General features: G+C 43.6%; 1 protein-coding gene across 3 annotated transcripts; it reads right to left on the bottom strand.

Moving 5' to 3' along the window:
- Nucleotides 1-39,617: 39,617 nt before the first annotated feature.
- spry4 (sprouty RTK signaling antagonist 4) lies at nucleotides 39,618-65,905 on the bottom strand. 3 transcript variants are annotated; one of them, XM_033029894.1, is made up of 3 exons: nucleotides 47,397-47,788; nucleotides 47,166-47,221; nucleotides 39,618-44,850 (listed from the first exon to the last, which is right to left on the bottom strand). In XM_033029894.1, exons 2-3 carry the CDS (start codon nucleotides 47,203-47,205, stop codon nucleotides 43,913-43,915), a joined length of 978 nt encoding a protein of 325 aa, XP_032885785.1. In that variant the 5' UTR covers nucleotides 47,206-47,221; nucleotides 47,397-47,788; the 3' UTR covers nucleotides 39,618-43,912. The 3 variants fall into 3 exon arrangements, with proteins under 3 accessions (XP_032885785.1, XP_032885787.1, XP_032885786.1); XM_033029896.1 differs by lacking the exons at nucleotides 47,166-47,221; nucleotides 47,397-47,788 and adding an exon at nucleotides 65,729-65,905; XM_033029895.1 differs by lacking the exon at nucleotides 47,166-47,221 and having other exon boundaries at nucleotides 47,397-47,787.
- Between the last annotated feature and the right edge of the window lie 6,184 nt (nucleotides 65,906-72,089).

Raw genomic sequence — 72,089 nt, 5'->3', positions numbered from 1 at the left:
CAGTATCATGAGAACAAACGTAAATCAATTATTGATCGTACTCTGCAATTTTCTATCTCAGTCTTTTTGTTCTGTTGCTTGACTGTGTAAATGGAGACTCACTTCTACCAGAACGAAGATTTTTGAAAATGTCCATCTACTAACAGTCTGCCATCTCTTTCATCAGCTGCTTGTATTTTCCTCTAAATAATTCTTAATTTCATCTCCCATGCTTTTATTCATGTTGATATTCATCCATTTACCTGAGCTGCTTCTTAGCTACAACTCTAACCCTTCCGGGTTTGTTATTTCTTGCAAATTTGGATCAAACTCTGAACCCTGGTCATGAATGAAAATTGGAAACAGTAGGAGACCCAACACTAATTCCTGTAAAACCTCAATTAACAGCACACCATCCCTACCCCCCACTGACACTACGAGTCTTCTAACTAGTACCTGCTGTTCCCTCCCCTTCAGTCCATAATTTTAGCATGAATCTTTATCATAAAGCTTAACTTGGAGTTGTTCGTGTAGGATTTGGCCAAATACCTTCTGGATGTCAAAGCAACATTGCTCTGCATACTTTTCCATGTTTTAAGCATTTGTCTAGAATTCCAGTCTGGTAATTTATCTGAATTTAAAGTTATGCCACTGTATTAATTTGTCTGTATACATAGTGCTAGTTTGTCAGCAATGTTCAAATGCTTCTCTGTTTTATCCAATTTTCGTTCCATTCTTGGAGCGCAGGAGGGGCGACCTTATAGAGTGTGTAAAATCATGAGGTGAATGCAGTGAGTCTTTTACCCAGAGTAGGGTAATCAAGAACCAGAGGACATGGGTTTAAAATGAGTGAGGAAAGATTTAATAAGAACATGAGGGGCAACTTTTTCACACAGGTAAATGGAACGAGCTGCCAAAGGAGGTTGTTGATGCTGATATTATAACATCAGTTAAAAGACATTTGGACATGTACATGGTAAGGAAAGGTTTAAATGGATATGGATCAAATACAGGCAGGTACAATCTGCGTCGATGGGGCATCTTGGTCGGCATGGACGTGTTGGGTCAAAGGTCCCGTTTCCATGCTGGATGGAAATGGGACTCTCTATGTTGCTCCTTGTAGGGCACACTTCCAGAAGTACACAATCTAACATGAGTGTGATTGACACTGGCCAGAAGGGCAGCCGAGTTAATTAAACCTCTTAATTGTAAAATAATCATAGTCATACAAAATGGGAACAAGCCCTTCATTCCATCAAGTCCATGCCAATTATTAAGCACCAATCTTACACCAATTTTATTTTATTTTCTCTACACTTCCAATAACTCTCCCAAATTCAACTACCTACACACTACGACCAATTTATAATGGCCAGCTACCAGTGCACTCATCTTTGGGATGTGGGAGGAAATCAGTGCGCCCTCTCCATCACAGGGACATCATAAGAAACTGATGCAGCCAGCACAAGTGGTCAGGATTGAGCCAGGGTCATTGGAACTGTAACGTTACAACTCTACCAGCCTGGCCAAAGTTCAGATATTGAAGCCAAATTCAAATCTCTGTTCCAAAGTCAGCCTATGGAAGACAAAATAGCTTTAAGGAACAATTTCTAAAAGGAAAGAGATTGAGAAAGGGTTAGAGAGTGAATTCTAGAGAATTAGGGTTAGGAATCTGTAGGTCTATTCCTCATTGGTAGGGCAAAGGAAATCAATTTTCTTGGCAAACACCAATGAAAAGACCACCATCTTTCCGTTCACCTCCCAATCTCATAACATCCTAATTTGACCATATTCACCATTTTCCTTTTGCTGGCTTAGAATTCTTCTCAACAGCATTGTAGTCAAACTCTCCCAACACAGTCTACATGCTCAAGATGAGTGACAGGACTCATCAAAATCAGTGAAGGATGGGCAATAAAGGATAATACCCTTCAAGTCTTGAGAGTGACCAGAACAAAGCTTATCACTGCCTGTCACTGAGGCTTGGGATTTGGAAGGTCAGAATATTATGTTCCAGTGAGCAGGGAGTTAAAATTTGGAATGATAAGCTAAGAAGAGAAGTAAATGTTGTATGAATGTGTGTGATGCTCCCATCCTGTTGAATGAAACTGGAGCTGTGAATTTCATCGTTCTCCCTTTACTTAAGAGAGGAAAGGCATGAGACCCGATCTGGATTCTGCTATGACAGGTCTAATGCCTAGGGTGAGATTTTATTACGAGGTTGTGTAAACACAGCAGACTCAATGCCCCAGTGGATGATTGTTATGATTTCTTAAAAGTATTGTTTCATCCACAATGGTGAAAAGGGTCTGAAGTTCAAAGACAATCACTCATCACTCAATCAGGAGCGGGCCCTTTTTCGCAAGCATCTTGCTCCACGTTTGCACAGTCAGTCTGCAGCTCACTTGCTGTGCTCCTTTTGACTGCTTTAGCAGACGTAGAGAGAGAAAAATGGTGTAACCCTTTAAGTGCCACACTGGCAGTTCAGCCCTGACGAAAGCTAAAGTAGTCACGACCCTGTGCACTGATATTTCTGCAGCAACATTTAATAATCTCTCTAGATTTAAAATTGCCCTGTATCATTATTGCTCCGAACAATCGGCACGTGGTTTCCCCATTGCTGTTCCTGGTCAAGCAGTTTTTTTTTTAAATGTCCCCTATCCACATCCTCCAGAGATGCAGCCTGACAAGCTGAGTTACTCCAGCGCTCTCTGTCTGTTTTTTTGTAACCCAGCATCTGCAATCCTTGAGTCCAAAAGAGCATGTTCCTTTCACTTTCACCTCAATTTCCAATGGATTCTACAAAGGCCTAAAGGACACAAACTGATGGGCCAAACAAAGGCAGATGGGACTAGTGTGGATGGGATATGTTGGCCGGTCTGGGCAAATAGGGATAAAGGGTCTGTTTCCATGCTGTGACTCAATGAAATGTAAAGCGAGAGGGAAGAAACATAGAAACATAGAAAATAGGTGCAGGAGGAGGCCATTCAGCCCTTCGAGCCAGCACCGCCATTCATTGTGATCATGGCTGATCGTCCCCAATCAATAACCCGTGCCTGCCATCTCCACATATCCCTTGATTCCACTAGCCCCTAGAGCACTATCTAACTCTCTCTTAAATCCATCCAGTGATTTGGCCTCCACTGCCCTCTGTGGCAGGGAATTCACAACTCTCTGGGTGAAAACGTTTTTTCTCACCTCAGTCTTAAATGGCTTCCCCTTTATTCTAAGTCTGTGGCCCCTGGTTCTGGACTCGCCCAACATTTGGAACATTTTTCCTGTATCTAGCTTGTCCAGTCCTTTTATAATTTTATATGATTCTATAAGATCCCCCTCATCCTTCTAAACCCCAGTGAATTCAAGCCTAGTCTTTTCAATCTTTCCTCATATGACAGTCCCGCCATCCCAGGGATCAATCTTGTGAACCTACGCTGCACTGCCTCAATCACAAGGATGTCCTTCCTCAAATTAGGAGACCAAAACTGTACACAATACTCCAGATGTAGTCTTACCAGAGCCCTATATAACTGCAGAAGAACCTCTCTACTCGTATGCTGAAATCTCCTTGTTATGAAGGCCAACATTCCATTGGCTTTCTTCACTGCCTGCTGTACCTGCACACCAACTTTCAGTGACTGGTGTACAAGGACACCCAGGTCTCGCTGTACCACCCCCTTACCTAACCTAACCCCATTGAGATAATAATCTGCCCCCTTGTTTTTGCCACCAAAGTGGATAACCTCACATTTATCTATATTACACTGCATCTGCCACGCATCTGCCCACTCACTCAACCTGTCCAGGTCACCCTGCAACCTCCTAACATCCTCTTCACAGTTCACACTGCCACCCAGCTTTGTGTCATCCACAAACTTGCTAGTGTTGCTCCTAATTCCCTCTTCCAAAACATTAATAATATGTATGGTAAACAGTTGCGGCCCCAACACCGAGCCTTGCGGCACTCCACTCGCCACTGCCTGCCATTCTGAAAAGGACTCGTTCACTCCTACTCTTTGCTTCCCGTCTGCTGGATACAGGTGGAAGGGCACGAGGTTGGTTAGATGAGGGGGGGGGGAGTGGGGGGGGAGATAGTGGGAGAATTGGGTGCGCAATGGGGGCATTTGACTGATGAACAGGAAGTTAGTGGAAAGTGACTGAACAGCCAACACCTCCATCCAAGGCATTCATCACAAGAACGGAAGCAGGCCATTTGAACCTTCAAAATTGCTCAGACAATTAGGTAAGACAAAATTAAAACACTGTAGCTGCTGGAAATTGGAAATAAAAAATACATTCTGAACACAGCAGCACTTGTGAAAAGAGAAATAGTGCTAGCGTTTCAGGTTGAAGACCTTATCTCTGTTTCCTCGTGTGCTGTCTGACCTGCTGATGTTACAACATTGTCTGTTTTTAGTTCAGTGAGATCACGGCTGATCCAGTACCTTGTGTACTTCCCCCACTTACTCCCACAACCCTGCTCAAAGATCTATTGATTTCAGTTTGAGATTATTGATTTAGAGACGACAGCTTTCTGGAGTAGAAAATGCCAGCTTTTCACCAGTCCCTGGAGGAACTATCTCCACAAGCCAGCGCTAATATCTAGAAACTAACATCATGGAACTATGGAAATTTATGGCACAGTGGAGTTGATTCACGCAAATGGGTCCATGCCAACTAAAAACGTCAAGAGTGTTTAATTGTCATATATATTCCGACAGTGGAACAATGGAACTTAGTGTTAAATCCACTTCCCAAATTTGTGCCTTATACCTTCAAGGTACGCCTCTTCAAGGATTTAGAAGGGTTTCAGCCCGAAACGTTGCCCATTTCCTTCGCTCCGTAGATGCTGCTGCACCCGCTGAGTTTCCCCAGCACTTTTGTCTACCTTTATCCCGATAATGTTCACCTGCTGTGAGGATTTCTTCCTCTGCCATCCTTTCACCCTCCTAGAGGTTATGAAGGTCATAGAAGATTTTATTCTCTCCAACCATGGATGAAAAATGAAACGCTCAGCATTTTCCAAGTCAAACGCTTTTAGAATGTACAGTGCATTCAGAAAGTATTCAGACCCTTCACTTTTTCCACATTTTGTTACATCAGACTTATTCTAAAATTGATTTTTTTTTTAAAATCAATCTACACACAATACTCCATAATAAAAAAGCAAAAACATGTTTAGATATTTTTGCAAAGTAATTAAAAAGAAATAACTGAAATATAATAATCCACTTTATTGTCATTGTAAATACATACAACAAAATGTCAAGTGCACTGCCCGAGCTGAGCTCCAACGTATCAGATAAATAATAACGACAATGGAAACAACAAAAACGGCAAGAAAAACGTCAAGTCAGAATGTGCAATATTTCACAGTATAGTGTTGTGGCCGTACAAACTATTGGCTATGGGGGGGGGGGGGGGGGGGGGGGGTGTTCAGTGCAGAGTTCAGAGTGATGATGGCCTTGGGTATAACCTGTTCATTAATCTTGTGGTGTGTGATTTGATGGACCTCTAACGCTTTCCTAAGGGCAGAAGGTCAGTAAATATCACATTTACATAAGTATTCAGACCCTTTAAGGGCCTGTCCCACTTACATGTACTTGGCACGCAAATTACGCGACATTTGTGGTCGCGTTGAGGCGCACGGGCATCGTATGGCCGCGCGGGGCCGGTCCCAGTGAGAAGCGCGTATGGGAATGGAGTTGTGTGCGACATCGCGCGGGGCTCCAAAATTTTTGTCGTGAACGTAATCTTCGCGCGCCAACGGCCTGTCGCGTAACTGACGGCCAAAGTGGGACAGGCCCAAGACCCTGGCGCGATGCAACTTCTCACCTTTAACAGCAGCAGAAGCACACAAACGATCGTCGAACTCGGCCTGGGGGTCACGGCAGTTGCGGTCCGGATCCGCCCCCACTTCTACTCCCAGAGCGGGGCCAAGAAGATTGAAGATAAACACAAAATGCAAGAGTAACTCAGCGGGACCGGCAGCATCTCTGGAGAGAAGCAATGGGTGACGTTTCGGGTCAAGACCCTTCTTTTCAGACCGAAGAAGAGTCTCCACATGAAACATCACCCATTGCTTCTCATCCAGAGATGCTGCCGGTCCCGCATTGTGTCCATCTTCAAATGACGTCACGTGCTCCAGACGGCTGTGCGTACGCATGAAATCATGTGCGACCTTAATGGGACCGTCGCGGTTCAACGCGACCACGAGGTCGCGTAATTTGCGTGCCAAGGACACGTAAGTGGGACAGGCCCTTTACTCAGTACTTTGTTGAGGCACCTTTGGCAGCAATTACAGCCTCAAGGCTTCTCGGGTATGACGCTACAAGCTTGGCACACCTGTATTTGGGTAATTTCTCCCAGTCTTTTCTGCAGATCCTCTCAAGCTCTGTCAGGCTGGATGGGGAGCGTCAATGCAGAGCTATTTTTAGGTCCCTCCAGAGATGCTCGATCGGGTTCATGTCAGGGCTCTGGTTGGGCCACTCAAGGACATTCATAGACTTGTCACGAAGCCACTCCTGCGTTGGCTTGGCTGTGTGCTTAGGGTCGTTGTCCTGTTGGAAGGTGAACCTCTGCCCCAGTCTGAGGTCCAGGTTTTCATCAAGGATCTCTCTGTACTTTGCTCCATTCATCTTACCCTCGATCCTGACTAGTCTCCTAGTTCCTGCCGCTGAAAAACATCCCCACAGCATGATGCTGCCACCACTATGCTTCACCGTATGTATGGTATTGGCCAGGTGATGAGCGACACCTGGTTTCCTCCAAACGTGACTCTTGGCATTCAGGCCAAAGAGTTCAATCTTGGTTTCATCAGATCAGAGAATCTTATTTCTTATGCCTTTTGGCAAACTCCGAACTGGCAGTCATGGACCTTTTACTGAGGTGTGGCTTCCGTCTGGCCACTCTACCATAAAGGTCTGATTGGTGGAGTGCTGCAGATATAGTTGTTCTTCTGGAAGATTCTCCCATCTCCACAGAGGAACTCTGGAGCTCTGTCAGAGTGACCATCGGGTTCTTGGTCACCTCCCTGACCAAGGCCCTTCTCCCCAAATTGCTCAGTTTGGCTGGGCGGCCAGCTCTATGAAGAATCCTGGTGGTTCTAAAGCCCCTATTTAAGAATGACGGAGGCCACTGTGCTCTTCGGGACTTGCAATGCTGCAGAAATTGTTTTAAACCCTTCCCCAGATCTGTGTTTCGACACAATCCTGTCTTGGAGGTCTAAGGCCAATTCCTTCATCTTCATGGCTTGGTTTTTGCTCTGACATGCACTGTCAATTGTGAGACCTTATATAGACAGGCGTGTGCCTTTCCAAATCATGTCCAATCAACTTAATTTACCACTGGTGGACTCCAATCCAGTTGTAGAAACATCTCAAGGATAATCAATGGAAACTGGATGAACCTAAGCTCAATTTTGAGTGTCATAGCACAGGGTCTGAATGTGATATTTAAATTATTTATTTTTAATTACTTTGCAAAAATTTCTAAACACCTGTTTTCGCTTCTTCATTATGGGGTATTGTGTGTAGAATGGGAGTCTGAAAACTGTGACCTCCAGCCCCTAACAACAACCATCAAACCCTTGAAATATACAAAACACTAGCCAATGAGCTGTGGACGGCCTTTGGTTGCATTAAGGACTTTGGACTTCTTTGCAGTACTATTGGGGTTATTAACGTTGATTTTTTTTGTTGCCAATTAGCCTACAAACCTGTACGTCTTTGGAGTGTGGGAGGAAACCAGAGAATCCAGAGAGAATCTATGTGGTCACTGAGAAAATGTACAACTCCATACATACAGCACCCGTAGGATCGAACCCGAGTCTCTGGTGCTGTAAGGCAACAAATCTCCTGTGACCGTGTGTGTTTTCTCTGGGTGCTCTCGTTTCCTCCCACACTCCAAAGACGTATACAGTAGGTTGTAGGTTATTTGGCTTCGGTAAAATTGTAAATTGTCCCTTAGTGTTAGCATTCTGTTAATGTATGGGGTGATCGTTGGTCAGCGTGGACTCGGTGGGCTGAAGGGTCTAAAATGTGAAATCATATTTTGACATTAAAAAGTAAGACCTTGTTGCTATTCATCAAATAGGATAGGATTAAATGAACTTTCCAATCACATATTTTGATTTGCAGTCTTTTTAATCAAAGTCAGAAAAATTGGGATGTAAAAGATTGGATTTTTTTTTAAAAGCTTAGAGCAAACTTTTTTTTAAAGCCCAGTTAGGTTTGGTGAGTCTTCATCAATAAGCGTAAACATACAACATTGACTTACAATGCTGTAAACATTGTTAAAAATCCACAAATCTCATTAAAACGATAAGGTGGCTTACCTAATCACTATAAACTCTTGGCTATTTTGACAAAACTCCTGCTTCAAAAACATTGATAAAACTTTTAATTCCCCACAGAGCAAAAATAGAATTTAATTTCATCAGTTGCTATAAAACAGCGTCTCGTGCATCTCTTCCCACAGCTTAAGGAAACCCAGTTAGAATAGTACATAAAATTAGTTTGTTCCTGTCAGCTCATAAATGATGGGAAGTATTAAGGACCTGTCTTTACTCTGGCTGTTAGACAGTGACAGTAAGTTTTCCGATGGGGCAAACTACAAAGAAATGATCCACGTGTACAAAAAATTAAGGGAAAGGAATTTACTGAGCTGAAATGTTCCCCACATGTTTTGTTGTATTTTCACACCAATCAAGCTGATGTGGAACAAATAATTAACAACTATAATCAAATGATATTGTGCGGCAAATTAAAATGTAGCAACAATTTTTTTCACCCGCAATCTTGTTTTCTTGGAGAATCACAGGACATCTAATACAGTTTCATTGGAGTCAACATATATAGATTTTGTTTTAATCAGAATAGCCCCATGCTTCTGGAGCAATTGAAAGTCACTTGGCAACTGGACTGTGCATTTGACAGGCAAGCCTACCATTCTTTTTTCGCTGGCTCCAGTCTGGCTCCATCCTGCTGGTTAATAGAGGACAGAGACTACTAACTGCTTCCTAAATACCATCAGCGCACACTGTAAATTTCCACTCCCCTAGGCCTTCCTGGATCCTGTCCTTAACCCCCAGTTGCAAACAGCAAGCTCACTCTGCCCTGACCTGCATCGCATTGTCCGACCAATGCCTCAAAGGTCATGCAACGCTCTTTATTTATTCCCTGTGCCTTCTTGCATTAGGTCCTGCAGTCAATTCTGCCGGTTTCATCGGGAACAATTTCCCTAGCCATAAAAAAATAATCACTGGATCCCTCAATCCTTCACTGTTACCACCACAGGAATGGGATAGGTTCACACCTATTACCGCTTCACACATAAAAACATCACTCTTAGGTGTTTCTATTCTGCCCATAAAATGCACAATGACCATTGCAATTAATCAGGATTTCCTAAATACTCTTTTAACCCCAAACTTCACTCGAATGACCAGCATAATGAACCATCACTTCCACTAATATATATCTCACATATGCTAACTTCCCATTAGTGGAATAATCTATGAATGTATTGGCTTCCTATTAAAAGCCTTTTATGCCCCTGTCCCACTTAGGAAACCTGAACTGAAACCTCTGGAGACTTTGCGTCCCACCCAAGGTTTCCAAGCGGTTCCCAGAGGTTCCCGGAGGTTCCCAGAGGTTTTTGTCAGTCTCCCTACGTGCTTCCACTACCTGCAACCTCCGGCAACCACCTGCAACCTCCGGGAACTGCACGGAAACCTTGGGTGGGGCGCAAAGTCTCCAGAGGTTTCCGTTCAGGTTTCCTAAGTGGGACAGGGGCATTACAATCATAGAACAATCTTCCTGACACCAAAACACTTTACAGTAAAATAGGTTTGTTTAAATACTACTACCTTCCAAAGACATGCAGGTTTGTAGGCTTCTGTTGATGTACAGAAGCTTGAAGGAGAGAACTAGTGTGTGGGTGATCGTTAGTTGGCACAGACCTGATGGGCCAAAGGATCTGTTTCCACACTATATCCCTAAACTAAACTAAGTGAAACCTTTATAAATTGCACAGAGCATCCCCCATAAATAGTGCATTTTATTTGGGACACACTAATCTGTTTAATGATGTTAGTTGAGAGATAAATGTTGGCTGGTACTTTGAGAAAAAATCCTCTTCTAATGAAATAGTCTTAATGCATCCTTGAGTGCATCTCAGGTTTGTAGTCTAATTAACTTTTGTCATCTCTGATAGTGCATCATTACCCCAGTACTGCACTGAAATATCAGTTGATGATTTATCCTGTTTCCAACAACATGACATGGAGGAGGTCCATTTGGCCCCCTCTGAAACTGAACACTACACGGATGTCAAGTAAAAAATAAATCTATACCTCTAATTAGGAACTGAAATAACATATCACTGAGAATAAAGCACCAACATATACAGCCTGCTGATCAGTTCAGAGCACACATACCAATAGATGGCTTCAATGGTCATCTTAGTGAAAAGCCTTCTGACATTCACTCTTTATGCTGATATCAAGCATCAAGAGTCAAGAATGTTTTATTGTCAGAGGTCCCAGATAGAACAATGACATTCTTACTTGCAGTGGCAGAACAGAATATGTAAACATGGTACACTGTAAACAATATAATAACAAGAGAAAAATAGTTCAGTGTCTGGATACTGTATACATACATACATACATACATATACACACACATATATATCTATGTGTGTGTGTGTGTGTGTGTGTGTGTGTGTGTGTGTGTGTGTGTGTGTGTACATACACATAAAAAACAAACAGTAGGAGTGCAATAAGATGCTGCTGATTACACAATTGCCTTCTGTCTGAGCTACAGAGGGCTATCCCATGCCTTTTGACAGAGAGACAACAAAATAGGAAAGCCAAAACCACAAGGAAGTGAATCAAAATCATTCAGGTGAAAATCTCAATTTGTGGTTTACCAGCAGAGTGACCACATGTAGTGTCAAAGGGCCATTATTAATGTTTTTATTGCACAATCATGATCGTAGTCAGTTCGAATTTAGAATGGGTTTTTTTGTACAAGGATTGCACTGAATTTCTTGTACAGAAAAGCCTCATTTTATAGTTTAGTTTAGTTTAATTTATCGATATAGCATAGAAACAGCCCCTTCAACCCACCAAGTTCGCGCTAACCAGCGATCCTCATACACTAGCACTATCCTACACACAAGGGACAATTTACAATCTTACCAAAGCCAATTAACCTAAAAAACCTGTACATCTTTGCAAGTGCGAGAATTCCGTAGCACCCGGGGAAAACCTACATTCCAGCTGTGTTACTCCCCACCCCTGCAATTTGTCTGAAGAAAGGTCCCAACCTGAAACATCACCTATCCATGTTCTCCAAAGATGCTGCCTGGCTGTTGAGTTACTCCAGCATTTTGTGTGTCTTTCCGACCACAGAAGATCAGTTTGTAGAAGGGTCCCAACCCAAAACATCGCCTGTCCATTCTCTCCACATATGTGCTCCTCCAGCTGTGACTGTGTTAGCCAGAGAGAGATCCACTTTACCGTGTTTGGACTCATAATTATGATTCACCTTATTTCAAGTTAAAAGACAAAGGACTGCTATTTAAACTGACATTCTCATTGAGTTGATGGAGAATCTCCAGAGCCACAACTCCGAAGGGTTGTTGAGGCTAAATCAGTGGAGACATTTAGAAAGGAGATGAATGTATGAATAGACATGTTGATACAAGCAAGTTAATATCCTACATTTACAACACTCTTTTAATTGCACACATCCCATCTTCTGAGATGCATAGGCGAGCATGGGAAGACGAACTGGGTTTATTAATTTCAAAAGATAGCTGGGAGGAAAACTTGATCACATTAGGTATGTCAGAGGCCTGCTCTAAACTACCGATATTTCAAAGACGTTTCCTCAATTACGGCCAAATAACGGCGAAAAAACGAACACTCAAATTTTGGAAAAAGACAACAGTTCCCACAGTGAAGATGTGGATTACTGATATGTCCGAGACACTACATTTGGAAAACATTAGGCTTGTCTTGGCTGAAAAAGCAGATCAATTTCTCAAGACATGGTTTCCTTTCACTGAATTTCTGCAACAACAGAATAGTTAAACACAAATTTAAACCCAATGCCAGGGATGGGTGGGGGGGGTGAAGGTATATCTCCATCTTCTCTTTTCTTGTTTCTTTTCTTTCCTTTTGCACTTCTTTGGTAGCTTAGGGGTCTTTTAATTGCTTTCTCTTATTTTACTTCTCTTTCTTCATTCTCTTGTTTCTTCTCTCTTTTTTTCCTTTATTTTTTATTTTTTTATTTATGTTTCAATGTTAAAAATGAAGCTGTACAATAATTGTATAACTGTTATGTCGATTGCCTTATCCCTGTACAATTGCTTCTAATAAAATTAATTCCAAAAAAAAAAAGAAAGGAGATGGAAGAATTGAGGGCTATGGGGAACTGGCAGGGAGGAGGAGTTGAGGCCTGTGTGAGATTAGTCGTCTTGTGTTGAATGGTGGGGCAGGTTTGAGGATTAAGGTGCCACACATGTTCCTGTTCTTTTTTTCTTGATATCTCTTTGTTCTTGTGTGTTCTCAATATGAGGCAATGAGTGGCTAGAAGTCTGGCTGTTCAACCAGTTACTCAACCTCTTTGTCACTATATACATTCTCAATATACAACTACCATTCTCTTTTACCCAACCATCCCAATTGTTCATAAGTTCATATAGGTTGTAGGAGCAGAATTAGGCCATTCAGTCCATCAAGTCTACAACCATTCAAACAAGGCTGATCTATCTTTCCCTCTTAGGTTCATTCTCCTGCCTTCTCCCCATAATTCCTGACAACCATACTAATTAAGAATCGGTCAATCTCCGCTTTAAAAATACCAATTGAATTGGCTTCCACAGCAGTCTGTGACAATGAATTCCACAGACGCACTACCCTCCGACTAAAGAAATTCCTCCTCATCATCTTTCTAAAGGTATGTCCTAATATTCTGAGCCGATAGCCTCTAGTACTGGACTTTCCCACTAGTGGAATCACCCTCTCCATGTCCACTCTATCCAGGCCTTTCACTATTCAGTAAATTTTAATGAGTTACCCCCTCATCCTTCTAAACTCCAGCGAGTGCAGGTTCAGTGCCGTCAAACGCTCATCATACGTTAACACAATTATTCCTGGGATCATTCTCGTAAACCTCCTCTGGACCCTCTCCAATGCCAACGCATCCTTACACAGGTATGCGGCACAAAACTGCTCAAAATACTCCAAATCCAGTCTGAACAGTGCCTTATAGAGCCTCAACATTACATCCCTGTTGTTGTATTCTAGCTCTCTCAAAATAAATGCTAGCATTGTATTTGCCTTCCTTACTACCGATTCGACGTGGCATCGGATGGTGCCACCAATGGCTGCCTTGCCAACAGTCTGTCTGTCCTTTCATTTTTTTGTGTTGAAATAGTATTTGTTAAATGTATGTTTTTAGCGTTCTTTAGCTTGCGGTGAGGGTGATTGGAGGAAACTTTTTCTAATCTCTTACCTCGACGGAGAGGTGATTTTTTTCCGTATTGTATCTCCATCCGCACTGCGGCCTAACATTGAGGAGTTGGCGGCCTTTGCTGGAGTCCACCGTTTGAGAGCTCCACCGCGGGGAGCCTACGGGACTTTAACATCACGGAGCCCGCAATCCCTTTGTCAGGAATCGACCTTGGAACTCTAACTGTGGGTGCATGCAGACTTACATCACGGAGCTGGCGGTCTCTGGTCAGAGACCGATATCGGGAACTCCAAGTCGAGGGAGTTTCGTCCTTCCCCGACGAGCGAGTTTCGACTGCCCTAACGATGGAGTTTCGATCACCCCGATGTGGGAGTTTCAATCGCCCCGACGCGGGAGCTTCGACCGCCGGCTGTGGGAGCTTTGATCTCCCCGACAGATTGTTCGACTGCCTCGACTGCAGGAGAAATAAAGAGAAAGAAGATTGGACTTTTTTGCCTTCCATCTCAATGAGGAATGAGGGGAATCCGCTGTGGTGGATGTTTATGTTAACTTTTATGTATTTGTGTGTCTTGCTGCTTTTTTTTTCTTATGGCTACATGGTAATTTGCATATCACTGTACTTTAATTGGTACATGTGACAATAAAAGACCTTTGACACCTTTGAAATCTTTGACTTGCAAATTAACCTTTTGGGAATCCTGCACCAATAGACAATAGACAATAGGTGCAGGAGTAGGCCATTCGGCCCTTTTAGCCAGGACCGCCATTTACTGTGATTATTGCTGATCATCCACAATCAGTACCCCCCGTTCCTGCCTTCTCCCCGTATCCCTTGACTCCGCAATCTTTAAGAGATCTATCTAACTCTCTCTTGAAAGCATCTAGAGAATTGACCTCCACTGCCTTCTGAGGCAGAGAATTCCACAGATTCACAACTCTCTGGGTGAAAAGGTTTTTCCTCATCTCAGTTCTAAATGGCCTGCCCCTTATTCTTAAACTGTGGCCCCTGGTTCTGGACGCCCCCAACATCGGGAACATGTTTCCTGCCTCTAGCATGTCCAAACCCTTAATAATCTTATATGTTTCAATAAGATCCCCTCACATCCTTCTAAATTCCAGTGAATACAAGCCCAGCCGCTCCATTCTTTCAACATATGGCAGTCCCGCCATCCCGGGAATTAACCTTGTGAACCTACGCTGCACTCTCTCAATAGCAAGAATGTCCTTCCTCAAATTTGGGGACCAAAACTGCACACAATGCTCCAAGTGTGGTCTCACCAGGGCCCTGTACAACTGCACAAGGACCTCTTTGCTCCTATATTCAACTCCTCTTGTTATGAAGGCCAACATGCCATTAGCTTTCTTCACTCCCTGCTGTACCGGCATGCTTACTTTCAGTGACAGATGTACAAAGACACCCAGATCTCGTTGTACTTCCCCTTTTCCTAACCTGACACCATTCAGATAATAACCTTCCTTCCTGTTCTTGCCACCAAAGTGGATAACCTCACATTTATCCACATTAAACTGCATCTGCCATGCATCTGCCCACTCACCCAACCTGACCAAGTCACCCTGCATTCTCATAGCATCCTCTTCACAGTTCAAGCTGCCACCCAGCTTTGTGTCATTTGCAAATTTGCTAATGTCACTTTTAATCGCTTCATCTAAATCATTCTTGTACAGTATATTGTCAGGGCTGCCAACTCTCACACTTTGAGCGTGAGACTCACGCCCTCAAGCAAACTCTCACGCCCTCACGCTCATCAGAAATTTCTCACGCTCCTGCTTGCCTGCTCGATTTTCACTTACTGTAACTGCAGGAAAAATGTTCCCGATGTTGGGGGCGTTCTGAACCATGGGTCACAGTTTAAGAATGGGGGGGGGGGGGGGGGGGGCAGTTAGGACTGAGATGAGGACAAACTTTCTTCACGTAGAGAGTTGTGAATCTGTGGAATTCTCTGCCACAGAAGGCAGTGCAGGCCAATTCACTGGATGTTTTCAAGAGAGAGTTACATTTAGTTCTTGGGGCTAACGACATCAAGGGATATGGGGAAAAAACAGGAAAGAGGTACTGATTTTAGATGAATAGCCATGATCATATTGAATGGCAGTGTTGGCTCGAAGGGCCAAATGGCCTATTCCTGCACCTATTTTCTATGTTTCTATGCTTGAGTTTATGGCAATAAAACTCGATCACTTGATTTTGAAGCATTCATGCATGGTGGAGGTATAATGTAGTCATAGAGTGATACAGTGTGAAAACAGGCCCTTCGGCGCAACTTGCCCACACCCGCCAACATGTCCCAGCTACGCCACCTGCTTTTGGTCCATACCTCCAAACCTGTCCTATCCATGTATCAGTCTAACTTTTTCTTAAATGTTGGGATGGCCCCTGCCTCAACTACCTCCTCTGGCAGCTTGTTCCATACACCCATCACCCTTTGTGTGGATAGAGTTACCCCTTAAAAAGTTACCTCTTAAAAATACTTCATACAAAAAACATTGAAATCATACTTCTACAGTGCACTAAAACATGATTTTAATACATCAAATTTCAAAAAGTTCCTACCCTGGGAGGGGGGACACCCTTCTGCCACACCCTCTCCCCACTCGGTTGCTCCACTCCCTCACCGGGTACCCGCAAGGCCAGTGATCAGTGATCGCACAGCCTCCCCCCTTTCAAAAACGCTCTCCCCCCCCCCCCCCCGGTCGCGATGTTCCCTCGGGCTTGGTCTCTCGCAAATTTCTCACTCCCAACTCTCACCCAATGTTGGCAGCCCTGATATTGTAGATAGCTGCAGTCCCAGCACCGAGCCTTGCGGTACCACACTAGTCACTGCCTGCCATAGAAACATAGAAACATAGAAAGTAGGTGCGAGAGTAGACCACCAGGTCCGTCGAGCCCGCACCGCCATTCGCTCATGGCTGAACACTAAACAGACACACTTACCCACAAACAGTAGACACAAGACACAGAACACAAGACACTACCCTCCCCTTTATACCGCTATCACCCCTCTCCACCCCAAGAACCTCGTGATCTCCTGGGGGAGGCAAAAAACCGGATAAAAACCCAGGTCCAATTCGGGAAAAAAATCCGGGAAATTCCTCTCCGACCCCAATCCAGGCGATCGACACTTGTCCAGGAGATCACTCAGGTCTTACTATACTAACCATACCTAGGTCCATATCCCTGCCCTCTCCCCGTAGCCCCTTATCCCCTTGGCAGCTAAAAAAACATCTATTTTAGACTTAAATATATTTAACGTTTCTGCTTCCACTGCTCCCTGGGGCAGTGAATTCCATAAATTAACCACCCTCTGGGTGAAGAAGTTCTTCCTCATCTCAGTTTTAAAAGAGCCCCCCCCTTATTCTGCAACTATGTCCCCTAGTTCTAGTTTCCCCGATCATTGGGAACATCCTCGGTGCATCCACCCGATCAGGGCCCCTCACGATCTTATATGTTTCAATGAGATCGCCTCTCATTCTTCTAAACTCCAAAGAGTAGAGTTCCAGCCTACTTAACCTTTCCTCATATGTCAATCCCCTCATTGCAGGAATTAATCTTGTAAACCTTCGTTGCACTGCCTCCAGGGCTAGTACATCCTTTCTTAAGTATGGACCCCAGAACTGTACACAGTATTCCAAATGTGGTCTCACTAATACTGTGTACAGCTGCAGCAAGACCTCCGTGTTTTTATACTCAATCCCCCTAGCAATAAAGGCCAAAACTCCATTGGCCTTCCTGATTGCTTGCTGCACCTGCATACTAACTTTTAGTGATTCATGTACTAATACCCCTAGATCCCTTTGCGTTGCATTACAACGCAGCTCCTCCTCATTTAGAAAATAACTTGCCCTATCATTTTTTTTCCCAAAGTGAATGACTTCACATTTATTAGTATTAAATTTCATCTGCCAAGTTGTTGCCCACTCACCTAGCTTATCTATATCCTTTTGCAGACTCTTCCTATCCTCCTCATCCCCTACTTTTCCTCCCATTTTTGTATCGTCCGCAAATTTTGATATATTACACTTGGTTCCCTCCTCCAAATCATTTATATAAATTGTGAACAACTGGGGTCCCAGCACCGACCCTTGCGGAACCCCGCTAGTTACCGGTTGCCATCCCGAGTATGAACCATTTATCCCCACTCTCTGCTTCCTATTTGTTAGCCAATCCTCTACCCATGCTAATATATTACCCCCAATCCCATAATTTTTTATTTTTAGCAATAGTCTCTTATGTGGCACCTTGTCAAAAGCCTTTTGGAAGTCCAAGTATACCACATCCACCGGTTCCCCTTTATCCACCCGGGTTGTTACTTCCTCAAAGAATTCGAGCAGATTCGTTAAACAGGACTTCCCCTTCACAAAACCATGCTGGTCATGTCCGATGAAGTCATGTTTATCCAAGTGCCCCGTTAGTGTTTCTTTAATAATTGTCTCTAACATTTTACCCACCACCGATGTTAGACTAACCGGTCTATAGTTACCCGCCTTCTATTTACTTCCTTTTTTAAATATAGGTGTTACATTGGCCATTTTCCAATCCACTGGGACCGTTCCTGCCTCCAGGGAGTTTTGGAAAATTATCACCAATGCATCCACAATCCCCACCGCTATCTCCCTCAAGACCCTTGGATGTAATCCATCAGGCCCAGGGGATTTATCCTCCTTCAGTCTCATTAATTTCCCTAATACCACCTCCTTGGTGATCTTAATAGTATTTAGCTCCTCCATTCCTACCGCCCCCTGTTTATCCAGTGTTGGAATATTTTTTGTGTCTTCTATGGTGAAGACTGATACAAAATACTCGTTTAATGCCTTTGCCATTTCCATGTTCCCCACCAACAACTCTCCAGTCTCACCCTCCAATGGACCAACGTTCACCTTAGCCACCCTTTTTCTTTTTATATAGCTATAAAAACTCTTACTATTAGTTTTTATGTTGTTCGCTAAATTCCTTTCATAGTCTATTTTCCCCGTCTTAATTAATCTCTTAGTTATTTTTTGCTGACCTTTAAATGCTTCCCAATCCTCTACCCTCCCACTATCTCTGGCTACCTTATATGCCCTTGCCTTCAGCCGAATACTATCCTTTATAGTTTTACTGAGCCATGGCTGACTGTTCTTACCCTTACCCCTTTTTTTCTTCATAGGAATAAATTTTTCTTGAAGGTTATACAGTAGATCCTTAAACGTACACCACTGCTCATGTACCGTCTTATTCTTGAGTCTGCTATCCCAGTCAACTTTGATCAGCTCAGTCCTCATACCTTCATAATCCCCCTTATTTAGACTAAGCACCCTAGCCTGAGTTTCAACCTGCTCCCCTTCTATTTGAATATGGAATTCGACCATATTGTGGTCACTTGTTCCCAACGAGTCCCTAACTATGACATTTTTAATTAATCCTGCTTCATTACACAGGACCAGATCCAAGATTGCCTCCCCCCTTGTCGGTTCTGTGACATACTGTTCTAGGAACCCGTCTCTAATACATTCTATAAACTCTTCCTCTAGTCTACCCTGCCCAGTTTGGTTTGCCCAATTAATATGAAAATTGAAGTCCCCCATGATTACAGCAGTTCCCTTTTTACATGCGTCAACTATTTGCAGATTTATGTTCTGACTAACAGCGTCACAGCTATTTGGAGGTCTATAAATTACACCCACTAGTGTTTTTTTCCCCTTGTTATTCTCTATCTGTACCCAAGCTGTTTCACTATCCTAATCCTTCAACGCAATATCCTTCCTCTCTATTGCCGTTATTCCCTCCCTTATTAAAAGGGCCACCCCTCCTCCCTTTCTTTCCTGTCTATCTTTTCTAATTGTCGAGTACCCCTCTATATTTAACTCCCAGTCCTGATCCCCTTGCAGCCATGTCTCCGTAATGGCCACGATATCATAACTATATATACTTAATTGCACCGTTAATTCATTTATCTTATTTCGAATACTCCGTGCCATTCTAAAAGGGACCCATTAATACCTACTCTTTGTTTCCTGTCTGCCAACCAATTTTCTATCCATGTCAGCACCCTACCCCTAATACCATGTGATCTAATTTTGCCCACTATTCCCCTATGTGGGACCTTATCAAAGGCTTTCTGAACATCCAGGTACACTACATCCACTGGCTCTCCCTTGTCCATTTTCCTAGTTACATCCTCAAAAAATTCCAGAAGATTAGTTAAGCATGATTTCCCCTTTGTAAATCCATGCTGACTCAGACCGATCCTGCTACTGCTATCCAAATGTGCCGCTATTTTATCTTTTATAATTGATTCCAGCATCTTCCCCAACACTGATGTCAGGCTAACTGGTCTATAATTCCCTGTTTTCTCTCTTCCACCTTTCTTAAAAAGTGGGATAGCATTAGCTACCCTCCATTCCATAGGTCTCTCAAGTCCCTTTGCACCTTTGCACCTCTGTACCAAGGCTAGTAAAAATTATTATGAACCAATAGCTTTTATTTTAATTACAATTTCAAACAAACTGAACAGTTCCTTACAGGATACTGTATGGATGGCATGCTTAATGCAAACAAATTCCTAACACTATACAGCCTTCAAGCAGCTATTTATCTTACATAAAGTAAAGTATATTTTCATTTTATTCTGCCAATGAAAAAAAACAATTAGTGTAGAACTGGCCATGTGAATCCACAGAGCTGTACCTCATCCTCTATGTAGCCAACCCTTTATTACCCTTTCACTGACCCACATTGGTACCATATTCATCATGCATGGCAAACAATTTTAAAAACACTGAAATAAAAAGATAAAATAAAATAAACTAAAGCTTCTGCACTCTGAAGAATAACAAATATCGAGCAGTGGATTTCAAAGAAGTTATTCAGTCTTGTGGTCCCACTGACATTGGTAAACTCCTGAAGTTCTGTGCCTGTGGTTTAGGATATGAACTACAACCTTATAGCTGACTACCGGACATATATCATCTTATACATAATACACCTGTTTCATGTTCAAGCTGAGGAAGCTCATTATGGGGCAGCTGCAGGCTTGGAGTGTCAGGTAGTTCCGGGAATGAGGAGAGTTGTGATTAACTAGAAACTGCTTCAATGGACAAGGCTAAGGTGGGACAGAGATGAAAACACCAGTAGGGTCTGGCTTGAGGCTGTGTTGGGCTTAATAGTCGAAGACCCTAAATAGTCGAAGATAGACACAAAAAGCTGGAGTATCTCAGCGGGTCAGACAGCATCTCTGAAGAGAAGGAATAGGTGACGTTTTGGGTCGAGACCCTTCTTCAGGCTGAGATTCAGGGGAAAGGGAAACGAGAGATATAGATGGTGATATAGAGAGATATAGGACAAATAAACAAAAGATATGAAAAAAGTAACGATGATAAAAAGGCACAGGTCATTGTTCACTGTGGCCTAGGTGAAAATGAGTCACAGACAATGGGGCTCAACAAGATAGCTTTGAAGCTGGTACAATGAAGGGTGGGGGAGGGCGGAGAGAGAGAGGGGATGCTTGCGTTACTTGAAGTTAGATAAATCAATTTTCATACCACTGGCTTGTAAGCTATCCAAGCGAAATATGAGATGCTGTTCTACAAATTTGTGTTTAGCCTCACTCTGACGATGGAGGAGGCCCAGGGCAGAAAGGTCAGTGTGGGAATGGGAAGGGGGAATTAAAGTGTTTTACAACCAGGAGATCAGGTAGGCCCAGACGGACTGAGCGAAGGTGTTCAGCGAAACGAATGCCTAGTCTACGTTTGGTCTCGCCGATGTATAAGAGTCCATAGTCAAGTGGTTCACCTCCTGAATGAAGAGTCTTTCCACAAGGCACATCAGCATCATATTGGACTGCGCACAACTTGCTTGAATGAATGCAACTCCATATGCAGTTGAATATCATCAAGGACAAAGCACCCTATTTGTTTATGTATAAGCATTGTCTTAAACATTCACCAATCCACCACATAAAAATGTGTGTAGCTTCAAACATGTACACCATTTAGGATCTGCACTGCTGCAACTGGACATATGCTTTCCAACAGGATCTTCCAAACCCTGACATTCCAAACCTTGAAGAGCGTTAAGCTATAAATTGCCGAGGCCTGATGGGATCTATCCCGGATTATTGAGAGAGGCAAGAGAGGAGCTTGCAGGGGCCTTGATAAAGATCTTTGTACTGTATCTTCCTTCACCACTGGCAAGATCCCAGAGGACTGGATGGTAACCACAGTTGTTCCTTTGTTTAGGAAGGGAAATCCAGGAAAATGATAGCCGGTGAGCCTCACGTCAGTGGTCGGGAAGCTGTTACAGAAGATCCCTAGCGATAGGAATTGCTTGCGTGCGGCAGGGGAAAGGGTTAATTAGGGCCAATCAGGATGGCCTTGCACGCGATAGATCATGTCTTACTAACTTGATTGTGTTTTTAACGAGGTGACAAAGGCGAATGATAAGGGTAGAGCAGTGAGTGTTGTCTGGTTTTAATTAGGCATTTGATACAGTTCCTCATGATGAGCTGATCCAAAAGATTAAGATGCATGGGATCCAAGCTGAATGGATAGTTTGGATGTGGAAGTGGTGTCTAATCCATAAAAGACAAAGACTATTGGTGGAAGGATGTTAGTCTGGCTGATTATCTGTGACCATTGGTGTTTGGTGAAGATCCGTGGTGGGATGCCTGTTGTTTGTGATTTATATATCAATGACTTTGATGCAAATGTAGATGGTTTGGTAAGTAAGTTTGCAGACAACACAAAAATTAATGGAGTTGCGTACAGTGGATGGCGGTCAAAGTATAGGTGGGATATAGATCAGCTACAGAAATAGACGGGTAAATGGCAAGTGGAGGTTAGTCCAAGCAACTGTGAGGTGTTGCACTTTGGGAGATTGATTGTAAGGGGAAAGTATACAGTTAAAGGCAAACCCTTAACAACACTGATGTACAGAGGGATCTTGGAGTTTAAGTCTATAGTTCCCTGAAGGTGGCAACACAAGTAGATAAAGTGGAAACGAAGACATGGTATGCTTGCCTTCATGGGCCAGGGCATTGAGTATAAGACTCAGGGAGTCATGATGCAGTCCTTTAGGACTTTGGTTATACCGCACTTGGAAAATTGTGTGCAGTTCAGGCATGTGCCATGAGAGGAAGGAAATGGAGGCTCTGGAAAGGGAGCAGAAGAGGTGTTAATGCCACTATCATATGTGCCTCCACCACCACTCCTGGTCGCTGTTCCAGGCACCCACCACTTTCTGTCTAAAAAGCTTGTCCTGCACATCTCCTTTACATTTTGCCCCTCTCACCTTAAACCTATGTTCTTGAGTCTTTGTAAAAACAAGGAGCTGCAGATGCTGGTTTATATCAAAGATAGACACAAAGTGCTCGAGTAACTCAGCGGGTCAGGTAGAATCTCTGGGAGGAAAAGGACAGGTGATGTTTTGTGTCAAGAGGCTTCTTCCAGCACTTTGTGTCTATCCCTTAGTCTTTGGCATTTCCACCCTAGGAACAAATGTTCTGACTATCTACCCTATCAATGCTTCTCGTCATTTTATTACAAATCAATCCAAATTTGTCCAACCTTTCCTTATACCTAATACACTCTAATCCAGGCAACTTTCTGGTAAACTGCTTCTGTGCTGTCTACAAAGCCTCCACATCCTTCCTGTATAAGAAAGAACTGCAGATGCTGGAAAAATCGAAGGAAGACAAAAATGCTGGAGAAACTCAGCGGGTGAGGCACCATCTATGGAGCGAAGGAATAGGTGACGTTTCGGGTCGAGACCCTTCTTCAGACTTCACATCCTTTCTGCAATGGGGTGACCAGCCAACTTTCAATTGAAACCATGAAACCAGAGCACGATAAATTTCCAATCCACCCAAGAACATGATCTCCTTTGTAATCTTCTAACCAGGTTGATTGACCCAGAAAGAAAAGGGATGAAATTTACTACTTTTAATAGAGAAGGGTAGCATGGTGGCACAACGTGCCTTAGAGCGTCAGAGACTCAGGTTCAATCCTGACTACGGGCGTTCTCTGTACAATAAAAAGATGGCGGACTGCAGGAGGGGGGGCGCCGTTGTGTATGGCTGCCCTGCCTGCAGTTCGTCCTTTCACCCTTGTTTTTTTTTATTTTAATGTATGTTAAAAAGTTTTGTTTTGGAGGTCTAATCTATTTATGTGGGGGGTTGGAGGGGGAAACTGTTTTTCTCAGTCCCTTCCTGGTCGGAGATGCGTCTTTCCTCCAAGCCGCATCTTCGCCCCCCCTCCTCGCGGCCTACCACCTGGACTGGAGCGGCGTTTCCTGCCGGGACCGGCCAGAACTTCAGCTTCGGCGACGGCGCAGCGCTGAAGTACCATCGCATTGCGGAGCGGGTGATGCCTTACCGGGGATCGCCGTGGTAAGCTCCGGAGTGCTGAGACCGCCGACTCCAACATCGCGGAGCTGCGGTTGCGGACCTTCCAGCTGCTGGCAGCGCTGACTTCGGCGGAGGCCTGGGATCTTTCGCCGAGTTCGCCAGTGTGAATCTCCGACCAGCGCAGCCTGTGGACTTCGAGAGCCGCGGTCTCCGGTAGCAAGCGGCCGTTTCAGAACTCTATGCTGCTGAGAGTGTTCTCTCCGAAGCAGGAGCTCCATCATCCCGGTGAGAGGGCCTGAAAGATCGGGCTTCCACTGTGGCGACTGCGGAGGCCTCAAATAGGCCCCGACCACAGGTGAACGCTGAGGAAGTGGGCTGGACTTTTTACTGCCTTCTCTCACAGTGGAAAATGTTGATTCTGCTGTGGGGGGAAGTTCATTTTAAATTCTGTGTTGTGTCTATGTAAAGCACTTTGGTTTCAACGCTAGTTGATTTAAATGTGCTATATAAATAAAAATTGATTGATTGATTGATTGATTGATTGATTGATTGAGGGTTTGTAGAGTTCTCCCTGTGACCGCGTGGGATTTCTCTGAGTGCTCTGGTTTCCTACTACATTCCAAAGACGCACAGGTTTGTAGGTTAATTAGCTTCTGTAAATTGTCCCTAGTGTGCAGGATAGAACTAGTGTAAGGGATGATTGTTGGTCGGCGTGGGTTCGGTGGGCCTGTTTCCACGCTGCATCTCTAAACTAAACCAATAAAGAAAAAAATCCAAAAATGGAAAGAGAAACAAAAGCATAAGGCCAATGGCCTGATGTAATCTGTTTGAAAATAAACACCAGCCGAAAAAATGTAGAACAAATGCACCATCCTCTGGAAAACGGGAAGTGTTCCTATTTATTGCCACTAACCACAGGGTCAAAAACATTTGGGTTTAAAAATGACATTTCCCACAGGAGTGGCAGCCACTGGCTGCTTCAGGCAGTTCCTCCAATTCTTTTTGAAATTCTTTTTATAGTATCCTTGTTAATCTCACAGCACAGCGGATGTCTGAAGATAGAAAGTGCTTGTTACCACACAGTGTAACTCATTGAGAATGGGATAGTAACCAGAATCCTATTTTTAAGTTTCTATTTGAACGATTGTCACTTGTAATTTAGTTACATCTGGAGTTATTCTGATGCCTTTTGCCACCCACGTTCCATCAGTTCAATGGGGTGAAATTCAGAGGGGACGGAAATGTGAGCATGTGGCACTAACAATTGAAAATGGTCTGTTCCCAGAGTAAAACAAGATTAAGACTATTCCTCTGTCATTTCACAACAGTCTGGAAATTCAACGCGCCATTTCCCGGTCTGACTCACATCTGTACGATCAACCAACGCAATTTCCACGTCAGTTATACATCAAAAGATGTCAATCTGCCCTCCTGGGACCGCATCTGGAATGTTATGCACATGTTTGGTGTCCCAGCTGTGGACAGATGGACTCCAGATAGACGGAGTGAAGTGAAGTCTCATAGAACGTGGAACATATGTAGCACAGGATCTGGCCCTTCAGCCCACAATGTTTGTGACCTCAAAATAAACTAATCTCATCTGCCTCAACATGATCCATATCCCTCCATTGCCTACATATTCAGGGAAAAACAGGGGCGTCATAGTGGCACAGCGGTACAGTTACTGCCTTATGGCACCAGGGTCCCGGGTTCAATCCTGACGACGAGTGCTGTCTACACAGATTCGGCAAGTTCTTCCCGTGACTATGTGGGTTTTCTCTGGGTGCTTCAGTGTCAGCAGGAAGATTGTTCCCGATGTTGGGGAAGTCCAGAACAAGGAGTCACAGTTTACGGATAAGGGGGAAATCTTTTAGGACCGAGATGAGAAAAACATTTTTCACACAGAGAGTGGTGAATCTCTGGAATTCTCTGCCACAGAAGGTAGTTGAGGCCAGTTCATTGGCTATATTTAAGAGGGAGTTAGATGTGGCCCTGTGGCTAAAGGGATCAGGGGGTATGGAGAGAAGGCAGGTACAGGATACTGAGTTGGATGACCAGCCATGATCATATTGAATGGCGGTGCAGGCTCGAAGGGCTGAATGGCCTACTCCTGCACCTATTTTCTATGTTTCTACGTTTCTATGTTTACTCCCACACACCAAAGACATGCAGGTTTGTAGGTTAATCAGCTTCTGTAAATTGTCCCTAGTGTGTAGGATTGTGCTAGTGTACGAGATGATTGCTGGTCAGCACGGACTCGGTGGGCCAAAGGGCCTGTTTCCATGCTGTATCTCTAAAGTCTAAAGTACAGTCTAAATATCCATGTCTCCCTCTCACCTTAAGGCTATATGCTCGAGTCTTTAACATTTACACCCTGTGATAAAGATCCAGCCTCTCACTGCACCTCATAATTTTATCCACTTCGGTCAGGTCTCCTCTCCACCTCTGGCATTCCAGAGAAAACAATCCAAGTTTGTCCACTCTCTCCTTACAGCAAATACTCCCTAATCCAGGCAGCATTCTAGTAACCCTCTTCTGCTTCCTCTCAAAAGCCACCACATCCTCCATGTAGTGGGGCCATCAGAACTGCATGCTACACTCCTAATGCAGCATAGTTAATATAGAGCTGCATCTTGACTTCATCACTCTTAAACGTAATGTCCCGACCAACGGAGGTGAACATAACATATGCCTTCTTTACCACTCTATCTATTTGTGCTGCCACTTTTAGGGGCTCATAAGATTACTTTCCAAAATAGCAATTTGTCATAGAAAGAGAGATGAAGCAGACTTGGGTCTGTTCTCTAACACAGTGATTCCCAACCTGAGGCCATGGCAAATTTCAGGGGGGGCACAGAAAATGTTGGGGATTCAGGGGGCCACAGGTTCAATGAAGGGGGCCACAGAGCTAGTTGCCTCCTAAATTTCAGTTCTAATAAATTTAAATCTATGTAGTTGAAATATTTTTGGTGTTTGTGGAATTGAATAAAAGAGAATATATGTGCAATTAATAGACACTGATATTTTTATGGAAGGTATTATAATATTGAAGTACTTTTTTCCACTAATAATGTCAGGGGGGGGACCACAGAAAAATTAAAAGATCCCAAGGGGGCCATGAGCTAAAAAAGGTTGGGAACCACTGCTCTAACATATAGGTTGTGGGCCAGAAGGTGTTGTGGTAAGAATCTTTAGAATTCTCTACTGAAGGTGGCCTCTAAAGAGTAGAAGGGAATGCGGGTGATGGGGGGAGGGGGTTAGGGGGAGAAAAATCAGATAGTGAGAGTGTATGATGAATGGGGAAGGGGGAGGGGGAATGAACTGGGTGACAGAGGTGGGTCTTGTGGAAAATGCATTGTTTATGACAGAAACAAATATTTTAGGCTAATGCCTCTTGCAGAAGGAATTGCAATGAGGGTTTTGAACCATAGAATATTATCCACCAATATTTTCAGTCAGATCAACCGACCACGACAGTTTAGGTGTCAGCTGTAAAATAATAATGTTTTTGAGATCATATTATTCACACCCATGGTTTTTCTTTACTATTCCATTATTTTATTGTCACATTCAGACAAGTATATGCACATGTATCACTTTATACATTTTATGTAGATATTAAAGGATGGGAATTTTAAAATGTTTTGCTTTGATCATCATAATTTTCCATCCATTGAAAGAAATACTTGTTGACTGGCAAACCACACAGCACAGAATCAGAGAGTGGTGTCCCCATCAGAAACATTTGCAATCCTTTAAAATGCTGTGGGCTTTCTCGGTATTCAACTGAATAATATTATGCGGTAAACTGATGGAATTAATATTAAATTACTACAAATGGGTGATTAATGGTCGTATATCACACTCAGTCGGCAGAAGGACCTCAAGTTCAAGTTCAAGTTCAAGTGAGTTTATTGTCATGTGTCCCTGTATAGGACAATGAAATTCTTGCTTTGCTTCAGCACACAGAACATAGTAGGCATTTACTACAAAACAGATAAGTGTGTCCATATACCATAATATAAATATATACACACATGAATAAATGAACTGATAAAGTGCAAATAACAGATAATGGGTTATTAATAATCAGAGTTTTGTCTGAGCCAGGTTTAATAGCCTGATGGCTGTGGGGAAGTAGCTATTCCTGAACCTGGTTGTTGCAGTCTTCAAGCTCCTGTACCTTCTACCTGAAGGTAGCAGGGAGATGAGTGTGTGACCAGGATGGTGTGGGTCTTTGATGATTCTGCCAGCCTTTTTGAGGCAGCGACTGCGATAAATCCCCTCGATGGAAGGAAGGTCAGAGCCGATGATGGACTGGGCAGTGTTTACTACTTTTTGTAGTCTTTTCCGCTCCAGGGCGCACACATTGCCGAACCAAGCCACGATGCAACCGGTCAGCATGCTCTCTACTGTGCACCTGTTGAAGTTAGAGAGAGTCCTCCTTGGCAATCCGACTCTCGGTAATCTTCTCAGGAAGTAGAGGCGCTGATGAGCTTTCTTGATAATTGCATTAGTGTTCTCGAACCAGGAAAGATCTGCAGAGATGTGCACGCCCAGGAATTTGAAGCTCTTGACCCTTTCAACCATAAATGGGGCTGTGTGTCCCCCTCCTACTCCTTCGAAAGTCCACAATCAGTTCCTTGGTTTTGCTGGTGTTGAGGGCCAGGTTATTGTTTCTGTTTCTTGTTTCTTGAGTTTCATTTATTGTCATGTGTACCGAGGTACAGTGAAAAGTTTTTTGTTGCATGCTAACCAGTCAGCGGAAAGACAATACATAATTACAATCGAGCCATCTGCAGTGTACAGATACATGGTAAAGGGAATAAAGTGAATAACATTTCATGCAAGATAAAGTCCAGTAAAGTCCGGTCAAAGATAGTCCAATGGTCTCCATTGAGATAGTAACTCAGGACTGTTCTCTAGTTGGTGGTAGGATTGATCAGTTGCCTGATAATAGCTGGGAGAAGCTGTCCTTGAACCTGGAGGTGTGCGTTTTCATACTTCTACACCATTTGCTAGATGGGAGTGGGGAGAAAAGGGAGTGGCCAGGGTGCGACTTGCCCTTGATTGTGCTGTTGGCCTTGCCGAGGCAGCATGAGGTATACATGAAGTTAATGGAAGGGAGGTTGGTTTGTGTGATGGTCTGGGCTACAGCCACTGGGCTCTGGGCTCTATCTCTCTCTAACTCTACATGGCTCCAATCTCACAGCTAGGCTTTGAGGACGTTCAACCCAACATCTCTCAGCCTCTTTAAATATTTAATGATATAACCCACCCCTCCCAGCCCTGCTTGATCTTTTAGTTTCCCTGATCTCACCACTCACCAACCTCAGACTGCGATGCTACTTTATCCTTTAGATGCTGCACAGTAACAAGAAAACAGAGCATCTTTTATGAAGACGTGTTTCACTAATATCCATCCTTGAGGCTGAATGGCTTCAGGATTCAAAGAATGAAGAGTCTGACAATTGGTGCCTACTGATTTGGGCTCAACAAAGTGGCACTAAAGCAATCCCTAAATGTGTCAGGGTTTATGGTGAGAAGGCAGGAGAATGGGATTAGGAGGGAGAGATAGATCAGCCATGATTTAATAGCGGAGTAGACTTGATAGGCCAAATGGCCTAATTCTTTCCTATCACCTTTTTAGCTTATGATGTTACTGTATGACTTTACACTGAATTTTTTTGTTAAATGAATCGATTATTATGCTATAAACTGCTCCAGCTTTAATCTGAGGCCCTTTGGTTAGTCTGTACATGGTTGGTTAGTTCAGTTCACTCCACGTGAGAGCAATAAATAGCTGCGAGAACTGGATTTCGCAAAGGCATGGCAAAACATATGTTCTGTTCAATTCTGACTAAAACCCTTGTTGCTAATTTTGATTTGCTCCTTAGGCAACAAGGCCTCAAGTAGCATTCCAGCTACTGACCAAACTGATATGCCTTATTCTAGACTCGGAGGTAGCTGCACTTACTCAATTCCAAAAGCAAAGTCAAATGCAAGGACAAAACACTTTATATGCCATATCAGATAGATCTTTGTCTTTCACCTGAGACTTCAGACTTTATAGAGAAAGTCCTTCTGCCCACCGAGTCTGCGCCGACCAGTGATCACCCCTTAGTACACTAGCACTATCCTACACACTAGGGACAATTTACAATTTTTTACCAAAGCCAATTAGCCTACAAACCTGTATGTCTTTGGAGTGTGGGAGGAAACGGGAGCACCTGAAGAAAAACTGTACGGTCACAGGGAGAATGTACAAATGTGCAGGCTGAGGAAGAATCTTGACACAAACGTTGCCCATTCCATTCCTCCAAAGGTGCTGCTTGGCTTATAGAGTTACTCCAGCATTTGTGTCTATCTTCGGGAGAATGTACAAACTCCATTCAGACAGCACCGACAGAGCATAGACTGAGCACAGACAGCGCAGTCAAGATCAAACCCGGGTCTCTGGCGCTGTAAAGCAGCAATTCTACTGCTGCACCACCGTTCTGCTGTGCTACACTGTACAGTTGAGATTAATGTGGTGGGAGTAGCAAGAGTGGGAACCTTGAACAACTAACAATGTGGATCAGTGGATCAGCAGCATCTGTGGAGGGAAATAGGAAGTTGACGGTTCAGGTCAGGATCCTTCTTCATATGATAGAATAGAGGGCAGATGACTGGTAGAAAGAGGCGGGGATAGGGCAAGTGATACCATGTAAGTTTGTTTTGATCACCATATTATATTAAAAGAAAGTTATCAAGCTGGAAAGGGTGCAGAGAAGCTTTACAAGGATGGTGCCAGCATGAGCTATAGGGAGAGGTTGAGCAGTCTAGGACTTTACTCCTTGGAGAGCAGAAGGATGAGGAGTGATCTTATAGAGGTGTACAAAATTATGCAGGCACGGAAATCGCTATCAAAACATGGGGGGGGAACCAGCGCTAAATCCAGCTCAACTCTGCCTGTCTCGCCGGGTTAACCTACAGCTCTGGCTGGACTGACGGGACACCAGTCCGGAGTCGTGGAGCTAGAGCTGCTTCTCCACGCTGGCTGTAAACCTGGGCTGTCGTTCCCATAAGTCCAGGTTGGGCTGGTGGGTTAACAGGCAGATTTGGGCTGGACTTAGCGCTGCTTCTCTGCATTGGACATAAGCCTGGGCCGTCATTCCCGTAAGTCCAGGCAGGGCTGTAGGTTAACCTTGCGGGACAGGCAGAGTTGAGCTGGATTTAGCGCTGCTTCTCTGCGCTGGCTGTGGGCCTGGGGGCACCGCTCCCATCTAACTCCCAACGTCTCTGGCCACCCCCGGGCGTGTGGTGGGTTGGGGGGGAGGGGGGGATGGTCCAGTGGCGGTTCGGCAGCGATTGCAGCGCCAGAGACCCGGGATCGATCCTGGCTGCGGATGAGGCACAGGTCTGTGTCCAGGGCTGCCAAGAGTGTTCTTCGCTTGTGACCCTATGACCTGGGCATTGTATTCAAGCTCCGCTCTATGATCTTTGCTCCATGATGTCTCCCTATGTAATCACCGCACTCTATCCTCAGTCCCACCCCCCTACTTCCGCCTCTGACAAACACCTACCTCCTCCAATCATCACGCTGAATCATCATGGTCTCCCCCCCATTACGTGCTGACCGACGTCTCTCTTGTCCAATCCGCGCCCTCGATCATTAGTCCCACCCCCACTGTCTCGCAGAAAGCGGAGATTTCACCAGGTTTTAAAATCCGGATTACAAAAAATGGGGGGGAATCGTCCCCCACCTCTCAAAATAGGGGTGGGGGGGGGGCCTGAAATTATGAGAGGAATAGATCAGGCAAATCCACATAGGTTTTTGCCCATAGTAAGGGGATCGAGAACCAGAGAACATAGGTTTAATGTGAGGGGAGGAAGGATTTAATTGGAACCTGAGGGGTCATTTTTTTACACAAAGGTGTATGGAACGAATTGTTGGAGGAGATAGTTGAGGCAGGTACTATCATAACATTTAAGAGACAATTGGTCAGGTACATCGCTAGGACAAGTTTGGGGGTTAACGATCAAGTGTGGACAGGTGGGACTAGTGTAGATGGGTCATGTTGGTCGTTATGGGCAAGTTGGGCTGAAGTACCTGTCGCCACGCTATATGACTCTATAACTCTGCCTATTAATAGCTGGATCCAGGTGAGGAGGGGGTGACTGACTGATCTGAAGAGAAGGTAAGTGATAGTAAGCAAAGTCAGGGTTGAAAAGTGGAGAAGCCAAAAAGGTGCAAATGGTAGAATCATACAGCTGACAACAATTTTTAAATTAAATCAACAGATAACCGATGTGTTTCTGTAACAGTGAGACGTGGGACCTCCAGTGATCACTCAGCATGCAAAATATGTATCTAGATGTGTATGTGTTTAATGTGTGCGGGGTTAGCATGCCCCTCCAAAGATGGTCAAATTTCAGCTCCTGTGCACAGCATTAATTTCCACCCTCTTGGTCTGGGCACCAATAGACATTTTGATACACGAGTTTAAAAATAGGCTTGAGAGGAATAAATAGATGATTGCATCAATGCTTCTGGAATCCCATTGTTCTTTCGTGATGACAGAAATATCGGCGAGTCATCGCTGGGATATCCTACACATCCTGTATCCACTTGTACCCGGAGATGTTTTGCGTAATCTGGGATAGTGTTGCCGCTTGCAGTTTATTCCTGTTTCAGAGGAAATTAACATAAATAATCCTTTGAGATCTGAACTTCCTTTGCAGCTTTCAAAATATGCACAGATGCACACCGCACGCACACACGTGTTCCACAACGAAACACCTGCAAAGCTCAAGTGAACATTCTGTACCCCAAACCTAAGGACTGCCAATGGTCAAAACACAAAGTACTGGACAAACACAACGTGTTTGTGGTAAGGCAGCATTTGAGGAGAGAATGGATAGGTGGCGTTTCAGGTCGGAGCCCTTTCTTCAGGCTGGTTGGCGAGATGGGTGGAGGAAAGGGGGTGCAATTTTAACCTAAACCATCAGTTGAGAATTGATGACTGAGCGCTAGATACACATTGCAGCTCCAGATGAAAACTGGCTGAGGCTTTCAAAGCACGTCATGTGCTGAATTTCTCATCTCTTTTACAGGATCTGAAACGGGTGGAAAATTCGACACAAAGAACTGCAGAAAGCCACAACGTCTGGATTTACTCAGCAGGTCAGGCAGCGTTTCTGGAGGACATGGATAGATGACGTTTTGGGTCAGAACCCTATTTCAGACTGATTGAAATGTGGGGGGGGGGGGCAGAAAGCTGGAAGAGAGGTGGGGGCAGGACAAAGCCTGGAATGTGATAGGTGGATACAGGTGAGGAGGGTTTGGTTTATCCAATGGGTGGACAAAGACCAGAGATGGGAAGAAGGCAAAGGGCTGTGAGATAAGGGATTAGAAGGGAAGAGTGCAAAATGTGGTCAGGGGCATGAATAATAGGCAAGTTTCACCTTTTGATGCATGATTTGCAGAATGCCAACACAGAGTGTCCTGTTTGTAAACCAGCATCTGCCATTTTAATGCTCAATGCATGTTAGTTTCTTCGCCTGTAATCTCCAAATAGTTACTGCTGAATTTCCCCCAGTGTCAGCATGTTTTCTTTTCCCATAAATATACTTTATTCATATTGATTGATTGATTGATTGATTGATTGATTGATTGATTGATTGATTGATTGATACAACGTGCAAACAGGCCCTTCAGCCCACTGAGTCCATGCTGACCATCGATCACCCGTTCACACTAATTCTATGTCATTTCACTTTCTCATCCATTCGCTGCATTCCAGAAGCAATTTATAGAGGCCAATTAACCGACAACCCGCACGTCTTTGGGATGTGGAAGGAAACTGGAGCACCCGGAGGAATCCCACATGGTCACAGGGAGCAAGTGCAAACTCCACATAGACAGCACCCGAGATCAGGATCAAACCTTGGTCTCTGGTGCTGTGAGGCAGCAGCTCTAGCAGATGCACCACTGTGCAAAAGTACACGACCACTATTACATCATGTCTTTCTCTACATTCATTGTAACACCAATTCAATGCCTTATTTTGCATTAACATCATTCATCTTTCCCTCTTGGACAATGTATCAGTCATGCGTTTGAGAGGCCGCTACACAGGGCCCAGCTACTCAGTGTGCAGAGGCAATGGAACCCTAGACTGTGGTCCTTCCTCACAGATCCTTTGCAGAGTGGCTGCACCGAACTTCAGTGCATCCCTCACATGTAATCCTGCACACAAAGAAAATTACCAATCAGCAGCATTCACATGTAAACATCTCCTTACACTAGAAGACCAACAGGTTTGGGGCCAAGAAAAAGTGTGTCATTCATCAAGTTATGGTCTTCCAGGAGCAATTGGTGCTTATCTCAGTGTGTGTACCTGGGAGCAGCCAATAGAGCACAAAGATACACTTGGGGTGAACCTCGACAAGGGTCACTGCTGAGTTTAGTTTAGAGTTGCAGCATGGAATCAGGCCCAACCTGTTGGTAGCACACTGACCAACCATCACCCAACTTCTATACCACACTCCAGGGGCAATTTAAAGAAATCAATTAACCCGCACTCCTGCATGTCTTTGGAATGTGGAAGGAGACCAGAACACCTGGAGAAAACCCATGCGGTCATGGAGAGAACGCACAAACTTTGTACACAATGCACCCCTAATTAGGATCAAACCCGGGTCTCTGGTGCTGTCAGGCTGCATCTCCTGCTGTGCCACTGTGCTGCCCCTAATTAAATCTCATTAAATTAAAGCTTCCTTTTCCAGAACTTCCTGAACACTAGGGGCGCTGCACTGGCAGTTATTTCTGTGTCTGTTATTTCTATCTTTTTTTTAATTTTTAGTTAGTCTAAAGTGTTGTGTTGGGGGAAACATTTACTTTTCTATGTGGGGGAGGGGGGCAGGGTAAGGGGGAAACCGTTTCCCAGTCTCTTCCTGGCGGGGACGCGACTATTTCTCCGAGTCACGTCCTCGCCCCCCACCTCGCGGCCTACCAGCTGGATCGGAGCGGCCTTTCCTGCCGGGGACCGGGAACCGGACCAGGGCTGCTACAGCGGCGGCGCAGCGCTGGAGTCACCGTAGAGCGGGCGATGCCAACCTGGGTCGCCGTTTGGAGCTCCGAAGCGTTGAGCCGTTGCTCCAACATCGTGGAGCTCTGGTGCGGAGAGCTTCCAACGCGGGCGGCACTGACCGTCATCGTGGAGTCCTGCTGCGCCTTGCAGAGGGTCTACAGCAGCAGTCTCCACCCGGCGCGGCCTGCGGACTTTGGAAGCCGCCGACTCCGGTAGGAGGGGGCCGACTCCAGTGTCCACGCCGCTGAGGACGTCCCGCAGCCCCGACGTCGGACTTACAACACCCCAGCGAGCGGTCCTGAACATCGGGCCGCCCGTAGCGGCAACTGCGGAGGGCACGGGGAGGCCCTGACCACGGGGAACAGTGGAGGAAGAGACTGACTTTGGTGCCTTCCCACACAGTGGGAAACTTTGATTCTGCTGTGTGGGGATGTTTTATGTCAAACCCTATAGTGCGTTGTGTCCCTTTTGTATGGCTGTGTGGGCATTTCATTTCACTGTGCCATCTGGCACATGTGATGAATAAATCTATCTTGTCTTGTATGAATGCAGTCCATGAGGTGGGTGATCATCCCATCCAGCATACAGCAATGTTTTATTATTATTAATGTTTAGTGTTTTCTCAGTCATTCATAACTGTGACTGTATGTCATGTTGTTACTTGTGGGCGGAGCACCAAGGCAAATTCTTTGTATGTGAATACTTGGCCAATAAACTTACTTGCTTATACAATGGGATTAAGACACTGAGTGTACATGAAGGATCTAATGGGTAGGCCCCCATTCAATATCAGCCACACAAGGTCTTGTTGTTTGCATGTGAGTGTTTACATTTTGCAAAATGACCTAGACAGTCTTGTCAAGGAATAATCCCACGGTAGCCGACAGAGCCTCCAGGACATCCCCCACTGACCACTGCCTGATGGACTTGTAGCCAAAGATGGTTTCCTGCACAAATATTTCTACAAAGGTCAGTTAGTGCAGCAAGTTTTCAATGTTGTCTAGCTGGAAAGGGTACAGAGATGATTTACAAGGATGCTGCCACAACTAGAGGTTCTGAGCTACAGGGAGAGGTTGGGTAGGCTGGGACTCTGGAACGCAGGAGGATGAGGGGTGATCTTATAGAGATGTATAAAATCATGAGAGGAATAGATTTGGTTGATGCACAATGTCTCTTGCCCAGAATAGGTGAATCGAGGACCAGAGGACATAGGTTTAAGATGAAAGGAAAAAGATTTAATAGGAATCTATTAGAGGGAGATGGATGTATCGAACAAGCTGCCAGGGGAGCTGGTTGAGGCAAGGGCTATCCCAACGTTTAAGAAACAGTTAGACAGGTACATGGATAGTGTGTAAGAAGGAACTGCAGATGCTGGTTTAAAACAAAGACAGACACAAAAAGCTGGAGCAACTCAGCGGGGCAGGCAGCATCTCTGGTGAGAAGGAATGGGTGATGTTTCGGTTCGAGACATGGATAAGACAGGTTTGGAGGGATATGGACCAAGTGCGGGCAGGTGGGACTAGTGTAGCTGCGACATATTGGCTGGTGTGGGCAAGTCGGGCCAAAGGGCCTGTTTCCACACTTAATCACTCTATGACTCTAAGTTCCAACTGAATGGAACATGGTACTGCATTGAGGCCGACCATTGATGGGACAAATCAGGGAATGATGGGCAGTGGAGTTGGAACAAGCCATATTTTGGATCATTTCTTATTCCCTGAATCAGATGGTGATCTTAAACAGATTTAAGCCTCCTGCTGCTGCTCCAAATGTGTCCGCTTTGCATATTTCCTGCATTAAGCAACTGAGAAACCCCACAAATGATGGCCTCAGCACCCAAATCAACATGTCACTCACAACTCAGCTACCCTGTGCATTTGCTATATTCATACTGTATATAGTGATGAAAACGTGTGTGAGATCCGTTTTTCACCTTTGTTCATATTCACTGTCAAGCCATTTCTCACGTTCTAGGCACCTTTGCATTTCTCGCCTGATAATTGGCTTATGCGTGGGCTCATCGTCTTCACGCTTTGAAAACCACATTGTGGGTTTACACTTAATCCTTTGATTTCAGACACGTGTTTGCAAGAGGTCCAATAAACAATAATTGATCTGATGCATGCCCACTACACTTTATTTTTGCAGTCTTCCTCCACAACACTCTCTTAATTCTCTTGTCAACAAGATAGGAATTATATGTGCATGCAAGTACATTGTGCAGACTTTAATTCAGCAATGCCGAAGACCTTGGCACATTGGAGATGTCAGTGCAGTTGGACGTGCATCAGCCTATATGCAGCCTTTGGGGAACCTGAATAATGTCTCAATGCAGCTGGAGATTAGGTAGGCCTTTAGTAACTCAATCAATAAAGAGTCCTATTATGTAGGAAGGAACTGCAGATGCTGGTTTATACTGAGGATAGACACAAAAAGCTGGAGTAACCGAGCAGGACAGGCAGCATCTCTGGAGAGAAGGAATGGGTGATGTTTCGGGTCGAGACCTTTCTTCAGACTGGGTTAGGGATAAGGGAAACGAGAGATATAGATGATAATGTAGAGAGATAAAGAACAATGAATGAAAGATATGCATAAAAGTAACGACGATAAAGGAAACAGGCCATTGTTAGTTGAATGTAGGGTAAAAACGAGAAGCTAGTGCGACTTTGGTGGGGGAGGGAGGGAGAGAAAGAGGGAATGCCAAGACTACCTGAAGTGCGAGAAATCAAACTTCTACCACTGGGCTGTAAGCTGCCCAAGCAAAATATGAGATCCTGTTCCTCCAATTTGCATTTAGCCTCACTCTGACAACGGAGGAGACCTAGGACAGAAAGGTCTGTGTGGGAATGAGAAGGAGAATTAAATTGTTTAGGAACCGGGAGATCAGGCGGGCTGAGCAAAGGTGCTCAGTGAAACAATCGGCCAGTCCTATTATCTTGGGGGCAATATTCTAACTTATCCTTTCCTTATATTCAGGTCAAAGAGGGGACAAACCTAATAGTGTTTGAAGGGTCTCAACCTGAAACGTCACCCCTTCCTTCTCTGCAGAGATGCTGTCTAATCCGCTGAGTTACTCCAGCATTTTGTGTCTATCTTCGGTGTAAACCAGCACCTGCAGTTCCTTCCGACACAGGTTCAAGATAAGTCCTGACTTTATGATTTTCAGAACCAGGTTCCATTGTACCCACTATCTTCAGCTGGTCAATGATTATGAACTATTCTGACTGGCTTCCATCCCACTGCTGTTTGACCTACAGGTTTAATACTGAGGTGTTTCTTCGCCATCGAGAGGATTGCATATTTTTGCACATAGGAATGATAGATCCAGTAACTAACATTGTCTGAAACAGCACACCTCTATTAGGTAGACCATAGCCTTTACTGGAAGGAACTACGTGTGAATCCTATTGTGTGGAAGCATACAGCCAGCATTGGTCTCAGTCAAATGGAAACATGAGTTACTGCAGATGTTGGAACCTTGAGTAACTGTATTGGGTCGGGAACCTTTTTCACACTGACTATCCGAAGTCAGACTGTCTGAAGAAGGGTCTCAACCCAAAATATCATCTATTCATGCCCTCCAGAGATGCTACCTGACCCATTCAGTTACTCCTGCATATTATGTTTTATTATACCTCAGTGTTGGTCCAACCCAGTGACAGAGAGAATTGATGAAGCCTGTTTTCTTTTTTTGTTAAATCTGAATTAATATTCTAGTCCCTTACACTGGTGTAGACATTATTTACAAATTAGTCATAGTGTCATACAACACAGTAACAGGCCCTTTGCACCAACTTGCCCATGCTGACCAGGATGCCCCATCTACACTAGTCCCTCCTGCCTGCCTTTGGCTCATGTCCCTCTAAACATTTTCTATCCATGTACCGACCGGTTCAACTGTGTTTTATATGTTGTCATAGTACCTGCCTCCATCACCTCCTCTGACAGCACGTTCCATATACCCTCTGTGTGAAAAAGCTGCGCCTCGGATTCCTATTAAATCTTTCTCCTTTCACCTTAAAATTGTGCTTATCGTAGAAAGATTTTCACCATACTTCAAATATGTAACGATATTGATTTAGTTTAAGGGAATTAATTTTGAAAAAATGTGACATTTACTTAGTTTATTTTTGATGTTGTATCCTTCATGAAGAACGTACAAAATTGACACATCAAGACTTGGTCAATTAAGGCTGACCTTCCCATCCTAACTTTACTGATTGAAATATGTTCCACATGTATAATAGGGCCACATCTCAAATCAGGTAACAATTCCTTGTAAGTCTGCCTGAAGGGTGGGTTATTAAAAATTTGTCCAGTGGGATATCATTCCAATTGTGCCTGCACTTCATCAGTTGTAAGACACTTGTGGATGGGGAAAACCTTTTATATCCCTGGTCCCACGTAGATAATGTGCTTACATTGTAGCAGACGCCGGTGTATTAAGATCAAGGGCAAGAACTATAGGCTACACTAAAGCAGCAGCAGCAGAAATCAACTCAATGCGACACCACAGTAAAAGGCCAATCAATCCTCATCCAATTTTACCCTGGAAATGTGAAGGCTTTCGTTGTTGATACAGCCACTTTCCAAAGACCAGGACTGAACATGGCCTTGTATTACCTCTGCCCTTATTGGGAAGCATGTTAACTTCCAGAAACATTGAGGAAAGCTTAATGTAAGACTACACAAGGAATGGATCCTTTGGGAGAAAATAAAGATCCTTTAAAAGACCAAATCACTTTTTTTTTATCATCAATATATTTTTTTCTGATTCATACATACATCACATATTTCCCCTTTTATTTTACACAATCAAGGAAATCTCACAACAGGAGAAAATCTAAAATAAATACTATAAAATAGAACCTTCAAATAAATATTCTTACAAGAACCCTTTTCCAACAGAATCAGAAACAGAACTCTACACAGCTTTTCATGTTAACACAAAGGTGCCAAGTTAAACATGAACAGGAAATTGTAATGACTGGTACTGATAGCTTGCATTTCAATGAAGTTCACAATTACTCAAGTTGTTTCTTAAAGAGTACCATGCAAACGGAGATTTTGGTAGGTGCCAACTTGTTTGTTTGGGGTTTATTCAGGAATCAGCAGGGATAAACTTCAATTCTGTCTGTGTCTCTCTCCTACGCAATTGAGGTACTTTGACAGCATTGTAAAGATTCAGGTGAAGAATCCATACAACTATTGAACTGTGATATTACAGAGCAGAATTAATGCAATCTACTTATCATTTATTCAGTCTTGAACCTTTTGTACTTTCCTTAAGGTGCTGACATATCCTGAGGTATGGCTCAATTCTGATTGCCTCATGCACTTGACCCAAGTGATCATATGTAAGCCCAGAGTGCTGTGGAGTCCCTTCCAATCAACTGAGTGACATCCTAAATGAACCCAAACTCTTCCTTCAACTAGCGTTCACACGTGAGGGTTTTCTAACATGGGTCATTAACTATCACTCACAGGAGTAATTTTTGCTCTGTCTCAGTAAGCGTTCTACTGCTCATTAAACCCGTCCCCCTATTAACTAATAACAACTGTCAAGTTTGGGGAAGACTGTAGATGGTAGTTCATATAAAAGGGGCTGATGAGGGCCTGCCATCCCTGTCATTTGTTTCCTGATAAAAAACGGCCACCACCAAGTGACCCACTGACCTGCCTTTAGCATTCAATGGCGTTCCAATGAAGGGAACCCAAATCACATTGGACTTCTGCCTAGATTTACACGTATCCCTCTCAGTCAATTCATTCCTTTGTCAGGATTTTCAACATTTATTTATATATTTGTAGAAAGTGCCTCATTAAAATCACTATACCAACAAAACACTCACTACACTGCACAAGTTGTAACAGAGGAACATCTCTGCCAGTGGGACCATTTTAAAAGAGCGTTTCCTGCCTTTAGTACTACTGTATTTACAGAACAAATAAGAACTTGCACAGATTCCACAGTTGCATGTTACATTCAATAGATGGGAAAGTATTTTTAAGGCTGCGTCAGCCACACAGGCACACCTACAACAATGACACATGTTAGGGAACTGCAATCCCAAATTGAGCTAGGCGGATGAGCAAAAATATCTAATTCAATGTAAATGCACACTTTAAGTTGAGCAGAAAGTGTAACCTACGTTGAATGCAGGCATTTGCATCGTTTAAGCCTGATTCAATTGGGGCTTGAATTACCACTGTGAGTATAAGGGGATGACTGGGACAGAATTGAGAGTGTGTAAATGGGGGATAACATAATGAGGCAAAAAGGCCCTTCGACCTTGCCGTCCCCCGTTCCCACCCCCCCTTTCCTCTTCCCTTCCCACCTCCAGCAACACTCCTGTCAAAGCGAACAGCACACAATACATGCTTATACTTGGTGAATTGAATTACAACAGGCCAACAGTTTTGGATAAATGGAAACAGCAACAAAGAGGCAAAGGCTTGTCTGTGACTTGTCTATGGAACGTCACGCCACTGAAGCTGTCATTTCACATCCTCCATTCAGACTATCTGCTTTGTTCTTTCAACATTCATGTTCAGCACCGCGATGCTGCACTGACTTTCTTTCAAACGCGTGGTAGGACCCAGGACTGACTAGCACCGCGAACGGAGGTTCTCCTTGCTGAGCGAGAAGAACAATAAGGGCAGCATCGCTGGAGCAGTATTCTATTCACTCTCTGATCACTATTCTGGTTGGCCGAGAACATCCTGTTTCCATTAGTCACGCTGGTCTGGAAACTGGAGTTCTGTCCCCTGTGGCCCATCAGACCACAAATAGCAAATACTGTGCTTGCTTCCGATTTTTTTTTGGCAATTTTAAGGGCAGAATTGGAAGGAGATGCTTCAGGGTTAAACTGCATCAATTATATTTATAGCTTTTATATTTTTGTTGAGCTTCTCAATAAATTATCATCAGGTTAAATATGTCTATGCACTATTGCAAATTACGTGTGTGCACTCCACAATTTTAGTTCCACGTTCCAGCAATATTATCAGTTGCAAGTCGCTGTTCAGTTTAGTCCCAATTATTTTCGGTTTTCTTGATGGAATAAACATGTCAGTCAAGTTTATTTCCGCTACAAAAATATTAATTCCCCTAAATTGCTTTTACCCATATTTATCATTCAGTAGATTCTAAAATGGCAGGTGTTGCAACTGATTAAATGTAATAGTTTAAATAACTTACTAACAAGTATATATATATTTTAATTTACTTCAAAAATGTTTCCCTATTTCATTATTTTTAGAAAAAATGTGAAAAATCTTGTGAAAATTAAACACCAAATGAAAATAATGAATTGGTGGTGATTCCACAGAGAATGGGTTGAGCAGAAATTATATTCATTTACTTTGCAATTCAAATTGTTAAATGTCCTCTTCTTTTTGTTACATTGCAGCCAAAATAGTTTCCTTGGTCTGTTCACTGCAAGGTCTTAGTTAGACAGGTGCTGACATTGCCAATTCCTGCCTTCCTGTACAGCTCACACTCTGCTTTGTTGAATGGGATAGACGAGATGTAATACACTATACTGTAACAATCTACCTCTAAGGCCTAAATCTGCAAACTGGGGCAGTTAAAAATTGTTTAAAAAATACAAATACATCACATGAGCCTTCTGCTCCTATGCCCATTCTATCGTAATAATGATCAATTATTACTTTTATATAAAATAAAATGTTATTTGCATTGTCAGCAGTTATTTACTTGGTGGATTTTATTCTGAAAGGAATCATTGTCATCTGTCCGCGCCTCCTGTACTTGTAAAGCACAAATCTCTCACACCAACCAAATAATCCCATTAACCACTGGCATGCCTGATGTACGAAGAAACTCTTGTGAAACAGACCAAAAGCCAGAAATGGATTGATTGAGGATTAAAGGTGAAATTCTGTTTAAGATGAGTAACATACTTAACAATATTTTTCAAAACATTTAATCAGAGGCCCTTTCTAGTGTTCATGGAATAACCTTCTGCTGCATAAAGTTAAATATAACACATTAAAAGCTTAACATGACCCATTTAGAGAGTGAGAATCCTTACCTACAAAACACAAAAATATGTTACTATATTGCTTCAAGATTCCAATCTAAAGTGTCTAGCAAGATTTTATTATGACATCATTCACGAGTACCATTGTCAATCAAATAGTACACTGAATTTAGCAGTGAATATAATTCTGCTAATTTTGCTTTAAATGCCCTTATATCAGATTATTTTGGCACAACATGGATTTTTTTTAAATCCGGTCTGATGAGGGGTTTGTGTAATCTGGAATATTTAGGAGGATATTAGCAATTAATGGCATTCCAAGACAAAATATGCTTCTATAACCTTGGGACACATAAAAATGTGTCTGGCTAAATTCTGTACAAGATATATATATATATATATCAGTCTGAAGAAGGGTCTCGACCCAAAACGTCGCCCATTCCTTCTCTCCAGAGATGCTGCCTCACCCGCTGAGATACTCCAGCATTTTGTGTCTACCTTCAATTTAAACCAGCATCTGCAGTTCTTTCTTACACACATACATATATATATAAAGCAAAGCATAATGGTGACATTATCAATTGGTCTCAGTCAATATACTACATGGTAGGATTTAGAGGTAGTCACATGAATGGTTTGAAATTTGCCCATTCACCCCCAACTCCTTGCCACCCCACACACTCCACCCCCCTCCCCCTCCACCATCACATCAACAACAAGCTCAAATGAAACAAAGAACCCCTTAGTTTCTCAGTGGAACATCCTCCAAGAATCAGGAGTAAAGACATGAATGGCTAAAGAACTTTTGAAAACCCAATATTTATCTGCTTCGGAAAAGCTTCATTTAATTATATATTATGTCCATTTCAAAAAGCAACAGGAAACCTTTTGCCCACACTCGGTATTGAACAGACCATGTGTTTTCTTTTGTGGGGGGGGGGGGGGGGGGGGGGGAATCTTGCAAAGGACTGGACCAGTAAAGTAGGGAATGTGAAGGACGATTCTGTCAAGCACACCGCCTGCTCCATGTATCACGAAGGCTTGTCCCCGTTGCAACTCGATGCTTCGGGCACCTTGCAATACACACTGTTGGAATTCTTGCAGCGGCAGCCGGGCCGTCTCACCGTGTCATAAAACTTTTGTGTCAGTTTGACGCATCCAGTGGCGGGCAGGTAGCAGAGTAAGCAAGGCAAGAACACAGACATGGTCCCCATACAGCACCAGCGTGCCCAGCAGTTAGAGTGGGAGCAGGAGCATGGGTGGTCGGCGCTATATCCATCCTCGTCCTCGTTGGTACAGTGGTAGAAAGTCCCTCTGACTAGACACATGCAAGTGATGTAATTCACCATGTCCTGCGGGCTGCACTGACATCTCTGGTTGCAAACCCACCAGTAGGGAAGGGTTCTGGGCGAGGTGCAATGGGTGCACTTGCACTTCCCGCAGCCCTCGCACAGCAACATGTGTTTGCCAGCCTCCAGGCGCTGCGAGCTGCTTTTCAGATCGACCGACTTGGGGCAAGACGACATGGGCTGCGACTGCACGGCGGCTCGCTGGTCGGCCACCGAGGGAGGGGCGGCATGGTCCAACAGCCTCTGGTCTGAGGAAGTGCTGCTGCTGCTGCTGATGGAGCCGGGTCTGTCGCCCTGCGAGTCCCACGACAGGCTGCTGTGGCCGGAGAGTTGGTGGTGGTCGCAGCCCAGGTCGCGGTGACTGCTCCCCGCGCTGTCCTGGCCGCTCGGGGTCTTGCTGCTGGGCTGGGCGATGATCGGGTTCTCCACGTAATCGTTCTCCAGGTGATTGGGCTTCATTTGGTCCATGGGCAAGATTGTCGTGTGTTGCAATCTGCTGTATGGCAAGCGGCCCTCCAGCAGCGGCTGAAACACGGACGCGGGACTTCCCGCATTCCCCAGGGAAACCCGGGAATCCATTTGATTAAATCCTCCTTGGTCCTCACTCAGAATTTCAACCCCTGTAACACAGGACAATTAGACACTTTAAAATGCTGCCATGTTCAAATCAAGCCAACATTCCTCAACAATGATAGACGCAAAATGCTGGAATAACTGAGAGGGTCAGACAGTATCTCTGGAGAGAAGGAATGAATGGGTGACGTTTCGGGTCGAGATCTTTCTTCAGACTGCCCGAGGAAGGGTCTCCCTCCACCCGAAACGTCACCTATTCCTTGTCTCCAGAAATGTTGTCTGTCCCGCTGAGTTACACCAGTTTTTGTGTCTATCCTCAGTTTAAACTAGCATCTGCAGTTCCTTCCTACACATTCCTTAACAATTAGTCCGAAGAACGGTCCAAGACACGAAACGTCGTATATCTATGCTCTGTAGAGATGCTGCCTGAGCCGCTACGTTATCCAGTATTCTCTTTTGTAAACCAGCACCTGCAGTTCCTTGTGTCTATTCCTTACCAATGCACCAGGGCATGGGTGGAGAGGGAGGGGGTGGGGGGGGGGGGGGGGGGGGGGGGGGGGGGACAACTTACTTTAAATATTACTACTGAATTCGAAATATTGATACATTTTATGGATGTTTGCACCCAAGGAAATTATCTCGCATTGAAGATTTAATTATTCAATCCCGTGGATTTTTGGGATCGAAATCGTTTGTTCTTCAAGACAAAACCTCCAGCAAAGACAATCAAATCAAGGCTGCAGTCCTGACATTAATAGATTCGTAGATTCTAATAGTATTGTAGAATCGGTGATTCCTAGCCTCATGTGCTTTAACCAAATCAAAACGAAATCAGTACTAGGAAATATGAAAACTATAGGTGACTCAAGACCTTTAAAAAAATAATTGATAGAAAGGACAACCCTGATTATCTAAACCATCAATCGAGTCAAGTCAAGAGTGTTTTATTGTCATATGTCCCAAATAGAACAATGAAATTCTTACTTGCAGCAGCACACCAAAAATGTGTAAATGTAGTACACTGTAAACAATATAATAAACGGGAAACAATGTTCAATGTGTGTATATATGCACATATACATTTAAACACAAAAAGCTGGAGTAACTCAGTGGGACAGGCAGCATCTCTGGAGAGACCCTTCTTCAGCTCTCGACACGAAACGTCACCCATTCCTTCACTCCAGAGATGCTGCTTGTCCCGCTGAGTTACTCCAGCTTTTTGTGTCTATCTTCGGTTTAAACCAGAATCTGCAGTTCCTTCCCTTTTCACATACGCACGCATTACAAAAAATAATTGTACAATAATAACAATAATAGTCTATGCAGTTCAGAGCTTATTTGGAGGTTGTAGTGATGACACACCGGTTCCTTGTCAGTTGTAATGGTCCGTTGCTATATAGAAGCGCCAGCCCTGGATCTGTCCCGTGCTTATATCCAGACCGATTTGCCCTCTATATATTTTTCTCCCACTCTTTCGCATTGGACTTGCTGACTGTCAGATTTCTATTCATAAACCCGAACTTGGTGCAGTAGCCCATTGAGAGGGCAAGGCTGCTGTGTGTTAGCCCCGCAATAATTTCCCCCTGTTTTCTGTTAGAAATAGTCATGTTAAATAATGTATAAACGGTCTAAAACATTCGCACACACAGACCGAGACGGATGTATAGAGAAAATAATGTCATCAAAATGTCCCCGTTCCTTTATTTATTGGGAGGTTAAGGATACTCTCCTGGGTTACTCTAGCAATGTTTTATCAACTAAACTGCCTCCTTTAACAAAAGTAACACAAAAACAGATGGTTATTCCAGATATTTAACGTTAAAAATTACAAGCGGGCATAAGGCGATGTTTTGGATTCTAAATGATACGACATTTGAACGAGCACAATAAGAGACGGAAGGATGAATCACTATTATAATTTTAACCGTGGAAGACGGCGCGTCTGCCTCTCGGGCGCAGTCAATAATGGAATTTCATTCATAAAATTGCCGATTAATGAATGGAACCATTTGGCAGCACTCCGGGAGGCCGGGACGCGTTTTCCATCAATCTGAATAATCGATGGAAGCCATTGAAGGATACAATGGAACATATTTTCACAATAATCCCCCCATTTGTAATTGCAAGAGACGGGTTCGCACAATAAACTCAATTTCTACTAATAAAAACGATCAGCTCGGAAATGTCATTAAATTCGATTCTAACCTGAGAGTCGGGTTCCCCGTTTCCAATTCTAATTAATACAACCAGTCTGTGCTAAGATACCGGAAAAGCACATTAACAGCCCCAATACGTATCATTGCGAGTTATTTTATAGGTCGCCCCTTTACAGTATCTTGTCGAAATCTAAAGTGAAACCGACCTTTAAAATGAGTCCTTTTCAGTGTACAATATTTATGCATACAGCTGGTTTTCTCACTTTGAAATTAACAGAAAGAATACAATTCAGTATTGATTTTAAAATGTATTAGTCTTGTTAAAAAAAAAACACTTATTACCCGTTCTTTGCAGCGAGAATCCGAATCGCATAATTATAATGTATATAAACTCACGATTGTAATGCTCACGCCAATAATAAATACAATATACTTACTTTCAACGTCCCTAGAATAATAACAAGCTCCGCTAACACCCAGGTGCAATAAGGGGCTGGCTGCGCTGCTTTGTAGATGCAGTGCCGCTCGGCGTGAGGGCGCACAGTGCCGGATTCTGCGTAAGTTTGTGAATGAAACCTTTGGCAGCGGTCGGGCGGGTAGTATTTTCTTCAATGGTACATTAAATCAACAGCAAATGCAAAAATAAAAGACGTAAACTTAATAACCCCGCCGCTGCACTGTTGAGCATGGGGAGTAGAGCAGATGCAACCGTTGCTTTTGTAGATTCACAGTGGAGGCAGTGGCTGAATCATGGATACACTGCGGAGTCTCCAGCTCTGCGCCGTCCATCAGCCCCGCTTTCTGTGAAATGCAATTTTTTTCGCTCTCGCTCGGCGCTCATGAATGGAGAGGCAGTGTCGGCACATTGCGCAGGCGCCTTCCCCCCAGCGCCCTCTGGGTATTGTGGTCCCAACCTCGTCCACTGTCCCAATGGTACTGGGAGCATTGGACTACAGCTCCCGTCAGCCGCCGCGCTACGCCTCCGCTTCCCACGGCTTCATTTGCATAGCGCCTTACTATAGGGCGCGGGTACATGCCCGCCATGCTGATTGGATAATTAAAGAGGAAATGCCGCATCCGGTCGAAACTGATTGGACGAAAGCCAGTGGGCTCGTAAACCCGCGCTCTGATTGGCCAGTGTGGTGTTCATTGAAACATTCACTGAGATTGTTGTGAATTAAAGAATGGAGTCAGATGTGGTTTAAAGGGACATCGCCTTTTTGCACCGTCACAATAGCCTCTTCACAGAAACTTGCAGACAAAACGCAATGTCGACGATTTGTACTTCTTTATCATTAATTGCTGCAGTGCATATCTCCCCTGTCAAAAGGGGATATCTTTAGTTAAGCCAATACTTACACGCGTTGCAATGGAGGAAAGTCATCTTTGCTAAATGCAGGCAGCTCATCTCTTTGAATTGCCAAATGCAACTATAGCTGCCGCAGGGTCATAGTACAATCACGATTATATTGTAGACAGAAGAGGCTGCAAATGCCGAAACCTTGAGCAAAATACAAAGTGCTGTGATTGTGTTGTGGCTATTCTAAATGATAAATATTTAGTGTCTAGATGAGTAGAACACATAATTAAAATTATTAACAACTATTCTGTTGCATTTTATATATGGCAAATATCGTGCCTTAAAGAAACCTACCTCAAACCAGAGATGTGAGTGTAATATGTATAGGCCCTATGGTGCTGTTATTCACCAAGGGAAATAACAGAGACAGGACTGCCAATAAAACAGTCTTTATTGAAGACAGTCAACTTGCAACTAATACCAGTGGTTTGTGCAGTAATCTATCACATGACATGCTGCTTTGTACACTCTGTTCTTAAAGGTGAACTTACTGGCACTGTATGGCTTCAAAATGATGATAAAGCCATACCAACTACCAATTGCAACTGTCTCCATAATCAATTATATTGATAATACATTGTATAATATAATGTGAACAATTGTAAAAAATAAACGCAATGTAGGCCCAGAGCAAATCAACTGCTACAATAATTACAATTATACATTGAGCTTATTTATTCAGCAATCTGCCAGTTCTTATCACAACTATATCTACTTTAGTTGCTTCTTAATGTCCTTCATCTTTATGCCTCTGCTTTCAAGCCATCTTGCATCCTGATTCTCACACTGACTCCCTGCAGACACTGGACTTTCCCTTTTTCTGCAGTCCTCTTTAAGTCAAGAAGTTATCTCCTACGACTTTTGTTCTCTGGATGGTCACTAAAGCTCACAATTCAAGCTCCCCTGTCATATTGTGTCTCCACTTTATTAAGCTCACTTCATTATGCCTGTATGTGCTATGACATTAATTATCGGATATTTAGAGCCTTTGAGTTGCCTCCACATTGCGATGTAGTTCTCGCAAAGCAGCTGACTCAGTTGGTTCTCTTCATTCAGGAATACTGCAACAAAAGTTTAGTGGGCGCCGGACGGTTTGTTAGAACTAGTCGAGTTTCACCTTCTGCATCTGTGCCGGACTCAATTAAAACAACCTCACTGCTACACTCTGTGCTGAGCCTTCAGTCTTCCAACTTATCTGTGATTTCTACTGTGGATAGATCATCCTGATTATACAGTCCAGTCACAACATGTAGCTGGTAGAGACACTCCCCCACAGCGCCAAAGACCCAAGTTCGTTCCTGACCTTTGGTGCTGTCTATGTAGAGTTTGCTCGTTCTCCCTGTGACCATCTGGGTTTCCTCTGTGTGCTCCGGTTTCCTCCCACGTCCCAAAAATGTGCTGGTTTGTAGATTAATTGGCCTCTGTAAATTGCCCCTAGTGTGAAGGGAGTGGATGAGACAGTGGGGATAACATAGAACTAGTATGAATGGGTGATCGATGATCAGCGAGGACTCAGTAAGCCAAAGGCCTGTTTCCATGCTGCTTCTTTAAAAACAAAAACTAAACTAAATCGGATCATGGACTCTTCCTCGGAAATAATTACTACTGAAGATAGTAAATATGCTCTCAAAATGCTAAATTATTCTCGAAACATTGCCTTGTACTCAGGCTGCTTATAATGGACTCTCCTTTAACTATCCTTTGACTATTTCTTAGATTAGTTCATTTTCTATGACAGGTCTGCTGGTTTCCTGTGAGCTGCTGACTTAGGGGTATAGAATCATACCACACAGAACAAGACCCAGCATGGCTATGCTGCCCATTAAGTACTATATATATTAATCCCATTAACCATCCCATACCTCTCAAGCCCAGCTGGTATGCTTGGACAGTGCCATTGCACCCAAATGCACAAATGGCTATTGAATCTCTTTATTGCCCAATCTATGATTCTTTCAACGTCCAAATCCCTCAATACAACCAAATCAATCTGGTCCAAACCATGGTTGCTGGAGATAGACACAAAATACTGGAGTATATTAGCGGATCATGCAGCATCTCTGGAGAAAAGGAATAGGTGACGTTTCTCAACCCTTCTTCAGGCTGAAAGATGAGGGGAGGGGATGGAAGCTGGATGCAAGAAAAAGCTAAAACAAAACAGGGCAGGCAATAGATGACTATTTTCCAATTCCACCCCCTCCCACCCACCTCTATCTTTCAGTCTGAAGAAAGGCTCTGACCTGAAAAGTTACCAGTTCCTATTCCCTGGAGATGCTGCCTCACTAGCTGAGTTACTCCACCATTTTGTGTCTAGCTGCGGTATAAACCGGCATCTGCAGTTCCTTCCTACACACGTGTTTGCTGGTGGATGTCTACGGTCCATAGCAACAACAGGCATGCAATGAATCTTCTCCACTGACTGTAACCCAGCTATGCACCTCCCCCATAACTGGCAGACTCCCACTTGCACAGGTGCCCGACAACATTTTCAGCTGACTCGATGCAAAGTGCTTACGGTATTTCCGATGCACGTCCTGGATTACAACCAGACCAATACTGTGGTATCAATACACTGCAGCGTTTTGCTGCTTTCTCAATCAATAAAGTGTTCTTAAAGATACTGATGTTCACATCCTCCTTAGATGCACAATAGATGACATTCAGCACTCCTGGTTATGCCTTCTTATTATCCAGTTTCACTATGTTTCGAGTCAAAACGTCACCTATTCCTTTTCTCCAGAGATGCTGCCTGACTTGCTGAGTTACTCCAACGCTTTGTGTCTATGTTCGGTGTAAACCAGCATCTGCAGTTCCTTTCTACACATTCACCATGTGTATGATATCCCAGTTCTTCACCTCTACATCCTTGACCCTTGAGCTCAAGAGCAGCACGGTGGCACAGTGGAAAAGGTGCTGCCTTACAGTGCCAGAGACCCGGGCTGTCTCGGATTATACCCTGATTATAGGTACTGTCTGTACGGAGTTTGTACGTTCTCCCCGTGACTGCGTGGGTTTTCCTCGGGTGCTCTCCAAAGACGTACAGGTTTGTAGGTTAATTGGCTTCTGTAAAAATTGTAAATTGTCCCGTGTGTATAGGATTGTGTTAGCGTACGGGGATCGCTGGCCGGTGCGGACTCGATGGGCCGAAGACATTGAAGGGATTGAACCCAGGTCTCTAGCGCTGTAAGGCAGCAACTCTACCGCTGTGCTATCATGTGCCCTATTCATCTTATCCACACCCATATTGATTCTATACCACTCTATAAGGTCACCCAACAGCTTCCTACACTCCAAGGATTTTGTAGATACTTTACAACCCGGGGTGAGAAAAGAATCTATGCATCACTCTCCCCGATTTAGACTGGCTGAGTGCCAATCTCTCAGAGCATAACAAAGAGATTTGATCACCCTAGAACACAATCACTCACAACCAGCTCTCCACATGAAAAGGGCATAATCTGATGGCTGATCCATAGCTGTTCTTTTTTTTTGTCCACCACATCTTTGGTTCCTGGATGTATGTACCTAACAACACAGCCAACAACATGACATGTTATTAAGAAACAAAGAACTGCAGATAGTGGTTTATACCAAATATAGACACAAAGTGCTGGAGTAACTCAGCGGGTCATGCAGCATACTGTATTTGGAGAAAAAGGATGCGTGGCGTTTCGGTTCGGTTCAGGCCTGAAGTTCAAGTTCAAGTGAGTTTATTGTCATGTGTCCCTGTATAGGACAATGAAATTCTTGCTTTGCTTCCGCACACAGAACATAGTAGGCATTTACTACAAAACAGATCAGTGTGTCCATATACCATAATATAAATATATACACAGATGAATAAATGAACTGGTAAAGTGCAAATAACAGATAATGGGTTATTAATAATCAGAGTTTTGTCCGAGCCAGGTTTAATAGCCTGATGGCTGTGGGGAAGTAGCTATTCCTGAACCTGGTTGTTGCAGTCTTCAGGCTCCTGTACCTTCTAACTGAAGATTCCAGGGAGATGAGTGTGTAGCCAGGATGGTGCGGGTCTTTGATGAAACTGCCAGCCTTTTTAAGGCAGCAACTGCGATAAATCCCCTCGATGGAAGGAAGGTCAGAGCCGATGATGGACTGGATAGTGTTTACTACTTTTTGTAGTCTTTTCCTCTCCAGGGCGCTCATGTTGCCGAACCAAGTCACGATGCAACCGGTCAGCATGCTCTCTACTGTGCACCTGTAGAAGTTAGAGAGAGTCCTCCTTGACAAACCGACTCTCCGTAATGGTCTAGGACATGTTATTAGCTGCTTATTAAAGTGTAAAATTCTACAGGAGCTCTACGGTGGGTTCAGAAGAGAGAATATCTTCCCATTAATACGTCTGGATTAGAAAACATGACTCAGAAGTGATGGGACCCAATCCTCATTCCACACAATCACCTGAACTGTTTGCCAACTAAATGCCAGTATGCAACTATTAATCAGCAATTCTCTTCAGTCGACCAGACATAGATTATGACCTTAGAATGTAGAATAACCCCAGAATGAGGTAGAAGTGCAGAAATTTACCAATAAATATTACAAATAGAACAAACTGAGGCACACTCCAACCGAGACAAGAACAATAGGCGAGAGGGATGAAGGGGGAAGATTTAGTAGGAGCCTGGGATGCGAGTAGAAGCCTCCACGTGGCGCATCCCGGGCAATGCTGAAGACAGGAGCTGTACCACAGTGACTGACTGAAGTAGCCAATTCTGCAAACACCGACCGTCAACGGTCACTGACAGACCAGAAAGATGTGATATGGAATATGGCTGGACACGAGGAAGAAGAAGTAGGAACCTGTGGGGCAACTATTTTTACACAAAGTGTGGTGGGTATATGGAACAAGCTGCCAGAGGAGGCGGTTGAGGCAGGTACGATCACAAAGTTTAAAAGGCATTTGAACGGGTACAGGGATGAGATAGGTTTAGAAGCTAATGGGCCAATCGCAAGCAGGTGGGACTAGTGTAGATGGAGCATGTTGGTCAGCATGGTCAAGTTGGACCGGAGGGGCTGTTTCCATGCTGTATGACTATGACTAATAGGCATTCAAAAGTAGCTGTGGCACATTCAAGAGATTCTAGGAACATCCATAAAAGAATTGAGTGAGAGTGGAAACTGTACAGAAAATTTCCTCCAAGTTTAGTGACAGCAAGAAACTCAGTCCTATCGTTACAATGCACCAAGACTAAACACACACACACATGCACAGTGGCAATACACATTATTGAATGCTGACAAGATGCTTCTAGCAATGGAAGAATATAGAACCAGAAGGCACAGCCTCTGAATAAAAGAACGTATCTTCAGAATGGAGACGAGGAGGAATTTATTTAGCCGCAGGGTGGTGAATCTGTGGAATTCATAGCCATTGATTGCTGTGGAGGCCATGTAATTGGGTATTTTTAAAGCAGGGATTGATAGATTCCTGATTAGTAAGGGTGTCCAAGGTTACAGGGAGAAGGCAGGAGAATGGAGAGTGAAAAATAGATCAGCTATGATTGAACGGAGGAGTAGACTCGATGGGCTGAATGGCCTAATTCTGCTCCTATGTCTTATGGTCTTAAGACAACCTATAGTAAAAAAAAAGCACTGGATTGTTACATCTACATTTTATTTATTTTATTTTTACTTTATTCCAATCACAACTCATTTTAGTAATTTAAGATGAATGAGTACGGCACAAGCTTACTAATATTCGCACTAAAAATACTCAATGAAAATATCCCATATCAGCTTGCGTTTTTTAACTATATATTTCCAAGTCCAGAACTCTGCCAAAACTATTTCACTGCCACCTTAAGCTACAGATTAAGATTTATAGTTTACATTATAAGAAATTTCCAGAGTAATAATACATGTGGCTGCATAAGTTTGAAAAGCCATTAATTTCTTCCTTAGGCGCCTTGGAAACTCGCAGAATGAAACCATTAAAGTTCCAAAGTTTATCCTTCAGCATCCTCTCAAGTCCCTCAGGTAATGTAAATTCCTTTAAGATTGACAAGTCTCCTTACAGTGTTCCGCGGAGTTAAGTTTGGAAAAAAATCTAGATCATTGCTTATTAGCATCAATAGGCAAACTTAAAAAAAGGTCATATTATTCTTAATGGTTTTCACAAAGAGCAACACTTAATGCGCAAGTACTAATCCATCTCTGCAGCAGGTATTATACATAAAAGCATTTTACACTGCTGCATGCTGCAATCCACACAAACATACCTCTCCACAGATCAGCTCTATTGAAAGATGCCACAGGGAGATTATCACTGCTACCTCTCTACCAGGCGGCTGCTGAGACACAGAATGAGGATGCAGGTGGGCGGGAGCGTGCAGACTGTGTTCGCTCAGCCCACCCACATCAAACAACGACAGCCCCTCGCCATGCAGCAGGGTTGCTACCCCACTCAGCATCAATTGAAAGCGCACACTTTTAATTTAAAATATTTTTGAACTGGTAGAATGTTCACAGTGCAACTGCAGTACAAATGATACAATCTTTGACATTTATGTTTCAGGCACATTTGTCTTTAAATTCCTGTGTGATAGTTTTGTTTAGTTTCATTTAGTTTAATTTAGTTTAGTTTAGTTTAGTTTAGTTTAGTTTAGTTTAGTTTAGTTGAGAGATACAGATTGAAACATGCCCTGCAGATTACCAAGTCCACTCCGACTATTGATCACCCATTCACACTAGTTTTATGTTATCCTACTTTCACAGCCACTCTCTTCATACTAAGGAGAATGTTACAGAATCCAATTTAGCTACAAACTCACACGTCTTCGGAATGCGAGAGGAAACTGGAACACCCGTTAGAAACCCACACGGTCTCAGGGAGAATTTGCAAACTCCACACAGACAGCACCCAAGGTCAGGATTGAACCCAGATCTCTGGCACTTTGAGGCAACAGTTCTACCAACTGCGCCTCATTGAAAATTTGAATGGTATTTCAGGTTCTGTGACCCAATTCAACATTTTGATTTGACTCTCGGACTGAGTTGCTTTGCCTCTCAAAAACAGTAAGAAAATATTTATCATTCTGTGAGGAAAGGGAACATTCCACCACTGAGATACATTTAAAGAACACCTTAGATCACAGATAAATGTAAGAGTTTCAATTCCAACGTCTTTTGTTTCAGTTTAATTTAGTTCAGAGATTCAGCATGGAAACAGGCCCTTCGGCCCATCAAATCCACACCAACCATCGATTTACCCATTCACACAAGCGCTCTATGTAGGAAGGAACTGCAGATGCTGGTTTAATCCAAAGATGGACAGACAACATCTCTGCATCTCTGGAGAGAAGGAATGGGTGGCGTTTTGGGTCGGGACCCTTCTTCAGCCAAGATCTGAAGTTATGTCTATCACACAAGGTCTATGTTATCCCACTTTCTTATCCACTCCCAATACACCATGGGAAATTTACAGAGACCAATTAAGACACCCGCACATCTTTGGGATGTGGGAGGAAGCCAGAGCATCCGGAGGAAACCCACGCGGTCACAGAGAAAACGTGCAAACTCCATAGAAAATGGCCATTTCATGCAGGTAATAACCTGTGCGATCACAGTTCTGTTTCATTGTATCCAAGCCAACTTAGCAAGAAACGCAAAGTATTGATCAGGATAAACTGATAAGAAGGGATTTGGCCCGAAACGTTGTCTATTTCCTTCGCTCCATAGATGCTGCCTCACCCGCTGAGTTTCTCCAGCACTTTTGTCTACCTTCTAATTGCAATTATTTGTTCACTTTCAATTTAGTTATTAATTGGGTAATTCCATTAAAACTGCAAACTAATAAATGTTTTTCACAGAAGTGATATGGCGACTAAAATGTGTCGACATCTTCGAGTGACCTTTTTCTTTCAGTCAAAATTTGATATTGCCTGAAAATAGGCCATTCAGCCCACTGAGTCTATGCTGACCATCGAGTTCCTATTTACACTCGTCTAATCTTATGCCCCAAACATTCCCATCAATTCCCCACCCCCCTCCCCCACCCCAGATTCTACTACTCACCTACACACAGGGAACAATTTATAGCGGCCAATTAACCTGCAAGGTGCATGCTCAGGAGCATTAATGAAGGCATGAAAAAGGTCAGGAAGGAAAACGTTATGGCTAGATCAAGTTTCTGCACCGTGACACAGCAAGTGGAGCTGCTGCCTCGTTGTTCCAGTGAAAATGGTTCAATTCTAACGTCCGCTGTTATCCATTTGGCATTTGCACGATTTTCCTGGAGTCACATGTGTTTCCTTCAGGTTAATTGACTGCTGTAAATTACCCCAGTGGTGGAGGTGAGTGGTCGAATATGGGAGGAGTTGAGGAAAATGGGATCAGTATCTGAAGAAGGGGCTCGACCCGAAACGTCATCTTTTCAGATAATCCTTTTCTCCAGAGATGCTGCCTGACCCAGTGAGCTACTCCAGCTTTTTGTGTCTATCTTTGGCATTTGCAGTTCCTTCCTGCACATTAGTGTAAGATGGATTGAGGTGGATGGTCACCGCAACTTCGCTAGGCCAGAAAACGTTCTAAGATGAACGTTTATGATTCTATGACTCATAACAATCATAAAATAGGGTGTGTGTATTGCTTCTTCTGAATAGAGACTATTTATATCAAAAGAGAAACTTTGAACATTACTAAGTTTCAGGATGTCCCAGTATGCATCGTTGAAAGTTGTTGTAGTGAAAGAAAAGGTTCCCGCAATCAACAAAAGATAATGTGGTAATGTTATTACGGAGACGTTGATCAAGAGATAACACCAGATAACTTCCCTGCTCATCATCAAGGTTCATCAACATGGTTCCATCCAAATATCGCTGGTTATATATATTTAATTTAAATTCTTTGTTTTTTACATATAATTCGTCTCATTTACAGCATAGTTTTATAACAACCACAACTAAAATATGCAATGCCGATTATCTTGTTGCAAAGAAAGCAGCCATTTAGTGTTTAATTACATTTAAAAACAGGACTGAGAAAGATAGCTTAAGCCCCTGTCCCACTTAAGAAACCTGAATGGAAACCTCTGGAGGCTTTGCGCCCCACCCAAGGTTTCCGTGCGGTTCCCAGAGGTTTTTGTCAGTCTCCCTACCTGCTTCCACTATCTGCAACCTCCGGCAACCACCTGCAACCTCCGGGAACCACACGGAAACCTTCGGTGGGGCACAAAGTCTCCAGAGGTTTCCGTTCAGGTTTCCTAAATGGGACAGGAGCATAAGTCAGAGACGATCATTCTTGTCTGGCGTGGGCCGAGAGAAAACTATTTAACAAGACTCTATGTCCCTTTTTGAGTAGCGCCTTGGGATAGTTAATGGGCGCAGTAGTAGAGTTGCTGCCTTACAGCGCCAGAGACCCGGGTTCAATCCTGACTACGGGTGCCGTTAGTATTGAGTTTGTACGTTCTCCTCATGACCATGTGGGTTTTACCGGGGTGCTCCGGATTCCTCCCACACTCCACAGACATACAGGTCTGTAGGTTAATTGGCTTTGGTAAAAATTGTAAATTGTTCCTAGTGTGTAAGATAGTACGGGAAATGCTGGTCTGCATGGACTCAGTGGGCTGAAGGGCCTGTTTCCACTCTGTATCACTAAATTAAACTAAACTAAACTGATGATTGGTCTCGACCTGAAAAGTCATCTATTCCTTTTCTCCAGAGATGCCGCCTGGCCCGCTGAGTAACTCCAGCTTTTTATGTCAATCTAAACTAAACTTGAACAGGTGCCCAAATATCAGTGCAACCTTGGGACTGGGTTGACATGATTAGTTTACCAGGTAGTTTTACATTTTGTCCATAGGGGAATATTCTGACAAGAATTCAGTCCCCAATATGGATGACAGTAATGATCTTGAAATCTCCTGGAGACAAGGAAAACATCCCGTCTGCACACCAATCATGCTGAAAAGTGCATGTGTGTATATTTGGAGTACATTCAAAATCAGATGTAAATAAAATCACACATGGTTAGGCAGCCCACCAACTGTATACGGTGGGGGGCTGCCAAATGATGGGTGATACATAAAAGGACACAAGGTGTTGGAGTAACTCAGCAGGTCAGGAAGCATCTTGACAGAACATGGATAAGTGACGGAGTCTGAAGAAAGGTCTCGACCCGAAACGTCTCCCGTTCCTTCTCTCCAGAGAAGTTGCCTGTCCGCTGAGTTAATCCAGCATTTTGCGTCTATCTTTTACAGATAGGTGACATTTCTTCAGAAGGGTCTTGACCTGAAACATCACCTATCCGTGATCTCCATAGATACTGCCTGACCTGCTGAGTTATTCCAGCTCCAGCACTTTGTGTCCTTTTGTGTATTAACCAGCAGTTCTTTCTGCATTTATTTGTATATCTTAATGGCGGGTGATGTTACTTACATCTGTAATATTGGTGATATTCCGATATATATGTATACATTAGCATCTTTCTCTTGGGAATAAAAGAGGTCCAAAGACCCTCTGATAGCCCGTGAATAATCCCTACTTTGGGTGTGAGGCAGAGGATGCCTGTTACCTTTGGAATCACATCAGAGCAACGAACAGATGCCTCCAGGCAGGAGAGGAAGGAAGGAAGGAAATTGGAAAAGAAAATTGGTGAGAGAAAAAAAAGTTAACCTGTTTGCCGACTGCCACGGTGGAGATTTTGTGTATAAAGTACATTTGGGAAGGATTAACTTTTGCCTAGATGTCACTGTGACACTGCGGTCTTTGAAGTTAAGGATCTATAATTAGGAAAACAGAATACAACATCTTGAATGCAGGAGTTTTATTTTGTTGCCTGCAATTGAATCTTGTAGTCAAGGAAATGTCCCTCCTCTTTTCTTAAATTGTGAAATTGGGTTAAAGGTAATGTGAAATGATGAACTCATTTGCTCATTGCAGGCAGAATTTCACGTCTTAATTATTGATATTCACTGTCTATTCAAGGGAATTTCAATTCTCCCCTTGTACCTTTGTCCTGCTATGTAGCAAAAATATATATGCTCGCAAAATCACCAATTGTAATCATTAGAAACACTGGAGAAATGGTCCATTATTCCTGTGCAAGTCCTCTGCTTGCATTGCTACCTTATCAACAGTTAGGACATACCGAGTTAAGCTGAAATATTGTACTTAATTTTATAGATGTTTTAAGCAACAGGTCCTGTGAAATTAGCACCCCTTTAACTCGGGGACCTGAGTTTAAAAAAGAGTGAGCTTTTATGTCTCCCTCGCACACTGTCGCCGCCCTCATCCCCGCAGCGACCGCGGGCTCCGCCGCCCCGGGACCAGCTCCCGCCCCACTAACGAAGGAGAGGCGAGCTCCGGCACACGCACGCACCTCAAGCCCCTTCCCGAGAGCGCCGAGAGAGCAAGGGAAGAGACCAAAAGATCTGTCGAGCGACAGCAGACATCGGGCCCCCCCCTCTCTCTCTCTCTCTTTCTCCAATCCCTATCTCCTTTCCATCTCACTCTTCTCGTGCTCTCCGCTATATCTCCGCTCTCTCTCCCTCCTCCACCTATATCTCTCTCTTTCTCCTTCTCTTCCTCTCTATCTCCATCTTTCTCTCCCTTTCCCTCTCCCTGTCCCTCCCACTCACTCTCTTTTCTTGTTCTCTCTTTCTCTCTCTCCCCATCCCTCCCTCTCTCCTTCCTCGTCGTGTTCTCTTCTTTCAACTACTTTTGAGATTTCTAAAATGAGCCCATAGACTAGCCCTGATATGCCAAAGTACAAAATAGCCCACAGTTAAATGCTAACAAAATGGCAGTTTCAGAGAAGTCAGAAAGAGATTGCAGAGGAAAGGATGTGCAGTGGGAACGAGTGCATTTCTGAGACTGAGACTGAGGTGAAGGAGCATTGTTGGGACAGAGTAAAGAGAGATTTATTTAACATCTGTCCACACTATAATCACAACTGACAGTAATTGATGGTAACCTAGCATGCCAAGAATGGAAAAGTATTCAATTTCGCAGAATCTTCCGGACCCCAAAACAACATAAAGTTTGTGAAACTTTAGAGAACTGCCTGAATTAATACTAAATTCTATTAAACCAGATAACAGGAAACTATCAAGTCAGTTCTATGTTTAATGAATTAGCTGTTGAAACTGCTGAAGTTATTACAGAAATAGTTAGGTACAATTAAATACAGATCAGCAGTGTCTGATAATAGCTCATTGGAAATGAGAATTCATGAATTAAATGCTTTCAATGCTTGTAAAATGAGGGCAATATCAAATGTTACCAACAAAGGGGATCTAGAGTTCCTGACACACACTCAGAAAGACATCAACGTGGAAGGGTCAGATACAGGTCTTTCTGTTCTTTCTCAGTGAGCAGTCATTTGAATGCTCAGGCAGGTGGAGTGGATAAACTCACAAAACAATACTTCCTCAGTACTAAAAAGAGACACAAAGTGCTGCAGCAACTCAGCAGGTCAAGCATTCTGGATAATGTGGATAGGCGATGTTTTGGGTCGGGACTCTTCTTCAGACTGGTACTAACTTCTTCTTCTTGCGTATGGAGTGCACAGCCTAAAGTTGGAGGACAACTTGTTCTATTTGATCTTATTTGATTGTGCACGCCGGGTTGATTGCATTCATCGAAACAGGGCGGACCACGTGAAGGTTGCAATCTCCCACCCCCACTGGTACTAACCAGTACTAGTTACAACAACTGAGCTAGCACCTTAATACCAACTCAGAATAGCTGGGCAGTTGTCCCACTACAATTTGCAGGAACCTGCTCTGTGCAAATTGGCTGCATATTTTGCTGCATAACACCACCGACTGAGCATCTAAGGCACTTTGCTTATTTTGAGTTGCCTCTGAATGTCCCAAGATTAGTTTAGTTTGACTTAGAGATACAGCACGAAAACAGGCCCTTCAGCCCACCGAGTCAGCACCGACCAGCGATCTCCACATACTAGCACTATCCTACACACTAGGGGTGATTTACAATTATACCAAGCCAATTAATCTACAAACCTCGACGTGTCTGGAGTGTGGGAGAAAACTGGAGATCCCTGAAAAATCCCACGCAGGACACGGGGAAAACGTACAAACTCCATACAGACAGCACCCGTAGTCAGGATCAAACCCGGGTCTCTGGCGCTGTAAGGCAGCAACTCTACCGCTGCGCCACCATGTCGTCCAGAGAACCATTGAATAAATGAGAACACTTTCTTATTTTGCAGTTCAAAATAGCACTTTGTCAGCAACCATGCTGAAATGCGACAGGGCTGAGCGTATTAAGCAAAGGACATTCGGCCCTGTTGGATATGGCGCCCTGGTAGAGTTGCTGCCTCACAATGACGGATCTAGGTTCGATCCTGACTATGGAGTTTGTTTGTTCTCCCTGTGACTGCATGTATTTTCTCTGGATACTCCGGTTTCCTCAAACATCCCAAAATACGTGCTTGTTTGTAGGTTGATTGGCATCTGTAGTGTGCTATCTGGGATAGCAAAACTGGGATAGCATAAAGCTAGTGTGCAAGTGGTCGACGGTCAGCCTGGACTCAGTGGGCCGAAGGGCCTGTTTCCATGCTCTATGTCTAAACTAAACCCTCACAAGAGTCCAAAACTAAGTTGTGATCGTAGCACTCAAAATCAATTGTAGTATTGTCTAAAGTCCATGCAAAGCTCAGTGTGATATTTATTTACAACTTTATAACTTTTTTTTTTAAAACCCTCTGATCTTTTCTAGTGCTATTAAAATATGTTGGAGCTTGCCACTAACACAATGGGTTGTTTGATTCTTGTGGAATGCTAGGACAGTGCAGTAATAATCATTGTTTATGACTTTGGGTTACATGTTTCGGCAAAATCCCAGGGCCCTGCACTCCCTTAGAATAAACAGATTACCTCAATAGTGGAAGTGACTTCAAGTGGTTCTTCACTTGTGGTAAAAATAAGACTGTCAGATTTATCTTAATATGTCCGAAAAGATTTGCGTTTCTCAATAATTTTTACCTTGTATAATTTAGTGGGGTAAACGGCCATGGTCAAAAATTACACACATCTCTGAAAAATACAGTATGATCAAAAATATTTGGAGCAATGGAAATATTTATGAGGGTAGGGATTGCACAAGACTGATTAATTTGCACAGTTCCCACACTGTAATAAGCTGTCCGGAAATATGTAAAATTACATTCTCACCTAATTCTGCCAATTACCTATAGGCACACATCACATTAATCAGGAAGATTGTAGCTCAAGGTAATTCTCTGAAGTCAAGGCATGTTATTCCTGGTACAAACCATGTTGACAATGTTTGGTGTGGATATATATGTGTGTGAGGGACCTTAAGGGCCTGTCCCACGGGCATGCGACCTGCATGCGGCAAGCACGACCTAAAGGGCCGGTCCCACCAGCATGCGCCTGCATGCGGCAAGTGCGACCTAACGTGGTCACTTGAGCCGTATGGCCTCGCGGGGCCGGTCCCACTTTGATCGCCGGAGCCATATGGAGTTGTGCGGAGCTGGTCCCGACATCGCGCGGGGCTCCGAAAAACTGAACGTGTTTAAAAATTCCGCGCGGCAACAGCCTGCCGGCCCGCAGCCGCCTCGATGTCGTGTCACTCACTCGACCTCCGCGCGGCTCCCGCTTCTGGTTTGGTTGCCGTATGCCGTACGGCTTAAGCGACCACGTTAGGTCGCGCTTGCCGCATGCTGGTGGGATCGGCCCTTTGGGTCGCGCTTGCCACATGCAGGTCGCATGCCCGTGGGACAGGCCCTTTACTGAATTAGTGTATATACCGTGCACAGACAGGGTGTAAAAACAAAAACACTGGTAATAACCAGATGCCGGTTTATGCCAAAGATAGACACAAAGTGCTGGAGTAACTTAGTGGGTCAGCCAGCATCTCTGGAGAAAAAGAATAGGTGATGTTTTGGGTCGGATCCCTTGGTCAGACTGAGTGAGCAGGGTGTTGGGTGGGTGGAGGGGGTGTTGGATGGCACATGTTGCTGGAGTCGGAAGATGAGTCCCGACCTGAATCATCCATTTCTCCAGAGATGCTGCCTGTCCCACTGAGTTACTCCAGCATTTTGTGTGTAGCTAGTGTAGATGTGCAAGAAGGTTGGCATTGTTGCGATGGGCCGAAGGGCCAGTTTCTGTCGCTGTGCAACTCCATGCACATCAACAATTCCCCCAAGATGACATTTACCCAATAATAGGAATTATGGCAGAGCTGTGGAAACAAGTCCAATAGATGTATAGAAAGACATTTATCACTTCTTTCCTTTAAAGTATAATATTTATACATCAACTGGAGCATTGCTACATTAACATTACCACTCTACCAACATCACCTTGGCAATAATGGTTTCTTTAATTTAGAATTGTAACCAGGAATTTAAATCATCTATTTAGTGACGATTAGCAAACAAGTTAAGATATTTGACCTTCATAGGACGTCTGATGTGAAAATATGGCCCAAATGATTCTGCGAGATATATTTCCAAGCTCACTCCCTTCCAAAACCCCGTGCATTTTCTCAATGTATTATCAAAGCCCATCGCTGGTTATCACGGCCAGGACTTTAGGGAAACAAAAACATCACAGAACTGAATCCCAAAACACTAATAAAAATCTAATAACCCCATGTAATAAAAATGGGATTTGATTTATTAGGTCGCCAATAAAGCCAGAGGCTTGATTATAAACAACGGGTTGAGGGAAGGCAACAAGCAAAGGTTTGGGGGGGGTGGGGGGGGGATCCTGGAGTCCCGTGTTATAGAAAGGGAACGTTTTTTAAAACAACTATAGACCGCCGTCCGGTCTAGGACTGGGTCAGCCTTTTTCCTGTAAAAGGCTTTTCAACTGTTTGCAATGCATGTCAAGATCAGGGCAAGGCTGTCGAGGGGGGCGACTCGGGTGCACAAAAGCGGATATTTTATTTCCAGTCAAATTGTGGCAGGTTTGTAATCTCCACCCCTCTCTGAGTGTTTTGGGTGTATGCATATATATATATTCAGTTTTCAAGATTAACAGAAACAATGTTTCGTGTTTTAGTCGCAAAGGAAGATTATTGGAATTCGACCCAATCTCTCAACATGTCAAAGAGCTGGGGGCGGGTGTAACAATAAACGCTTGAGATTGTTTAACAATTGGGAAGAGTAAACAATGATTAACATATTCGACTTCTAACGCGCAAATGAATGAGCGGGACGAGCAGGCTTATAAAAGGCAAAAAAGATTTCGGTTAGACGATGTGAATTAATTTTATTTTAAAAAAAGTCTCCTCCGTCTATTTAAACAGATCAGAATACACACTCTGGGATCGGGGGCCAATGTTTAGGTAGCCGTGCGGGAGAGTGGATGTGAATGGCTTGAGTTTGTGTGTGATGGGAGGGGTGAGCAGAATGCTTTCTTTAAGCAGCGCTGATACAGGCGGCCCGCCTGGCAGGCGCCCCGAGGCTCACAAAAGGACAGGATGTGTTCATTTGTAAGCAAATCACAGAACGGAAATTATTGTAATTTTCTCTAAAGTATCCCACTGTCTAGCTTTCTACGCGGCACCCCCTCCCGGCTCCTCCCCTGCACACAGAGGCAGCGGGGAAGAGGGGAAAAAAGATCCGTTTAAACGCGCTGTGATGTTTATTCACGAGTCAAAGTACAAACTTTTAAAATACATAAATATTTTTTAAGAACTGAAGTGCTCCCCTCCCCCCACAGTTGTTATAAAAATCCCTGGTTGAAAAGAAAACTAGAATAATTCCTATTCCTAAAACTAGAACGCCTTAATCGGGGTTGTGAATGAAATGATGTTCTCATTGAATATTGCAAAATCATTTAATATAGTTTGAATTAATGTAGTATTTTGATATTTTTTCAGAAACCCTCCCCAGGCAAACTTGTTTTCTTTACACATCCCTCCTTGAGTTAAATTAAGAAACATTTCCATTTGCAAAAACAAAGAAACGCGGGAAGAATAAAATTATATTTAATTGCCCGTTGAAACGGGACGAAATGACAGCTTTGCACATCGAGCTGAGAGCCTTTAAATGGGCGATCGGTTGTTTATTGAGAAGAGAAATTAGAACACTAACAATTTTCTTTTAATTTCCGACTCGAAGTTTGCCAAAACAAGTTGGCGGTTTCGTGCAGTGAAGGAAGTTTGGTTTACAAGTTGAACGTGCATTGCTTATGTGTGAGTGAAGGGAGGGAGGGGGGGAGGGAGAGGCTGGGAATAAAACAAATATAAACTTGGGATATCAATGAACTAACAAGGGCCGTTTTAAAGGGGAAGTTTGCTCATACAGTCACAGGTCAGTGCAGATTAGTTTTTCACGTTTACTTTACATGAAACACTCCCAATATTCTAGAGTCGTTTCTTTAACAGTTGGCTGAGATACCCCACTGTAAGGAAGGATCGCTCAAAGAAGTTCAGAAGTCAGGACACTCACCTTGAAACTGCAGCAAGCGGATCTTGGGAGTTCCTCTCTTTTTTCTTTCGATTGGTTTTGTGCGCTTTTCCAACCGATAAGACTCGCCATGTATCGATCGCCGCTGTTTGTTGTTAGCGTGCTGTTGCTGTCAATCTTCCTTTTTTACAGCCCGGAAGAATCGGGGACTATACAAACAGGAGGGATGGGCGATATATCGCCCAATAACAACAAATGCACCATTCTACTACTTAGTAGCGATGAATTGGACCGGCCCGCCAGTTTTTGTTCAAGCCGAGACGAATATTGTGCTTCAGCCAATTGTAACATTCATAGAGAGAATGAAAAATAGAATTGGAAGAGGGAAGAGTTAAAAATCATTGTTAAAGCTCTCAATGCAAACCAGTATCAAATGCATGTTAATGTTAAGCAATGAATAGGTAATCATCACCGTGAAATTTGTGCAAGCGCCAGTTATGATCGAATTCAACAGCGCTAGATAGGTTCGATGGGCTGAATGGCCAGCTCCCATTCATTGGTAAGGTGCCAACCATGACTCGTATTGATAGGAACAAGTCAATGGAGCATATAACTATCACCATTCGCTAATAGTTTAAGAGACAAGGGACCAATATAAATTTTTGGACAGAAGGTGCGGAGGGAACTTTTTTTTAAGCAGAGAGCAGTTCCAATCTGGATACACAAGGATAGACATAAAATGCTGGAGTAACTCAGCTGGTCAGACAGCATCTCTGGAGAGAACAGGTGACGTTTCGGGTCGAGGTCCTTCTTCAAACTGAGAGTCATGGGAAACGGAAACGTATAGAAGGTAAATGGAACAAATGAATGAAAGATATGCAAAAAGCAACGATGATCGTGAAAGGTGGAGCCCACAATGGTCCATTGTTGGCTATGGGGTAGGTGATAACGAGTTATACAGGCAATGAAACTTGAGGAACCGCAGATGCTGGAATCTTAAGCAAAACACCTGGTGGTGGATTAACTCAGCAGGTCGGGCAGCATCTCTGGAGGACATAGATAGGTGACGTTTCGGGTTGGAGCCCTTCTTCACCACTAGAATTCACTGTCTGTAAACGTGGGAGAAATGGAATCAATCAATGTTTTCAGAGGGAAATTGGACAGACACTTGTAAGACAATAGCTTGCTGGGAAGGCTCTGACGAATGCTGGTATTGACTCATTGGGTTGAATGGCTTCCTTCCATGCAGTGATCTTGTTCCATTTGGAATGTGTATTCAAGGGTCACTCTGCTGCTGATTTGAGTACAATAATCTAGGTTTATGTTCTACCAGGGATAGTGGAAGGTGATAATTATTTTTGGATGAGACAAAGTCTGATCTCTCACGTGGAAGTTCACAAGTAAAAGATCTCATGGCCATTTTGCTGGACTACCTCAGCGGGTCAGGCAGCATCTCCAGAGGACATGGATGAGCATGGTTTCAGAATGGGACCCTTTCTGAACTGCGGGACAGGGATGTGGGTTCTATCTACAACAGCAGGAGGGAGAGGTGATTTCCTCCACCCCTCACCCCCCTCTTTCTGCTGTTGTTGTCACTCCAGAATATATCTCATGGTGTAATTCAACAGCACCAGTGCTTCCTGTTTTAATTAATCCACCAGAGGAACCATTAAGAACATTTTCACTGGTTATTTAACATTCTTGCTGTTCATTAAATGGTGCTAAACACAAATTCGTTGCCTAGTCTTTCAGGATATGTCACTAAGTAAAACACTTCCCAGTGAGATGTTATGAATAGAGGGATTCATAGATTAGTACAGTTCCAAACAGGCCCTTTGGTCCACCTTGTCCATGCCGACCAAGTTGGCATTTAGGGCTTGTCCTATTTACGCTGTATTTTGGAGGTCCTGTTTTAATCTTACAGAAATCCTTTAGCTGCCAGTCCACAGCGACCTTTAAAACTAGTTTATAATTCTAAATATGTTGTTCCAAATTTAATGCCATGACTTGAGAAATGGCCTCCACACCCTAGCAATCTGCAGCTCAAGGCTTCTCAGTTTAGCTCGTGATAACATGTAATCTGAGGTATCTAGGCAGATGATTTTTCTTCGCACTGTTGCTTCATTAATGGACGCACACGAAATTAGAAAGCAAGGATCTATTGGTTTCAACATGCTCTGGAACTTGAAGTTATCGACTCCACCCCCAACCCGTCGATGAAGACAGGATCATGGATCCACGTCTCTCCCCTTTAAATGCCAATAATCAGCTCCTTGGACTTGCTGCCCGTTTTTCAGCCAATAGTGGTGGCATCGACAAATTTAAAGATGGCACTGGGACCGTGCCTGGCTACTCAGTAATGGGTGTTGAGTAAGTGAAGCAGGGGACTGAGCACACAGCCTAGAGGAGCTCCCGCGCGGATGGTTATCAAGGCGGAAGCAATATTGCCAATTCATACTGAATATGGTCTGCCAATGGAAAAGTTAAGGATCCAGTTGCATAGGGATGAGCAGAGACCCAGTTCCCCGAGTTTGGTAACGAGTTTGGAGGGGATGATGGTGTTAAACGCCGAGCGCCAGAGACCCGGGTTCGATCCTGACTGCTGATGCTGTCTGTATGGAGTTTGTACATTCTCCCCGTGACTGCGTGGGTTTTCTCCGGGTGCTCCGGTGTCCTTCCACACTCCATAGATGTACAGGTCTGTACGTTAATTGGTGTCAGTAAAATTGTAAATTATCTCTAATGTGTAGGATATTTTTGGTTGGTGCAAACTCAGTTGGCCGAAGGGCCTGTTTTCGCGCTGTATCTCGAAAGTCTAAAGTCACGGTATGCTTGCACCTCCAGAAGAGGCTGTGTCTGTAGGGAGCCACTCTACCCGACTCTGCTTACACACCATCTCCCATTTGCACCATGCTGTCCCAGCTAGGTCATGAGCAGGCCATACAGGCCCCGGGATCTGATAGCACTTTAGCATCAGGGCTACTTCTAGTCTGCTGCTAGGGTCAGCCTTTCATGGACCATGTCCCATTAGCTTCCTCTTTGCAAAAGGCCACCTCTTATCATGGTAGGCCATTCCCATGGTCAGTTAGCTTGTTTGGTCCCTCCAGATCACATAGCTTCCTTGACAGCCATCACCTCCCCAAGTTTTCCTCTAAATTGTTAATTATTCAGATTGACTTATTATTGTTATGTTTACTGTGATATAGTGACTCAATGGTTTGCTGCCTGATGAAACAAGCAAACAGCTGGATTCAGCAAATAGTTTGCCTGCCGTCAAGTCAGGGCATACTACTTATGAATGCAATCAAATCAACAGGTAGAGTAAAGAGACAAATACTGCAGTGCAGGATATAGTGTTAGAGCATGATAACATTACAGTTACAGAGAAAGTGCAGATGAAAGGAAAAGTGCAAAGTCTACCAAGAGGTAGGTTGAGAGATCAGGACTACAGTTGGCATTCATGCCAGTCTTGATAAAGAACCTGAGAAAGAATAAGCAAACATTTGCTGCCTGATGACGCAAGCCAATAGTTGAATTCAGTTAACTGGCTACATTTTGTCAAGTTGGTCCCACCTCCTACCACAGATTCTAGTCTCTGGGGGATTCTTGTGAAGGCTGCCTCATTCTTAGAGGGTAAATATGGTCACACAGTCCAAATGTTACAAATCCTCACAAGCTTGCAGATTCTCGGACAAGATTGCAGGATGGCTTGTTGGAAAATTGGGGATGTTTCAAATTGGATGGAGGATGCTTCTCTCTCTCAGTCCTTTGTTGTGGCTGAATAGATGGTAGATTGCTATGTGTAGGAAGGAACTGCAGATGCTGGTTTAAACCAAAGATAGACACAAAAGGCTGGAGTAACTCAGCGGGATAGGCAGCATCTCTGGAGAGAAGGAATGGGCGACATTTTGGGTCGAGACCCTTCTTCAGACTGGGTTAGGGATAAGAGAAGCGAGAGATATAGATGATGATGTAGAGAGATAAAGAACAATGAATGAAAGATATGCAAAAAAGTAAAGATGATAAAGGGAACAGGCTATAGTTAGCTGGTTGTTGGGTGAAAACGAGAAGCTAGTGCGATTTGGGTGAGGGAGGATAGAGAGAGAGGGAATTCAAGTTAGAGAAATCATATTCATACCACTGGGCTGTAAGCTGCCCAAGCGGAATATGAGATGCTGTTCCTCCAATTTGTATATAGCCTCACTCTGACAATGGAGGAGACCTAGGACAGAAAGGTTTGTGTGGGAATGGGAAGGAGAATTAAAATGTTTAGCAACTGGGACATCAGGTAGGTTCAGGTGGATTTACCTGATATAGATTGCTCTACATCTCACAGTGCTGTAACAGTCCGTGGGTGTCATAGAGTCTTACAGCACAGAAACATGCCCTTCGGCCCAACTTGTCAATGCCAACCAAGATTGCCCCCTGTAGTCCCATTTGCGTGTGTCTGGCTCATATCCCTCTGAACCTTTCCTATCTATTACTATGTAAAATAGCAAAATGGCCCACTTACCAACCTTAATATTCCTTCCTGAAATGTACATGTAACAAGTGCCTAAAATAGTTGAGTGTATTTTAATGAAAAATAAACCAAAAAGATTGGAAGACAATACATGCAAACTAATAAGGGGCAATGGGGCACAGATATCTGAAGGATCTTCACACAATGAGTGAGGACAACAGATGGGACTGATTTGATTTGACTGAATTGATTTCCAGTGAGTGTGGTAAAACCATAAGTCAAGGATTCATTCAATGGCCGGATGTTTCACAAAGTGAACCACATCAGCGGATTTATTCCCCAGTGACAATTCGAGGAGAGTTATCACTAGTGCCTTGTCCAACATTTTCCCCTCACTCAACATCACTAAAACAGATGATTTAGTCATTATCACACTAATGTTTGTGAGAACTTGCAAAAGTAGCCACTGCTTTTCCTGGCATGCAACATCAACTACACTTCTAAATGACTTCAATACTTGTAAAGCATTTATGTGGCACCTCCTGAAACTGATGTGAAAAGTGCCATAAAATTGCAAGATTTTATTCCATGGGATCACTTGCGATCAGTGCTATTTTTTGTAGACAAATCACTGCCAGTGCACATATCAATTAAAAATTAAGCTACGTATATCAATAACTCTTTTTCCATCAATATACCCTTTTCCTCAATTTTGTATTTGGGACCAATCAACTTCTAATTTAGTAAACTGATAATAAAAAAGTATAATATCAGTATAATATCAAATTAAAATGTGAAAATCTATTTTGTAGCTCTTTAGTGATGCCAGTACGCTGTGTACCATTACCATGCCAATGCGTGTGCCGGAACAGAAAAACCACAGCTCCCAATTAAGGTAATATATTTATCATGTACCTGTTAATTAAACAAAAACATCACTCTCAATGCAGACTTACACCAGCATAGGCATTTTGAGCCCAGATAATGATTAAAAGGCATTACCAATACACTTGGGAACGGCACTTGTATGGTTTTGGAAGAAATACCGTAACATATATAATTTTTAAGTGTTTCATCCTAGTATTTCAACTAGGATTAATTACAGTTTATGCACTTTTAGAAATTTCACATCTTATTATACGTGATAATTGCATAATAAGCTTCTCTTAGAAAACTTTAAATAATTATACCTAATTTTTTCCAGTACTATTACCATTGCATTTTACTGCCTAGAGGTAGCCCACGCTGATTCATAGCCACAAAGCGCAATTGAAATATTTTCAATTCATTATGTTCACCGCGAGGTCCTATGAACAATCAGATAATTGGTTCTTCAGTGCTACTGGGGGAGAGATGAAGATTGACCAGAACACTGTAGTTAAGTCCTTCATTCTTCTTTAATGTTTGTGTGCAGTTTAGAAGAACAAATCTGCACGGATGTTTATGTGTGGAGCCAGGGGAATTGGATGAGATTTTTAATGAATACTAGACTAAGTGGGACCCGTTGGGTCCCAGCTTCACACGGGAGGGCTGGTCCCCCAACACAATATTCCACCTCTCCATCAATTCCAATATTGCTGGTGGGGGGGGGGGGGGGGGGGGGGGGGCTTTCTGGAGCGCTAGCATGGTGTTGTGGGCCGAAGAGACTGGTTTCCAAAGGGCTAGTAAGGACATTGTGGGCCGAATGGATTCTTGGGCAGTCAGCTCAGTCACTGAGACTACACACTCACATTCACACACACTCATGCACACACACACACACTCATGCACACACACATACACTCACATACACACACACACATACACACACTCACACACACGCACTCACATACACACACAGACAGACATACACACACACACACACTCATGCACACACACATACACTCACATACACATACACACACACACATACACACACACACACGCACTCACATACACACA

Source organism: Amblyraja radiata, chromosome 11 (assembly GCF_010909765.2).
Source record: "Amblyraja radiata isolate CabotCenter1 chromosome 11, sAmbRad1.1.pri, whole genome shotgun sequence".
Lineage (NCBI taxonomy): Eukaryota > Metazoa > Chordata > Chondrichthyes > Rajiformes > Rajidae > Amblyraja > Amblyraja radiata.
This window is presented reverse-complemented; position numbering and strand designations above follow the sequence as displayed.

What these genes read in the sequence shown, in the direction of transcription:
- spry4 (XM_033029894.1), bottom strand. Translation starts at nt 47,205, where the DNA reads ATGCATAAATATTGTACACTGAAAAGGACTCATTTTAAAG. An exon ending in GAAAAGGACTCATTTTAAAG is followed by an intron (nt 44,851 to 47,165) that starts GTCGGTTTCACT and finishes CCTGTGTTACAG; the next exon opens with GGGTTGAAATTCTGAGTGAG.